Source organism: Gorilla gorilla, chromosome 21, assembly GCF_029281585.2.
Source record: "Gorilla gorilla gorilla isolate KB3781 chromosome 21, NHGRI_mGorGor1-v2.1_pri, whole genome shotgun sequence".
Classification (NCBI taxonomy): domain Eukaryota; kingdom Metazoa; phylum Chordata; class Mammalia; order Primates; family Hominidae; genus Gorilla; species Gorilla gorilla.
In genome coordinates, this window is record NC_073245.2 from 64,878,349 (window position 1) to 64,939,050 (window position 60,702).

General features: G+C 40.4%; 1 long non-coding RNA gene across 1 annotated transcript; it reads left to right on the plus strand.

Annotated features, from left to right (window-relative positions):
- The first annotated feature begins 13,576 nt into the window (after nucleotides 1–13,576).
- LOC134757805 (uncharacterized) lies at nucleotides 13,577–43,150 on the plus strand. Its single transcript, XR_010132298.1, has 3 exons — nucleotides 13,577–13,895; nucleotides 14,609–14,747; nucleotides 39,197–43,150. It is a non-coding gene; the product is annotated as an uncharacterized lncRNA (long non-coding RNA).
- Nucleotides 43,151–60,702: the final 17,552 nt, after the last annotated feature.

Sequence of the window (60,702 nt, forward strand, 5' to 3'; positions counted from 1 at the left end):
AAACTGCACATTAAAGGGATTCTCAGAGATAACTGACAACATTGAAAGATTTACACTCAAGGTTTGGAAACTGATTTAAAGTTAGAATTAAGTATAACAATTCACGAAGGTGTGGAGAAGATGCTTGCTTTGTCTCATAAGTTCTACAATGTTCAAACAACTCTCGATAAGTTTTTAATAAAGAAAAAAACTTCAATTTTCAATGTTTCTAATTTTTAAAATTGTAAAGTATTAGTTTTACTATTTTTATATTTCCCTACTTATAAGTGAGAATAAGTGACTTTTTAATGTTTTGACAACCATTTTTAAAGGTCACAGAACAACTGCAATTTTTACCACTGATTATTAATAATCAGATGGTTTTGCACAGTTGTAGCCTGCACAGTCGTTTTTATGGTCCCACACTACTCTGCAAAGTGAGGACAGTGATATAATTTTCTCATTGAAGAACACTTGGAAAATAGAACAAGAGAAAAAAATTTACATATAACCCCATCCCAAAAGCACTTGTGAGTATAAAAATGTATATCTTTCCAATAGTCATTTTGATTGGTATAATTTTACATCTGTTGGTTTTACGTACTTGTGATCATGCTGCTTAAAGAATTTGGTTCCCTTTTTAAAAACAGACTTTACTTTTTAGAGGAGTTTTAAGTTCACAGCAAAATTGAGTGGTAAGTACAGAGAGCTCCCATTATACCTCATATCCCCACATAAGCACAGACTCCCCTACCAGCAACATCATGCACCAGAGTGATACATTTGTTACAGTCAATGAACCTACGTTGGCACATCATCACCCAAAGTCCATAGTTTACTTTAGGGTTTACTCTTAGTGATGTACATTCTATGGGCTTCTAACAAATGTATCATAATGTGTATCCACCATTATCATGTCACATAGAATCATACTGCCCTAATAATCCTCTGTATCTTTGAATTTATTAATCTCTGTCTCACTGAGTAACCACTGGTAACCACTGATCTTTTTACTATCTTCATAGTTTTGCCATTTTCTTTTATATATTTTTTGATGTTAATATATAGGTTTTATTAATTAATCTGCGTAATAATCCATTGAGTGGATACATAATAGCTTATTTAACTTTTTAAGTGAATTAAACTGCGTTGTTACAGGTTTTCACTTGTTTACAGTTTTTCCTTTGCTATTTTGCATTCTTTTCATAGGGTCAATTTCAGAAGTACAGCCATTAGGTCCAAAGTCTCAGCCAATGTATCGAATAAATCTAGCCTGCAGACAAATTTGGCCTGGCCAGCATATTTGTTTATATATACATATATATATTAATGGAGCCCATAGTTAGCACAGTTTACATACAAATCTGAATTTCCTATTTTCCTTGAAAAAAAACCAGGAGATCTGTTGACACCAGGTGTTTCCATATGTCAGCAAGAAGCTGGACCTGTGTAGCTACCACCCCTTTAGAGAGACAGCAATCACATCCTCCGTGAGCAGTAGAGTTTGATTTTCACTAAATGTGATTAGCAAATGGTTTTTAAAGACAAAAGAACCATAGTTTATTTGCTGTGTTATATTTTGATTTATAGTCCACATTTTTTTTCAAAGGAATTTAAGATGTCTCAACAAACTGGTATATGGATGTGTGGGAAATACTTCTGTAATAATGAACTACGCTGAGTTTGTGGAGCATTAAAAAGTGCTTCGGTTCAAGCTATTCTATTCCACCTTTTCAAAAGGTGGGTTCTTCCCTGAACCATTACATAGTGAGAAGTTTAGTATCTACAAAAGGTATGGTGTTTCGTGGTTTTGCATCTTGTTTGATCTTCACACTGGACAGTAGCAACTATAAATTTTAAAAAGTTTTCTTTCTAAAATTACTCTGGAAGCTTACATGCAGATGACCATTGCTCTGCTCCACCACCTCTGATGGCCCCCTACAGCCTCTGCAATGCTCTCTCCATTCATTAGCCGTTCATTAGCTCCTCCCACCCTGACTTCACCCATTTAATTGTTCCCCTCTGTAAAGGTCCATTTAAAATGTGATCTTCTCTCTCATACTGCAGAAATACTACTTTTTCCCTTATGAATGCCCATTGCCTTAATTTCTGCCTCTGGTATGGCCGTTGCTACTTTTTCATTTTATATTTTAGGTGGTTGGGTGGATGACTTACCTCTTCTACAAGACCTTTGAGGTTTTCTTTTTTTTTTTTCATGAAAGTTTATGTCTACAAGACGCTGTTGAGAGCAACTTGATTCCTCATTCATTTTTGTTTCCCACAAAGTTTATGCCTGAAATGTGTGTATAAACAACATTTGAAAGAAGAAATGGAAATCTCCCATCACTACATCTCAGTATGAAGAGATGGAGGGAAGTTAAGTCCTAAATGACCAGATTTGGATGTTACATGACAAGTGGCTTCTGCACAGTAAACTGAGGCAGAACTGTAAGTGATGAGTAGGTATTCAAGAATGAAAGAGATCATGACCAAGGACAGCCACATCCGACCATTCGTTGTGTTTTGTTGATATGCCCTGACAATAGATGACATAACCAAGGAAAGAAACTGCTGGGGGATACAGGCCTATACCTCTGGATATATTTTTCTATTGTGATTTTAGCTTCAGAGAAACTTCCCTCTGACATAACGAAGACTCTTGAGTATTGAAGATGAATATTTATTGGGGAAAAATGCAATGGGAAATAAAGAAATCAGAAGATTGGAGATGCTTGACAAACTAGTGGAAATTTTATTCCCAAGTAATTTATTTCTTATTTGTATCAATTTGATAAATATTATGTAAGTTACGATTATGTTGAATTGCAAATAACAAGAGCAGGTGTTTATTTTTTTTTACATAATAGCAAGTCCAGAGGTGCGTTTAGATGACTGTGCAATGGCTAGGCCACTGGTTCTGATGTTCTTGGCTTTTTCCTTATGGTCACAAGATGGCTGCTTCAGTACCAGTTCTTGCATCTGCATTTAAGAGATTAAAAAAGAAAAAGAAAAAGAGGCACAGGTACTTCTGCAACTGCATCTGTCCTCTTTTATCAGGAAAGCAAATGTGTTCCTAGGAAGCCACTGGCGGACTTGGTTTGTTTCATGGCTATGTTGTCTCGCATGGCTACGTATCGCCAAAAGGGAGCCTTTGAAAGGGAATATTTCACTGAATGTTTTTATACTCTGAAAATAAAGTCATGTTTAGTATACATGAGATAAAAGAGAATGGTTATTAAACAGGTAATAGACAGAATCAGTCACTGCCATTTAATTCCAATGTCAGGGGTCCCTAACTTCAGCATTCTGGGATTACCTTTTCTTTTAAAGCTCAACTGTAATAGTATTCTCTGGGCCCTCATTCAATCTAAGGGTTCTTTTTCTCCCTCCATGTTGAGAATCTGAAAACTTCCTTCTTTTCCTTCCTTCCTTCCTCATCTTCCTTCCTTCCTCCCTCCCTTCCTTCCATCTTTCTTTCTTCCATCTTTCCTTCCTCTCCTTCCTTCCTTCTTCCTTCCACCCTTCCTTCCTCTCTTTCCTTCCTCTCCTTCCTTCCATCTTTCTTCCTTCCACCCTTCCTTCCTCTCTTTCCTTCCTTCCTCTCCTTCCTTCCTCTCCTTCCTTCCTTCCTCCCTTGTCTTCCTTCCTTCCTTCCATCTTTCTTCCTTCCACCCTTCCTTCCTCTCTTTCCTTCCTTCCTCTCCTTCCTTCCTTCCTCTCCTTCCTTCCTTCCTCCCTTGTCTTCCTTCCTTCCATCTTTCTTCCTTTCATCCTTCCTTCTTTCCTTCCTTCCTTCTTTCCTTCCTCCCTTCCTTCCTCATCCTCCTCCCTCGTTCCCTCCTTCCCTCCCTCCCTCCCTTCCTTCTTTCCTTCCTTCCTTTCCCTCCTTCCTTCCTTCCTCCCTTCCTCCCTTCCTTGTCCTCCTTCTTTCCTTTCCTACCTCCCTCCTTCCTTCTTTCCTTCCTTCCTTCCTTCATTCCTTCCTCCCTCCCTTCCTTCCTCCCTCCCTTTATTCCTCTATTTCTCTTCCCTTCTCTCTCTTTCCTTCTTTCTCTCTTCTTTTTCTTTCCGTCTTTCTTTTTTCTTTGCTTCTCTTTTCTTTTCTTTCTTTTTTGAGACAGTGTCTCACTCTGTCTCCCAGGCTGCAGTGCAGTGGTGGGATTGCTGCTCATTGCAGCCTCAACCTCCCAGGCTCAAGGGCTCCACCTGACTCAGCTTCCTGGGTAGCTGGGACTACAGGTGCACAACACTACACCTGGCTAATTTTTCTTTTTTTTTTTTTGTAGAGGTGGGGGTCTCCCTATGTTGCCCAGGCTGCTCTTGAATTCCTGGGCTCAAGCAGCCCTCCTGTCTCAGCCTCCCAAAATGCTGAGATTACAGAAATGAGCCATGGTGCCCATCTCCTTCTTTCTTATACAGACCCATTAAACTATCTTTGCAACATCAGTCTCTGAACTCACCTTTCTCATCCAAATAAGCCATCAAGGTTTCCTAAGTAAAGAGCTATCCACATGGATATGGATTAGGCAACTACCCCTAGAATAGAAGTATTCTAGCAGTCAGTTGCTTGAAATACTCTTTTTCCTTTCTCCTCACCACAAATGAAAATAAACACTTATTATTTTCAAGTTCTGAAAAATAGTGTTTTAGGTCTCAAATGTTCAGAAATCTCAATATCAGACACTCTGAAGAAAATATGGAGTCAGTGGGACATGAGTCTGTTCTGTTTAAATCTACATTCAAGTATGTTAAGGTCAGTTTTATCATGCAACCATCATTTCTGTAGTTTTAACTTACTGTCTCTGAATATGTTGTCTTTGTGATGCATGAAACAGTGTCAAAATCAGGAACACGACTTAATGTATTATTCTCAACACTTATGATGATAAAGTATCATTGGACTGTTGTGAGTAATGCTCATAAATGTCATCCGCTTAACCATATTCAAACCACATGCAAACTTTCTAACCATATGCAAATTCCCATTTGTGATGGTCACCTTCACTCATAGTTTAGAAAATGTTGTGGTTGATTATCCCCCAGCTCTAGTGGTGGGCTGAGATTCGGTTAAACCAACCAGCATATGTCATTATCCATGGTAGTAAGCAGCTTTGGAAATAGCTCCCATGGGGTCCCCACCTCCTGGTATTCATGCTGTTGTGTAATCCCTGCTTTTTGAGTGTGGATGGACTTATCACTTGCTAATTGATATGGTTTTGCTGTGTCCCCACCCAATTCTCATCTTGAATTCCCACATATTGTGGGAGGGACCTGGTGGGAGGTAATTGAATCATGGGGCAAGTCTTTCCCATGTTATTCTCATGATAGTGAATAAGTCTCATGAGATCTGATGATTTTTAAAAGAGAAATTCCCCTGCCCAAGCTCTCTCTCTTTGCCTGCTGCCATCCGTGGAAGACGTGGATTGCTCTTCCTTGCCTTCTGCCTTGATTTTGAGGCTTCCCCAGCCACATGGAACTGTAAGTCCAATTAAACCTCTTTCTTTTGTAAATTGCTTGGTCTCAGGTATGTCTTTATCAGCAGCATGAAAATGGAATAATACACTAATAATGACTAAAATATGGCAGAAATGATGGGATATCCCTTCCAGGATTAGGTTATTAGAGACTGTGACTTCCATCTCTCTTGTTTGCTTGCTCTCATGAAGCCAGCTGCCTTGTTGTGAACTGCCCTACAGAGAGGCCACATGGCAAAAAGCTGAGCATGGTCTCTGCCGAACAGCCATTGAGGACCTGAGGCTCTCAGTCCAACAGCCCACAGTGAATTGAATCCTGCCAGTAACCACTGAGTGGGTTTGGGAGAGGATCCTGGTGAACCTTGAAATGACTGGAGTCCTGGTTGACACCACAATTGGAGCTTACAAAAGACTCTGAGCTGGAGGACCTAGTGAAGCCATATTTGGATCTCTGGCCCATAGAAACTGTGAGGTAATAAGTGCATGTTTAAGCTGCTAAGTTTGGCAGAAGAAGGAGGGGAGTGTAATTTGTTATATAGCAATAGATAACTGATACACTCACTCCTGGTTACAAAAGTTTGTCCAGGTATGTGCATGTGAGCAATTGAGCCAATGGTAAGTAGGCTGATCTTCGACTTTTCAACTGGTAGAAGGAGAGGGGAGGGAAGGAAAAAAGAAAGCAAGAGAGGAGGTGGAGGGGGTGGAGAGAGAGAGAGAGACTATTTTCTGCCATCTATGAAGCAAAGAAGTTGTTCTATAGCTGTTGTCATCTTGCGACTTTGTGGAGGTAACCTGTCTTAAAAGAAAGCTAACACAAATCAGAAAGCATAGCTGAGAGAGAGGGAGATACCAGGTTTTAGGGCATCATTTAAATACCTTCATCACACTGTGTCTGAAGCCAGTGGATGTGAATCACTGGATTCCCTTTTTTTCTTAAGCCAGTTTCCATTTTTTTTGTAACCCAGACTTTGACCTGATACAAACTGTAATTAGCTAATGATCAAAACTTCAGCTGTCCAAAGAAGGACTTGTCACCCTAAAACAGATGTTCCAAATTTTGTCTCAACTGACACAATTTGGAGCATCTGTTTACAGCTTTACAGGAAGGGGGAGAAGGTATTTTTAAGTGTTTGAGCACAAGTTAAAAAAGTAATTGAAAACTAAGTAAGTACAAAAACATCTTCAATCAAAGAAACATTTTGTAAGCTGAAATATTATTCATTTTTATGATGGTATGTGTATATCTTCATATATAAAACTTCACTGTCATTAGAAAATGTCACACAAAATAACAAATACACCTTTTTCAATCTGGTTATAAATATGCAGAATAGAGTTTATTTACCAAAGTGTTACACATTTCCAACTGATAATATATCAGTAAAAGCTCTCACTCCAAGATGTCATTAAAGCCACATTTGTTCATTTCTATTTATTATGAGAAAAAAAACAAAATGAAAAAAGTGGATTTGAGTCATATTTCCTGTGAGTTCATCATTTGCTGGCATATAACACTTGTGAATTTTATTCAATTCATTTAAAATGATTTCTTACATGCAGCCAGAAAGTTGAGGGTGGCAAGGAATTCAAAATGATCAGCAGGCATCCAAGATTTCTCAGGAGACAGATTTAGAATCACAACTGAGGTATGTTTTCCTTAAGGAATGTATCGTAGAAAAACTAGTTCTAATGAACCAGAATTTGTTCCTAATAAATTCGGCTCATTTGTGTTTTGAAATTAGTAGACTTAAATGACCTTCTTAAAATGAGGTTTCTTCCTTTCTTCCCTTCCCTTCCCTTCCTTTCCCTCCCCTCCCCTTCCCTCCACTCCCCTCCCCTCCCCTCCCCTCCCCTTCTCTTCCCTTTCCGATATAGACCAAGATCTATGGTACCCATTTCAAATGCCCTCAGAACTCATTCTTTTTTCGTGTTTATTTCATGAAAGTGGGCATTCTATCTATCCCAACCTTTGCCTATGGACCTAACATGTAACCTGTTTTGGCCAGTGGGATGTTAGCCAACATCACACAAGGAGAGGTCCTTTTGCTCCTCTGTCTCTGTCAAAACAAAACAAAACAAAACAAAACAAAACAAAACAAAACAAAACCAGGCTATCCTGATGGAGAATTACACATCTGGCTCAGGTGTACCAGCCAACAGCCAGTGAGGCATAGAGTGAACCTAGCATCACAAGAAGAACTACCTAGCCCAGCCCAGCCCAAATCTCTGACCTGCAGATCTGTGATTTAAATACATGCTCGTTGTTTTTAGCCACTGTGTGTGTGTGCGTGTGTTCAGGCATGTGTTTTTCAACATTATCATGGTAATAGGTAACTGGTACACACCTAATACCTGAATAACCGATTATATGGTTGAAATATCTGGAATGATTCTGATTTCCTATACTGCGTCCTGACTGATACAGAAGTTTATAGACATTTTCTCATTTAATTGTCACAACTACCTAACATGGCAGGTGTTGTTGCTGTCCCATTTTACAGATCAGGATGCTAACTAAATCATTCAAGTCCATACAACTCCGAAATGGCAGAGTGGAAAGCAAACCAGGATGCTGAATTTGAAAGCCCACATTCTTAACCATCAGACCACACTGACTGACTCAGTTTTCACACTGAGAGTGAAAAATATTAGCAAGTTTCCTCTGGAAAGATCTAGAAGATAGGTTTACAAGGTCTAAATTGAATGGGAGCTATAAAGGAAGTACAGGTTTCATGCAGAGAATCTGAAGCCCTATGTACACTTGCATATTTTAGAGTTGAATTCTTGGAGGGTTGTGCAGCCTCTTCATCTAATACGATTGGATTTGGCCCTATCTTCAGATTTAGTCATTTCTTCCATGACAGCATATTAAATGACAATCTCAAATAAAGACCACTCATCTGAACAAAGGGAACACGCCCCACTCAGGCCCTTCTTTGATTTATAACCAATTCTCTTTTAACATGTAGACCCAACAAACGAGAGATGGCTGACTAGCTCGAACAATGAACTTGTTAGTTAACAGAATTAACAGTGTGTTGTTTCACTGTGATGACAGTAATAAAACAGGAGACGTGAAGCCGATATAGTCACAACTAAATCGTAATGGATGAGATATTTACAGCAAAGCTGTTAAAACATTGAATAAAATATGGGAAGAGCAAAAGCAGATGTGTTTTTATTCTTCTGAGTTGAAGCTCGCAAGGTAAAAAGATAGTTTGAGTAATAATCGCAGGTTCTGATTCACAATGAATTAATAAATATTCATATGGTACCAGCCGCTGAAACTTTCCAGATACAGAAATAAAGTGAGAAAGCCTGTTCTTGCCTTACACTTTACTAAGTTTAGATTTCCAGACACACATGTCAATATCTCCATTAGGTTCCTGTAAAAGTTCTCTTTTATTTTCCACTGCGTTCCAAGTCTTGATGGTGAAACATTCATCTTTCCTGTTTTGTTCCAAATGTCACAGTATTTCCCCCACTCAAACCACAAGAAAGTAGAAAGAAGTGATGGTCTATTAATAAAGAAGAGACCTATAATTTAAGTAGAAGATAGAGGTGGAAGGAAATGAGCATTTCTCTTTGAATTAGGCACAGGCAAATGAGCTATATATCCCATTGGATGTCCACATCCCCAAATGAATTAGAACGGTGGGATGCCTGATTTTGCAACAGCAAGCAAAACACATTTATGCGTTTTTCTTTTGTGATTATCATTGTCTTTGTTTTAAAGGAGCCGGGAGTTTTTTGAGAGCACAAGGGAATGCTACCACATTACTCAGGGTTGAAACAACTTGGGAAGCATAATTTGGGGGGTGTGAAAGCATCAGGATGCTTGGTCCAGGTTTGTTTTCCTGCATTTCAGAAAAACAGCTGCTGGAAAAAGAAGGGAGAGGCTTGGCGCAGAACTGGTTTGGATTTTTTTGGGAGGGAGAAAGGAAGAAAGCGAGACAAGAGTGTCTTGCAGGGGCTCAGATCCCCCTGGCTGGGGGCCACAGCCCTCCCCTCTTGAGTACCTGGTTTGGGTATTGGAGGCTTCCTGATGGATGTCCATGAGCGCTGCAGTCCGTAGCACAACAGGGCTCCTTGAGGTTGCTATGACATCCTTTGTTCCCCATTTCCCTGCTTTTATTGGCATATGTACCTTGGCTTGTATGTAGAACCCGAGGGCTTTGTGTTGCATTTTCATTTTCCCCTCTGTTTTATTAATCACTGCGTCCTTTTCTCTCCCTGCACATCCCCAAGTCTTCTCCCTAGACTTGCACAGGAATCTTTCATTTGGGTTCCATTCTTTGTTTTCCCTCAGATGATCTCTGTTGGCTGTAAATGAGTTTTTGTTGTTTCTCACCCTCTCTCCCCTCCTTGGCCTTCGTATTATTTTTTCCTTTTAATTAATTCCATCCCCACAGACTTACATTTGCGTTTTTTCATTTTCCTATTCTTCTCTGTCTTCTTTGAAAATCTCAGGGTAATGTTCTGGGCACTTGTCTGTGGCTTGGAGTTCTAGGAAGGGAGAGGCCGGGGAGGGTGGCTTCCAAGCAAGTAGGGCACAAGACCAGCAGGAAGGAGCAGCCCCAAGCCAGGACTCACCAAGGAAGCCTCTTACCAAGTGCATCCTGGTCAAGAGAGGGTTATTTCCAGGGCCAGGCGTGGGGGCTCACGCCTGTAATCCCCACGTTGGAAGGCCGAGGCAGGTGGATCACGAGATCAGGAGATTGAGACCATTGTGGCTAACACGGTGAAACCCCATCTCTACTAAAAATACAAAAAAATTAGCCGGGCGTGGTGGCAGGAGCCTGTAGTCCCAGCTACTTGGGAGGCTGAGGCAGGAGAATGGCGTGAACCCAGGAGGCGGAGCTTGCAGTGAGCTGAGATCGCGCCACTGCACTCCAGCCTGGGCGACAGAGTGAGACGCCGTCTCAAAAAAAAAAAAAAAAAAAAAAGAGGTTTATTTCCATAAGAACCTTCCTTGCACAGAAATCTGAGAGCAAGCAGGCCTCTCAAGGGTCAAGAGTCTTACCTCTTCCATTTTGGGGGATTTCCAATGTGTTAGACAATGAAGACGGACTAAAAAGAAAGATTTTTAAAAATTGTGGTGTATTTAACAAATTAACACTCCTTACACAAATCTAAGGCTATTTCATTGTGGCATGTGCAAGCAAATTAGCAGATTTAGAAACAACGCTTAATCTGAATGCACTACTGATAGTCTTGCAAACAAGTTTCACTAACAAAGTCCAACCGCACCAGGTATTTTAGAAAGCATGTGATGTTCAAAAGCTAGTATTATTTGGTTTATCGGCTCAACCACGAAGGAGTTAGTTTCCTATTATGCTCTGATTCTCTTGTCGCCCTGTGCACAATTGACCAGGCATTTTTTTTCCTGAGTGGGGGGATTGGGGGCGGTCTGAGTTTTAGATGGTTCACGTTTTTTCCTAGTAACTTTAGCAGAGGAATTAATTATTACTGTGCAATCACCTTTTTTGGAAGGATATTTGGAATGTGCTTCTTGTCTCTTTTCCGTTCAGACTTTTTTTCTTCTTCTTCTTTGAATTGGACAGCCTAAATGTTAGCTTTACTGGAGCCGGACATACTGTAACACTTAACCAAGGTGAAAAATGATTGCTTGCCAATGACTTTTACATCTATATTAAGACTATGCTGGTTATATAGCACAGTTAGATATAACATGTTCAAATACAGAGAGTGTGATAGATCCAGGCATCGATGATATGCTTTCTTTAAAAACAAAAGGATTGCAAGAAGTGAGCCAGGTATGGCTACTTAGGAATTTGTGCAAATAAGAAAAACACAGTTATTAACTTTTTTAGGCATTGGTCTGTATCTAACTTTACTCTTTTTTGGATTTATTTATTCATTGGCTAATAAAGATTTTCAGCCATAGATGGGAGTTTGTTTTTTTCCTAGGTAATTGGTAAATGAATAGAACCAGACTTTAATCAGTAAACAAGGTATCTGATAAATTGATTAAATAAATGATTCAATATTGTTGGAAGAACGAGACTACAACTTTATCGCAGTTTAAATCTTCAGTGCTCTTAGAACCTCATTCTTAAGATGAGGCTATTTCTTTATGAATGGAATTTATTTACAGAAAACAAAGCATTTGGCTGAGTTTGTGACTTACTTGAGATTGCACAGCAAGTCTGAATTAAATCTGTGTTAACAGGTTCTAATCCCATGGTCCAGCAATTAGACCATTCTCCCTAAGCTTCTTGGAGAATTAATTTCTCATTATAAATAAATATATTCTGCACCATGGTCTGAACATACCAATGCTAAGCACATTTTTTGACAGACATTTCAAAGATATAGATGAGCTCTTGCATCTTTTCAAAAGCAATGCAAGGGACATTCACACAGCAGGTGCTGGAAGGGTCCCTCTGGCAGACAGAGGAGATGCAGAAGTTCTGCTCAATCAGGTTTTCCTGACCAAGCTTGTCTGTGTAGCTGCGGTAAACATGCACAGGTCTAGCGTTCAAAAATGGGCCCCTGGCTCTCACAATGAACCTGACAACCTGGCCAATCAAATTCAAGTCTACCACGTTGCCAGGGTAACTAATACACAGTCACAAAAACAGAACGATCACAGTGAGGGAAAAATACAAAATGCAGCATTTTAATGCTTAGAGAAAGAAAGAGAAAACACAGGCTGACCGTACATAGCAGGAACTGATACTTGCTTCTTCCTTAAGTATGAGCCATTCATTTACAGCCATGTGCAAATGCCTATGTGCAGATGTATGCACCTATCCTCTTTCACAGAAAATATGTGCCTCACTTCTGGAACATTATTAGTGAATTTAGAATGGGAGAAAGATGGCAGATTATGGTTTGAGGTGGAAAGATCTGGAGGCACACACACAAAAAATGAGCATCCACCCTTCTTCCTTGAGCAACTCCCGGGTTGAAAGGTGCTTCCAGGCTCAACTCAGTCGATGGTCCTTTCTTCCAGTATTTAAAGGATGCTACTGCCAGGGTAATAAAAGCCACCCCATGCCCTTAGCAATGACTATCTCCAGGCTAAACTGTCCCTCTGTTTTGCTATGTGCCCCCATAGTATAGGTGCCGAAGTGATTCTGAAAAACGTAGATCATGTCCTGCCCCCGCTGACAGCTCCTCCCCTGACTTCCCTTGCAGGCTGAGCAGCAGGTGGTGTTAACACCATGGCCCACCAGGTCCTGCTGAGTCTGCCTCTTCCTAACTCTCTGCCCTTATTTCTTGACTCTCTCCCCCACAGTCCACTGTCAACAATCTTCCTTTCTGTCCCTTGAACATGCCAAGCTTATTTCCACTTGCATTAGTTTCCTGGAGATGCCATAACAAAGCCCCACAAACCAGGTGGTGAAAAACAACAGAAATGTATTCTCTCATAGTTCTGGAGGCTCGGAGTCTGAAGTCAAGGTGTCTGCATGGCCGTATCCCCTCTGAAGGCTCTAGGGGAGTGTATTCCATTTCCTTCTGAGTTCCTGACGTTGGCAATTCCTGGCATTCCTTGGCTTGTGGGTGCTTTGTCCCCATCTCTGCCTCCCTGTGTGTTTCTACATCTCTTCTCCTCTTCTTATGAAGACATCAGTCATTGGATTAGGGCCCACCTAAATTGAGTAGAACTCAACTTGACTATATTTGCCAAGGCTCTATTTCCAAATAGGGCCATATTTGCAGGTACTAGCAGTTATCACTTCAACGTATCTTTTCGGGGACACAATTCAATCCATAATGCCACCTCAGGACTTCCACCTTGAATTCCCTTCTACTAGCCCTTTTCATGGCTCCTTTTATCTTTTGGGAGTGAGCTCAAAAGCCATCTTGTCCGGAAGCTTCCCAGATCACACATTTTGGACTTCCCACCCCTGAACTTCTTGTCATCAATGCCCTTTGTTTCTTTCTTAGACCTTATCACCACTGGATATACAACTCCCCTCCCTCTCTCAAGGAGAATATGAACTCCCAGGAGTAACTTCTTTGCATGTCTTATTTACAGCTCCGCTCCCAGAGTGTAGATGAGTGCCTGCAACAAAATAGGTTCTTGATAACTATGCATTGAACATAAAATCTGAATCAGAAAATTTGGGAAGTAGGAGAAGTTGTAGAAGAGAAGGCTGAGTTGAGGTGATACTGAATTTATGACAAGCATTCAGCATTTTCTGTGACAAATATCTGTTGGACATCAATTATGTGCCAGACACTGTTCTATGTTACAGCTCAGCTAAGACAGACACAAAGCCTTGAGCTCAGGAGACCTGCATCTGAGTGAGAGCCTGAGCACCTGCCATATGTTGAGTGCTTGCTATCTGCCGGCACAGTGCAGAACGCCTGTGATGTTAATCCTACAGAAAATTGTAGAAGGCAGGTGCTATCATTAACTTTACTTCTTCCCAGGTGAAGAAACAATTTCAGAGCAAGTTCACCTCACTGGTAAGAAGGAGAGCAAACTCCTCCTAAACATGGGGTTCCATTCCCCACCCTCTTAGCTGCTCCCCTATGCAACTCTTGAAGAAAACACTAATGCTGGCCCGAAGTCCATGTAGTTGGCAATCAGCTGCATTTTCCTGATGAGAAAATGAAACGCAGGAAAGTTAAATCACTTCCACACATCACAAGCTAATGGGTGGCAGGTAGGATAGGAGGGAGACGGCCCTGGTTTGTTGTCAGAGCCCATGTTCATAAGCCCTACCTTTATGTCCTTCTCAAGTCTATAGGTTTGTGGGCAGGTATAGCAGGGGTATCCTTTTTTTTGTTTGTTTTTTTAACAGAGCTCAGAACCCAAGCTTCTCAAACTCTAAAGAGTGTAGGATTCATCAGGGGATTCCAAACCTAGACTTTGAATCAGCAGGCCAGCTGTTTCCATTACCCTCGTGTGACCTTCTGGGGCTCCCTGATTTCTCACTCATAGCCATATTCACCACATGGCAGGCTTTGTGCTACAGAGGGGTTCCTGGAAGTCTGCAGGACACCATGGCCAAAACCACTTCTTCTTGTTATTCCCTGAAACAGACGTATGTTTCTTTGCTTACTCCAAGTCCAGACCTTCTGATAGTAACATCTCGAATTTCCTTTTGAGGAACCATGCCTCCCTCATCCCAGTCCAAAGAGTTTGAATAGATTTGACTCTTCCTCCTTGGTTCCAGATGTGACAATGTACTTCAATGGACTTTATGGGGAACAAGAAGACATCTTTTCACTAGGGCTACAAAGTGCATAGAATGCATGTTGGATGCTCTGTTACTGTGAAGGGAGAGTCACCCAGATAATAAAGCCAGCATTGAGGTAAGCAGAGATGAAAATTAGAGAAAGAATTCTGATGAGATCTTGGAATGGCTGGATCTGGTCCTGGGAGGTAGGCTTATTGCAAAAAATTCCATGATAAGTAAGACAATAAAGTCCCTTTTTTGCTAAAATCAGATTAAATTAGATGTTGACATCTGCTGCCAAAAGAATCCCAAATAAAACATTTCCTTTAGGATAAATTCCCCTGTACTCCAGAACAATCTCCCTCAGAAACTGGAGTGGCTCATGATGGTATTTCAAACTAAAGTGCCAATGACTAGGAGTGCTTGCTGACTCAACCACTGGAATGTTCTGGAGATGAAATTGATATTTGAAAGCAACTGGAGGGTGACTGACAGTTGGTAGGTACTTAAAAAATATCCTGAGTCTATCTAAATGGTGTATTTTCTTTTTTTAACGTGCTAGAATATATGTACTTGGCAAATCTCAAATATGTTTGTAATTTGGGGAATATAATAGGAGATATTTTATGTGAGAGAAGTTCTCATCATTGCTTTTTGCCTGTTTGGTTTATTTTACATGACTGTGAAATGCAAAATTCCAAGATTTTGACTTTTTGAATGATTTTCCTCTCTCTCCCATCTCCTTTTCTCCCACACTTACACCACCCATCCCCAGTGGTCAAAGGTACGAGGATCCACCATTTGGAACTTCATCTTTTAAAGACCAGAAACTCCTCTTCAGGAGAAGGAAGGGTGTGATTTATTGTGGCTTTATCTAAGATAACACAGTGAAAGTTCAAGTTCTCTAGTTTCTTTATTAAAAAAATAAAATATAAATACCAGTGATTTATAGCAAGGGTAGCAATTTAGTGCATAAGGAATTTTTTTTTGCTCTATTCCTCTCCATCTTCACCTTTCTTAAAGTAACTAATTTTAACAGCTTAGTGCATATCCTTCTAGTCATTTTTCTATGGTGTTATAACCAGACACAAATGCATGCAAGTATACGCATGTATATATGTATGCATATATACATAAACACACATACACACATCATTTTTTTAACATATTCTTGTACACTATTGCTTTTGTATATATTTCCAAAAGTAGGATTGCTGGGTCAAAGGGTATGTATAATTCTATTTAAATGAACACAGATGATTACTTTCCAAAGTTTACAGAACTTCATATTCTCACCAATGTATTTCTCCAAATCACTGCTATCCCAGAATTTTTTTGCACTTGGTACTGTGGTAGTTTCATGATTTTTATTCTTTTTTCTCTTTATAAGAGTTAGCATCTTCCCCATTCGAGTCCTTAGGACCATCACATCTGTTCTATGGCCCCATTGTGCATGCCTTTCCTGTCTTTCATGTGTTCTTTCGGAGGTTGCACCTCGTAATAATGAGGATGAAGATGCAGCTGATGTTTATTGAGTGTTGACTACCTGTGCTGAGTCTGCTACGCACATACAGTGCTGAATAGGTTTTTTTACTGAAAGTTTTTCCTTTGATATTCACGATAACCCTACGAGCTATCTAGTTTTATAAGTCGGCTTTTACAGATTAGGAAACTGAGGCTCAGAAAAAAGTTAGAGGATAGGTGTGGTGGCTCACACCTCTAATCCCAGCACTTTGGGGGGCTGAGGTGGGAAGATCACTGAAGCCCAGGAATTCGGGGCCACCCTGGGAAACCTAGTGAGACCCCTGTCTCTAATAATAATAATAATAATAACAATAAGATAAAATAAATTAGCTGAGTGCAATGGCGCACACCTGTAGTCTCAGCTACTTGTGAGGCTGAGGTGGGAGAATCACTGGAGCTTGGGAAGTTGAGCCTGCAATGAGCTGTGATCACACCACTGTACTCCATCTTGTCTCAAGAAAAAGGGTGGAGGGGAAGGTTAGAGTAATTTGCCTAAATGTGCAGAGGGAGTGAGAAGCAGAACAGGGATGAATCCGAGAGGTCTGGCAACTACAGCATAGACGGCACACAAGCACTGTGCACATTGCCTGCTGGATACCCAAGATGGGATTCATTAAAGTGAGGCCAGGTCTCTACGACAAAAGTCCAAGAACCTCCTGAAATGTTGTGCAGGATGCTGGGAGAGGTTTGATTTATTTTCTTCATTTACTAAGCTAGCAATTTAATCTTACATTTCAGTTTGAAATATTTTAAACATGCGTTCCCAATATTTGTATACTTATTTATAAATTATATAGTTGCACTGAAGTATTGATATCTTATGTCCACTAGAAAGCATACATAAGCAGTTATAATTTTAAATGGTGACTCAGTTTGAGCCATTGTAACAAAAATACCATAGACTGGATGGTTTAAACGACAAACATTTATTTTTCATGGTTCTGGAGGCTGGCAGTCGGAAATCAGGGTGCCAGCATTGTTAGGTTCTGATGAGGGTCCTTTTCCAGGCTGCAGGTTACTGACTTTCTATTGTATCCTCACATGACAAAAGGGGCCTTTAGTGGGTAACTGGGTCATGAGAGTGGAATCCTTATGAATAGGATCTATCCATCAAAGCAGTTACAAGCCTGCCTTGCCCTAAGGGCTGGGGAATTAGACTAAACTTTTTTTTTTTTTGAGACAGAATTTTGCTCTTGTTGCCCAGGCTGGAGTGCAGTGGCATGATCTCGGCTCACTGCAACCTCCGCCTCCCAGGTTCAAGTGTTTCTCCTACCTCAGCCTCCCAAATAGCTGGGATTACAGGTGCCTGCCACCACACCTGGCTACTTTTTGTATTTTTAGTAGAGACAGAGTTTCATCATGTTGGTCAGGCTGGTCTTGAATTCCTGACCTCAGGTGATCTGCCCACCTCAGCCTCCCAAAGTGCTGGGATTGCAGGCGTGAGCCACCATGCCTGGCCAGACTGCAATTCTTGATGAGGGAATAGGATTCATGAGGATTCCACTCTCATGACCCAATTACCCACTAAAGGCCCCACCTCCTAATATTAGGTTGGTGCAAAAGTAATTGTGGTTTTGCCATTAAAACGAATTGGCTGTAGCTGAGGCTGCAGTCATCTGAAGGATGTCCTAGTTGTGCCATTGGCATTACCATTAAAAGTAATGGCAAAAGCCGCAATTACTTTTGCACCAACCTATTATTACTTTGCAGATTAGAATTTCAATATGTGGGTTTTGGGTGGACACAAACATTAGGACTATTACAAATTGATAAGATAAGACTGAAATTACTTGTAATCTAATTATTCTATTTGTGAATAGTACCAAAATATCATTGCTCTCACTAAATAAAATTAGTATTAGAAATGAACCTCATGCTTATTAGTTTTACATGTTTCATGACTTGCGATGGCTTCATAGTATTATTAAAAAATATCTTAAGCCATGGCTGGGTGCTGTGGTTCACACCTGTAATCCCAGCACTTTGGGAGGCTGAGGCGGGCGGATCACCTGAGGTCGGGAGTTTGAGAACAGCCTGGTCAACATGGTGAAACCCTGTCTTTACTGAAAATACAAAAAATTAGGCAGGGTTGGTAGCGGGTGCCTGTAATCCCAGCTGCTTGGAAGCTGAGGCATGAGAATTGCTTGAACCTGGGAGGAGGAGGTTGCAGTGAGCCAAGATTGAGCCACTGCACTCCAGCCTGGGAGACAGAGCAAAACTCCATCTCAAAAAAATAAAAAATAGGCCAGGCGTGATGGCTCACACCTGTAATCCCAGCACTTTGGGAGGCTGAGGTGGGTGGATCACGAGGTCAGGAGATCAAGACCATCCTAGCAACGTGGTGAAACCCTGTCTGTACTAAAAATACAAAAATTAGCTGGGCATGGTGGCATGCGCCTGTAATCCCAGCTACTCGGGATGCTGAGGCAGGAGAATCACTTGAACCTGGAAGGTGGAGGTTACAGTGACCCGAGATCGCGCCACTGCACTCCAGCCTGACAACAGAGTGAGACTCTGTCTCAAAAAAATAATAATAATAAAATAAAATAAATAAAAAATAAAAAATATTGAGCCATAACATGTATTTGGGAGGAGGTTTATTGTTTTAGTTATCTAGTAACATGTAACAAATGATCCCCAAATTTAGTGATTTAAACTCACAAGTTTGTTTTGCTCATGATTTCTGGGTCAGGAATTAGGAAAGGGCTCAGCTGACTGGTTCTCACTTGGAGGTCCTCATGTAGTACAGTCTGATATTGGATGAAGCTGAGGCGATAGTCATTTGAAGGATGTCCAAGTTGTGCCATTGCCATGGCTGGCAGCTTTGGGACCTTAACTGGGGCTGTTGGTCAGAGCATTCATGTGACCCTTTCAGCACGATGGTCTCAGTGTAGCTGGACTTCTTGAATAGCAGCTCTTGCTTCCTCCAGAATAAGCATCTCAGGAGAAACCAGAGAGGGAAGCTGTGTGGCTTTTCCTGACAGCCTTGGAAGTCACGTAGCATTCCCTCTGTCATAATCTATCCATCAAAGCTGTCATAAGCCTGCCTTGGCTCAAGGGCTGGGAATTGGACTATACTTTTTTTTTTTTTAAGACAGAGTCTCACTCTGTCGCCAGGCTGGAGTGCAGTGGTGCAATCTCGGCTCACTGCAACCTCTGACTCCCAGGTTCAAGAAATTCTCCTGCCTCAGCCTCTCAAGTAGCTGGGACTACAGGCGCCTGCCACCACGCCCAGCTAATTTTTGTATTTTTAGTACAGACGGAGTTTCACCATGTTGGCCAGGATGGTCTCGATCTCCAGCCAGGATGGTCTCGATCTCCAGACCTCGTGATCTGCCCACCTCAGCCTCCCAAAGTGCTGGGATTACAGGCATGAGCCACCGCGCCAGGCCTAGACAATACTTCTTGATGAGGGAATAGCAAGATCACATTGTAAGCCAGCCTATGGAATGGGAGAGATGATTGAGGCTATCTCTGAAAAATGTAAACCTCATCATTACCGATTAAGTTATTTATTAATAGATATTTATGGAACACCTGCTATGTGCCAAGCTAAGAATATGAGTAAAAAGCATGAAAAAACACAAGATCCCTGCTGTTCTGGAGCCTATATTCTAGTACAGAAAATATCAGATCATGGTTTTAAATGTAAATCTATATGTTACATAATCTGCTGGATAACTTCCTTTTTTGTTTGTTTGTTTTGACAACTCCGAGTTGCTCATCATCATTTTTTTTTTACATCACAATATAACTGATAAAAAGCTCCTGTTAATGGTGGAAGAAGTTACAGCCATTTTCTCCTTGCATGCAGATGCTTGCATTGTTAAAATTTCCTTCAATTCAGATTACTCTGTAGGAATCTTTAAGCCACTAGTCCTTTTTGTGAGAGCTGCTACAGTTAAGAGGTGATAATGCTGTCTATGAATCCACATTACTAGGCATATGTAAATTGCAAGAAACCTCAATAGGCTGTAGGCTAGAGGCAGTAAGAACACCATTGTCATCTGCAGAGACAATTTGACTTCCTGTCTTTGTATTTGAATACCCTTTATTTCTTTCTCTTGCCTGATTGCCCTGGCCAGAACTTCCAATACTATGTTGAATTGGAGTGGTGAGAGAGGGCATCCTTGTCTTGTACTGGTTTTCACAGGGAATGCTTCCAGCTTTTGCCCATTCAGTATGATATTGGCTACGGGTTTGTCATAAATAAGTCTCATTATTTTGAGATATGTTCTATCAATACCTAGTTTATTGAGCGTTTTTAGCGTGAAGGGGTGTTGAATTTTATTGAAGGCCTTTTCTGCATCTATTGAGATGATCATGTGGTTTCTGTCATTGGTTCTGTTTGGATTACATTTATTGATTTGCATTCTACTATAAAGACACATGCATATATATGTTTATTGCAGCACTATTCACAATAGCAAAGACTTGGAACCAAACCAAATGTCCATCAATGATAGACTGGATAAAGAAAATGTGGCACATATACACCATGGAATACTATGCAGCCATAAAAAAGGGTGAGTTCATGTCCTTTGCAAGGACATGGATGAAGCTAGAAACCATCATTATCAGCAAACTAACACATGAACAGAAAACCAAACACTGCACATTCTCACTCATAAGTGGGAGCTGAACAATGAGAACACATGGGCACAGGAGGGGAACATCACACACCAGGGCCTGTTGCAGGGGCGGTGGGGGGCTTGGGGAGTATAGCATTAGGAGAAATACGCAATGTGGATGATGGGTTGATGGGTGCAGCAAACCACCATGGCACACGTATACTTATGTAACAACCTGCGTGTTCTGCACATGTATCCCAGAACTTAAAGTATAATTTAAAAAAAAAGAATGCCATTGCCTCCCCCATCCCCAATTCCTCTGAGTTGTAGAATTCCCACCTTCTCTCAGAATTTCTGCAATACCATATGTAACCGACGCAGAGGGAGTGAGGCAAGTGTCAAGCTGCTTATTAAAATATAACACAGTTTAATTTCTTTCTTATTTTTAGTTTGAAGTAAGTATAAATAGAAGGTCTAATATCTTTTTTAGCTTATTTTCCACTTTGGAGGACACTGCTCTAGAAAAAAATCAGAAAACACTCCTCACCAGTTAAAGAGGATGATGCTTCTGGAAAGGACACAGTCCCCAATAATGAAACAACCCCCACAAGTTGTCTCCGTGAGTGCCTTCTCTTGAGTGATGATGCAAAAGGAGCTGAAATGAGTTGCAACTTGCAGGAAGTAGCCTGACATACAACATTGTTTAAATTAAAGTGAATGCAAAAGAGAAGCTTGTTACAGCTTAAATAGATAGAGGAGGAGAACTTTTTCTGTTTCCAGTTGCTTGTCTGCTTTGGTTGGAGACCATATGCTTTGAAGAATCTTACAAATGTTCCTGTCCATATACGTATTAGAGTATCTCAGGCTTTTCTCTCTGGAAGCCTTTGTGCCATTGTCTGAAGGATCTATAAAAGCAATAAGCCATCTTGTAAATGGAGCTGGAATATGGGATGCTCTTGTTCCTTTCTTGCCAGCGGCTACTGGCATTTATTCCGGAGTTGATGCATCAGTGACCAGGGTTATTGCTCCCAGAATCCATGTTAAACCACACAAGCAATGGAAATTTTCTCAGCTGTGCTGTGAACTCAGTCTAGGCTTATTTCACTCAAATATGAATAGCAATAAAGATATTAACAGCAATGCTAATATTAATTCTAATAGCTAAGAGTACCCAGTGCCTACTTGCCAGGTGCTGTGCTAGGAAGCCACATGGATTTAATTGTTACTCCTCACAGCAACCTTATGAGAAATACACTGTCACTTATTGGACATCAGAGCAGGAAGCTTCTCCAAGGTTTGGAGGAATTAAACAACTTGAACAGTAGAGGCTGAGCCCAAGGAGGATCCCCATAGTCTGACTCCAGGTTTGCAAGGTTAATTAATGACTTTCTGTCTCTCTAATACATATATATCTCTATATGTTATATAGATATATATAATAGATATTTACATTATATATAATATATATAAAACTTATATATAAGTTATGACAAATAAATTTTAACCACTGTGGAAAACTTGCAACTCAAGTTTCTATATATATGATATGGTTTGGCTGTGTCCCCACCCAAATCTCATCTTGAATTGTAGCTCCCATAATCCCCGTGTGTAGTGGGAGGGACCCAGTGGGGAGTAATTGAATCATGGGGGTGGGTTTTTCCCATGCTGTTCTAGTGATATTGAATAAGCCTCATGAGATCTCATGGTTTTATAAAGGGCAGTTCCTCTGCACAGGCTGTCTTGCCTGCCACCATGTAAGATGTGACTTTGTGCCTCCTTCGCCTTTTGCCATGATTGTGAAGCCTCCCCAACCACGTGAGACTGAGTCCATTAAACCTCTTTTTCTTTATAAATTACCCAGTCTTGGGTATGTCCTTATAGCAGCATGAGAATGGACTAATACAATATATAAGTATATATTATATATAATATATACATATAAAATATAAATTTTTATATATTATATAAACGATATGAATATTATTTATATACTATAATATAAATGTCATATTATATGTAATATGTAATTATAATTACATATCACTATAATATGTAATTATAATTACATATCACTATAATATGTTATTATAATTACATATCACTATAATATGTTATATATATAATTTATTACAAGGTCATTTTGGCCAGCTCCACACTGCTTTTTGACCATCTTACATCAATGCCTCATGTCACCATTGCCAGGTGTTGGTGACAGAATTCTAAGATGACTTTCACTGACCCTCACCCTTGTGTAATCCCCTTCCCTTAAGTGTGGGAGGAACCTGTGACTATGACAAGATATCACGCCCATGGAAAAAGGGATTTTATCATTGTAATCATGATGCATAATTAGTTGACATTAGGATAAGGGGATTATTCTGGGTGGGCCTGACCTAATCAGGTGAGTCCTTGCAGGAGCTCACGCTCTTCCTGTAGAGAGAGTCAAAGAATGCGTGGGGTTTGGCATGAGGGAGATTCTCCAATGCTGGCTGTGAAGATGGAGGGGGTCACATGGCAAGGAGTGTGGGTGGCCTCTATGAGTTGTGAGCCAGCAAGAAAATGGGGACTTCAGTCCTACAACTGTAAGGAACTGAATTCTGTTGATAACTTGTATGAGCTTGGAAATGGATCCTTCCCCAGACCCTCCAGATATGAATGCTGCTTAACCAACACCTTGATTTCAGTCTTGTTAGATCCCGAGAAGAGAATCCAGTCATGCCACGCTTGGGCTTCTGATCAACTGAACTGAGAGCTCATGAATGGGAAGAGCTCATTATGTTAAGCTGCTAAATTGGTGGTAATTTGTTACATGACAATAGAAAAATAATATGCCATTTTCTTATTATTAATATACTTTTTCTGCACTATAGACTCATTGAGGTGCCACGGATGTCTGTCTTTCTTTCTTTCTTTCTTTCTTTCTTTCTTTCTTTCTTTCTTTCTTTCTTTCTTTCTTTCCTTCTCTCTCTCTCTCTCTTTCTTTTTTTCTCATCTCCTTTGCATTGTGCTTACACATAGCAGGTGCTGTTAATGTGAGCTAGAGAGGCTGTGTGTCTAGTTAGGAGGACAGACTCTGGAGCCAGACTGCCTGGGTTTAAACCTGGCACTGTGTCTTACCAGCTGTGGGACCCTGGGCAACTTACTTAACTGCCATATGTAAAATAGGAATGAAATAATCATGCTTGCTCATAAGGCTGGGGTGAGGATGAGATGATCTTTGTGTGTAAAGTGCCTAGTACATAGTAAGAGCTCAATAACATGTTAGTAATTATTACTGTGTGTTTCATAAATTAGCAAATAAATCTTAACTACTATGGGACAAAAGCCCTATAAAAAATTCATAAATGTCTCTACCTGCTTAAGATAAGTTTATGGATTTTTAAAAGCTTTTCTGGACTACTTGCTATTAAATTACTAAGGTATCAGTACTACAGGGATGTCCTCTGGCACCATGGAGAATTGGGGCCCAATCCTAAATGGTCCCATTCTGTATGATTTCTATTTGAATTCATTTGGGGAGATAATCTGTAGCTTTGAATGAAATTTTCAAAAATTCCTGTTCACATATTAGAATATCAGTATCTGCAGGAAAAATTGATTTCTTCTTTGTCGTTGTTAGATGTTCCCTCTGGGCATGACCATGTACTGCATTTAGCACCAGTTGCTTCTAGTTTCCCCACATGTACTGTGGGCTGAAAAACCCACAGTGATCAACCAAGCGTATACGTCATGCTCTATTTGCCCCGGCAGGGCCATTTGCCACCCTGTCCTACCCTGCTCTCTGGCTGCAAAGCTGAACTTTAGGGGCTTCATCAACTGGCTCCCTAACTCACTGCCTTTCAGCTAGGCAAGCTGGCAAGAAATAAGAGGGAAGAGAGGAGGCCGGGATATTTGTTTCCTAGACTCACTTTTTCTGGGGTTGCCTTGGCTGGTCGTTTCCTCTGTGGTCATCATTCCTCCTCAGGTAGCCTTTTTTCACAGAGCTCTTCCTCGTTCCTGCTTCTGGGAACAATGCCCTCCTCTTTTCCTTCAGACCCCAGGATGGTAACAGCTCCTTCAAATTTCTGACACCAAACCCTTTGTAAATAGTGCCTTTACTGAACTGCCCTTGAATTATCCCAGTCTAAATGAGCCATCTGATTTCTGATAGGCCCTTCACTGTTACACCGAGATCGTTAGATTTTTAAGAAGAGTTCGGAGTCCGTAGGTTCTGACTGTAGCTCTCTAATTAGCAAAGTGCTTGAGTTTGACTACATCTATATGGGCTGTTCAAAGGACCATTTCTCTTGCTTTTCACTGGGTTTTCAGTTATATTCTAGATGATGGAAGTTGGCAGAGAAGTGACCTGTGTATAAATGAGATATTTCAGGAAGTTTTGCCATCAGGACATCCCACTCCACTGCATCTTATTTTGAAGCAAGCTCAGATCTGAATCCATTGAAACAGGAGCTGACAAACTGAAGGAGCGAATCTTCAGACAAGACAATTTTTAAAGGTTGTTTGTACATGTCTTTAGATAAACCGAATTGTCCCTTGAATTCCATTTCCTGCAGATTATTTCGGGAAATTCTCGAAATGGATCGTGCATTCAGTTCTCATATGGAACACTTCTATTTTGCATATTGACATGCATTTTAACAAGAAAAAGGTCAGTGATGGGAACAGCACTGCTTGTTGGTGTGACAGTCGACATTTACCTGAGCCTTTGTGATACACTGCAGTTCAAGATAATTTAGTAAAATAATTGTCATGATTGATTTTTATTTTCTTTCTGAACCCACAGTTCACTGTGTTACTCTTGGGCTAGGTAACTTTCAGAAGCTTAAACTTCCTTTTGGTGGAAATTCATTTATTAAGTTCTGGATGGATGACAAAGTTTGATTAAAATCATGAACTCTTTTATGATCCGTTGGCGAAAGCTGGTGAACCCAATTGCTGTTGACTTATTCTTTGACCAACATCTGTTCACTGGGTGACATGAGAATGGCAGAAAATGAATGGTTGGGATTTTTCTGTGCATAATATTCTTTCTTATAAATCACACATCTTCTGAGGACTTCGGTGGGAACCTGGGGAGAAAGGTGGCATTCAAACACATTGTCATCACAATCATAACAGTCATGTAGCTTTACATAGTAAGTCTTTGTCCACCAATGGTAAGATTATACTTTTGTGAAAGAAGAATAAAAGACAAGTTATATTTAGAATAGTTTACAACTTTCAGTTATGAGAAAAGAGGGATGCACTTGAGGAGAAATGCATGACACTTAGATCAAAAGAAAGGAAGAGATGCCCAGAGAGGGCCAGAAAGACACCAGATAAAGGAAAATCTCAGTTCAATTTGAGAAACATTTATTGAACGATTACTATGTGCCAAATACTCTGTCTGGTGTTGTTTCTCACAGAATCAGTCGAGATGGATGTCACTTTTGACATTAGCTTGCTTGGCATCTCCTGGGAAAAAAGGGGACAAAAAACTATCTGTGCTAAGTATTTGCTGATTTTCCAGCCATATATCCACTCCTCTTTCTGATTTTCCAGCCATATATCCACTCCTCTTTCTGATTTTCCTTGGTATCATTCTTCCTTGTTCTCGGGCTTTGAGTTGTAGAAAGGGCTGCCCCTATGTCTACTCCCAACCCCAGGTGTGGACATGGGACCAGGCTGAGCCAGTTAGCACAGCAATAGGTTCAGCTAGCTACCTGACCCCAAGTATTGCTATAATATTCAATTATATATTTGGCAAAAACCGGAAGAAAAGTTCTTGTCTGCTGTACTTGCACTTGATAGGGATTCTAAGTGTAAGAGTAATGTAAACCCACAATTTCTGGGAGTTACCACTTAGAGAAATCTTGCTGAACATGAAGCTGAGCACAGTGCAAAGTGGAATTTAGAGACTGACAGATATCAAGCCCTTTGATTGGTATTTGAGCTCCTGGATCCCACTATGCCTGAAGCTACATTTACCTCCTTGGCATGTCCAAAACATTCTCCTCTTTAACTTAAACCTACTTGGTTGAATTTTTCTCATATTCTTTTCAAAGACCAGTACATTTATTTATCATTATATTAGTTGTTACGGGTTGAATTTTGTCCCTCAAAAAGATATGTTGAAGTCCTAACATCCAATAACTTAGAATGTAAATTTATTTGGAAGTAGGATTGTTGTAGATATAATTAGTGAAGATGAGGTAACTAATTAAGGTAGGCCCTTAATGCCACATGACTGGTGTCCTTATAAGACGAGAGACCCAGGGATAAGATGACCATGTGAAGTAGAGGCAGAGACTGGAGTTATGTTGCCACAAGCCAAGGAACCCCTGGAGCTACTAGAAGAGGTAAGGAAGGATCCTCCCCTAGAGCCTTCGGAGGAGGCATTACCTGCATGACAACTCGATTTGGGGCTTTTAGCCTCTAGAGCTGTGAGGCAATGTTTCCTGTGGTTTTTTTTTTTTTTGAGACAGAGTTTCATTCTTGTTGCCCAGGCTGGAGTACAATGGCGTGATCTCGGCTCACTGCAACCTCTGCCTCCTGGGTTCAAGTGATTCTCCTGCCTCAGCCTCCCAAGTAGCTGGGATTACAGGCGCCCGCTACCACGCCTGGCTAATTTTTGTATTTTTAGTAGAGATGGGTTTTCACCATGTTGGCCAGGCTGGTCTCGAACTCCCAACCTCAGGTGATCCACCTGCCTCGGTCTCCCAAAGTGCTGGGATTACAGGCGTGAGCTACCATGCCCCACCGTTTCTGTGGTTTTAAGCCACCCAGTCCGTGGTACTTTGCCATAGTAGCCCTGGGAAATTAACACATCAATAAGAAGTGATCTGCCATGATGAAGGTATTATGGGAGTTTAGGCAAGAAGATGACTCACCCTGATGGGAAGATGAAAAAGACTTCAGAAAAAGTTTTCCAAAGGAAAATGGCTCTTGCACTAGTACTTGGACGGTATACAAAAATTAAACAGGTGAAAAAGGAGAAAGGAGTGTCTTGAGCGAAGGTGCTTGTGGATATGGAAACGTGTTTGGTGACCTGCAGGGAGGGGGCTGTTTCTCCAGCAAGAATGGCTGTGGAGGTTCCCCAAGGCATGATACAGGATGGGCAACTGTAGGGGGAGTCATAAGGCACTTTACCCTTCACCCATGGAATTTACATTTTAACAGGAGGGCAATGGGGCTCTGTCATGAGGGCAATGGGGCTATTTCCACCCGGAGTCCTAGCAGGCAGTTCATGGTGGGCATTTTTAAACAAATTTAGAATTTTGGGGTCTAAGAATTTTGACACCCTATCATAAAGCCGAGATTCTCAGTCTTGGCAGTATTGACATTTGAGGCTAGGTAATCGTCTGTTGTTGAGGGCAGTTCTGGGCATTATGGGGTGTTTAGCAGCACCACTGGCTTCTACCCACTAGATGCCAGTCACCCTCTCATCTCAGTGTGACAACAAAAAATGTCTCCAGACATTGGCACATGTCCCCTGGGAGTCACAATTACCTCCAGTTGAGAACCTCTATACTAGACATGAAAGAGATTAGACTCATTCCACAATCAACAGCTACTGCAAGCCCGTTGGGCACCAGGCACTGTTTTAGGCACTGAGAATAATAAGTGAGCATGAAAGACAAGGCCCTGCCCTCAAAGGACTCAGATTTTCCAGCAGGAATGGCTTCATGTCACATTTCCACAGTCTATGGCTGGACCAGCTGGGTCACAGATGGCTGTCCAAGCTCTGTGAGAGAGAACAGCCAGAAGAGAGAGAAGGTTTCTGCAATCATGACAGCTATATTGCTGTTGGAGATTGTAGTATTGAGTGCTAGGGGCTTCCATATATTTATTTCCACATCTTCCTTAGTAGCAAACCTTCATTTTGAGCTGGGCACATAACCCCTTGGCATGAAAGTCTGCATTTCCTTGCTTCTCTTGCATTTCTTTGGAACATATGCATTACGACTAAATCTAGCTAAAGAGACAAAAGAGACAGTGCTATGAGGACTTCAGAGAAGGCTCCTTAAAGCAGGTGGAGATACTGACACTTTCCACTCCTTTCTCTTTCTGCTGCCTGGAATGTGTATTTGATGCCTGGAGCTCTAGCTGCCACCCTGGAGAATTCGATGCATGGTGACAGAATAATGGCCCCCCAAAGATATGCATGTCCTGATTCTCAAAACCTGTGAGTACCTTACCTTAGATGGCAAAAGGAACATTACAGATGTGATTAAGTTAAGGATCTTGAGAGGGGTGATTATCCAGGTGGGCCCACTGTCATCAGAAAGGTTCTTAGATGAAGGAAGCAAGTGGGTCAAAGACTTTGGAAGCAGACGTTGGAGTGATGCGCTTTGAAGATGGAGGGACAGGCCATGAGTCAAGGAATGTGGGCAGCCCATAGGAGCTGGAAAAGGCGAGGAACTGATTTTCTCCTAGAGCCCTGAGAAGGACCACAGTCTTCCTAGACATCTTTTTCTTAGCACTGTAAGACTCATTTTGGATTGTGACCTTCAGAATGGTACAATACTAAATGTATGTCGCTTTAAGCCACCAAATTAGTGATCATTTGTTACAACAGCAATGGGAAATGAGCGCAAAGTGATCTTGAGAAGGTTGTGCTGGGTTGGGGAAGTGGAAAGACAAGGACATATGTTCCCTGATGACACCATTGGGCGACCATGTTGGCCTTAGATTTGTTACTTTTGGACTTCTTTTATGCATGAAAGAAATAAAATTCCATCTTATTTAAAACAGTCTTATATTTGGTTTAGTGTTGTGTGCCACCGGTCTGTGTTTCCATAGCTTCTGAATTTGTCTATTTGACATCCGTTAATTACAAGGCCAAACTAATGACCAAAGTTGTTTCCATTTATTCTGTGATCCATATTTCATACTTTGAGCCCTCTCCTGTAGCTTACTCTCACACACCAGCCCAATATGTCCCCTACCCTAAATCAACCTGGGGCCAGGTACCAGACAACTAGGAACAGCTTTAAGTCCCAGAGCCCACTAGAATTATTTAAACTAGACAGCTCTAAGCTGTTCACCTGTCCTGCCTCAGCTTTCCTGCAGAAAACCTGATGAAGGCTGTGCCGGGTGCCTTCCTCAGATAAAGTTGTGGTCAGGGATCTTTTTGTGTGGGTGACCTTTAAGCTGAAACCTCAGTGATGGAGAGAAGCCATTAGGAATAAGGATGGGGCCAGTTCAAGTCTTTTTAGGCAGGAGGAATAGCTGGGCAAAGGTGTTGAGGTGGGTGGGAGCTTTGTAAATTAGAAGGCCAGGTGGTTGGAACATCAGGAGAGATGGAGAAAGATGAGGTCATATGGTGCCAGACCAAGTTAAGGAATTTGGCCTTTCTTCCAGGTGCTGTGGGAAGCCACTGGAGGGTTTTAAGCAGAAGACATTGGCTCCAATGTGCATTTTAAAGAGATCACTCTAATATTGCTATCTTGAGCATGGGAAAAGCTGACCCACCATATGGCATGGTCCAATTCTGTCATGCCAACTTTCATTAGTCCCTCCTGGGGCCTTAAAAATTATATTAGAGCTGACTCCTAATGTTCATGTGAATTATGATCCAGGACACCAGAGCGAGGCTGCTTTTCTTTGTGCATGTGGTTTCTACATCAGATACGGTCTTTCTATGAGGCAGATAAATATAAGTACTTGAAAGTATTTTATGGATCAATGAAATATTAATGGACCTGGAGGTGCTTTAAGTTTATTTATAAAGCTGGGTCATCTATAGGTCAAATACCATTATAGCAAATACAATTGTAATGAATATCTTTGATAAATTTGTTTTTTAAGGCTCAACCCATGTCCTGCTTATTTCAAAATTATGAGCTGTAGGCTTGTAATTTCTTACATGCAATTCTGAAATCCAAAAAAAAAAAAACCACCTGAAGACCAAAGTTGGCTATTTTAAATTTGTTTTATGATTCACTTGATGGCCAAAATTGAACTAAGGGATATCCCCACACAGCAAGATGAATAAGGACTATATATATATGTGTGTGTGTGTGTGTGTGTGTGTATAGTGACATTTGAGGCTAGGTTGCACTGCAGAAATATTGGGCTTGATTACAGGGATCAGCCTCAGTTTCCTTTGAGATTATGATTTAATATATCTGAACCTATTAACCTAAAATCCAAGTAAAACTTGAAGTTTGAAATATATTTGGCCTGAAAATTCCAGATGGGGGATTATAGACCTCCACAACTGTATGTGATCGTTTCTTCAGAATGTGCAAAACAGGCATTTGAATCATAATTGATCATATTAGAAGGTAGGTGGAGCCATTTAAAAGACTAAATAAATTACAAAAATTCTAATAAGTGTACATTTGTCTGTCCCATTAATTTTACAAAACATTTTGTTTGTGGGTGGGGATGGGGAATCCCGTAAACTCTGTGAGGTCAGGGGCGAGGACGATTTTATCACCATATCCCTAATATGTAACAGAGCCTGAAGCACTAGCTACTCAATAAACATGGGCAGAATGTAATTATTAGCTCGGTTGAGGAACCTGGGGATCAGATGATGCGTGACCCATCCAAGTGCTGGGGTTGGTGGACTGGAACTCAGGTCTTCTGACACCTTTTATTTTTCCTTATACTGTCACTGCTGTGCTAAAATGGAAAAAAAAAAATTGAAGGCCTGTCTGAGGTAATCAAAAACATTGGAACGTAAAGGAGGAAGAGGAAGGCAAGTGACCTTTGTTTCCATTGGGCAAAGCTAACCAGTCTGTATGAATAGCCAAGGGCCTTGTTTCTAGATAAAAGAAAACTCTCCCATCAGTTCTAATCTAGGAGCATCGCTGCCAGTGAGAGATTGTAAAAGCAAAATATTCACTTTGAAAAATGAAACCTATTAAATTCAGGGCATTGTAATTTCCCATTGTGAGACTGTGGTACCAGCGATTAAATTCTATTGTGTGTCTACAGTCCTTGTTACCAATGATGTTTAGTATTATTAACTGAGATTCTAAGAATATCAGCTCTCCATAGCTGGAGAGCTGTTCTGTTCCTCATGTGAAACAATTTGCATATATCTCGGATTCGCCCTTGATATGCCTCTTTCCCTCCTTATTCCCTGTATGCCAGTTAGAAGCCAGTCCTGTAGACTCCATCTCCAAATATATTCTGTGTATGTTCATTTCTCTGCCTACATGGTTCACATCTGGGCAACTCTGGCAGCTTCTATTTTTTTAAAAAATGTAACCTTTAACTTTTATTTTAGATTCATTTGCAGGGGTACATGTGCAGGTTTGTTGCATGGGTTTATTACATGGTTGTGGATATACACATCAGCTTTGCCAGATAGTGCTAAGCTGACCTCCAAAGTAGTTCTACCAATTTACACTCCTGCCGGCAGTATATCAGAATTTCCTGTGTTACATAAGAATTTTCCTCTGTTACATCCTTGCCTACTGATAGTATTTAGACTTTTAAAAATTACTGCTTGGCCAGGCGCGGTGGCTCACGCCTGTAATCCCAGCATTTTGGGAGGCTGAGGTGGGTGGATCACGAGGTCAGGAGATTGAGACCATCCTGGCTAACACAGTGAAACCCTGTGTCTACTAAAAACACAAAAAATTAGCCGGGTGTGGTGGCATGCGCCCGTAGTCCCAGCTACTCGGGAGGCTGAGGCAGGAAAAAGGATAGTAACGTTGGCTGGCTTGGGCAGCATCACAGGACTGCACATACCCCAACGTGGTGGGGAAACAAGCAGCCATTTGTACTCATGGGGATATGGAAATGTTGTATGAACTCTTTGCCTGGAAGAAGACTGGGTTCAGGTAGAGGAAGTTTAGGGGACTGGGACTTCATGCCCAGAAGCAATGGTGAGATCCAGGGTCATTAACACTAGAGGCCAACACAGAGCCCAAAGGACTGGTGGGTCTCAAGTGCATCTTGGTGGACACCAGCCTGGAATGCCCATTGAGCAGGGAGGCCACCCTCTGCAACAGTAATTGCAGTAAGTGTGAAGGGCAATGCCGGAAGACCATGAACAGAAGGAGCCGTCATGAAAGGGGAGCTCACAGGCCAGAAATGCCTTCCTGGCACCATGAGGAACTGACCTTTCCCTGATGCCCAGGTGCATTATGGGAAGGGGACAAGAACCCTGAAATTAGGGAGAAACTCTGAAAGGTTGAAAAATTACTCCAAAGAAAATTTAGCAAGATGAGTACTAATGCCCTTAGTGGATAAATGAATAGAGTTTGGTTGTCTGTGTGAATCAAGCTTGAGAACAAAGGGGTATATGTTAGAGAATATGATTCAGCTCTCCCCCTCCCTTTTCTTTTATACATTGGAGTCAGTTATAAATATTAACCTTTTTTTTAAATGAAGTATTGATATGTGTTATAACGTGGGTGATACCTGAAAACATTGTGCTAAGTGAAAAAAGTTAGTCACAAAAGACCCCATATTTTATGATTCAATTTATTTGTTATTAATTTTTTTATTTCCATAGGTTATTGGGGAACAGGTGGTGTTTGGTTATATGAGTAAGTCCTTTAGTGGTGATTTGTGAGATTTTGGTGCACCCATCTCCTGAGCAGTATATGCTGCACCCAATTTGTGGTCTTTTATCCCTCACCTCCTTCCCACCCTTTCCCCCTGAGTTCCAAAGTCCGTTGTGTTATTCTTATGCCTTTGCATCCTTATAGCTTAGCTCCCACTTATGAGTGAGAACATATGATGTTTGGTTTTCCATTCCTGAGTTACTTCACTTAGATTAACAGTCTCCAATCTCATCCAGGTCTCTGTGAATGCCATTAATTAATTCCTTTTTATGGCTGAGTAGTATTCCATCATATATATATACCACAGTTTCTTTATCCACTCATTGATTGATGGGCATTTGAGTTGGTTCCACGTTTTTGCAATTGTGAATTGTGCTGCTATAAACATGCATGTGCAAGTATCTTTTTTGTGTAATGACTTCTTTTCCCCTGGGTAGATACCCACTAGTGGGATTGCTGGATCAAATAGTAGTTCTACAATGAGAACACATGGACACAGGAAGGGTAACATCACACACCGGGGCCTGTTGTGGGGTGGCGGAAGGGGGAGGGATAGCATTAGGAGATATACCTAATGTTAAATGATGAGTTAATGGGTGCAGCACACCAACGTGGCACATGTATACATATGTAACTAACCTGCACGTTGTGCACATGTACCCTAAAACTTAAAATATAATAAAAAAAGGTAGTTCTACTTTTAGTTCTTTAAGGAATCTCATATTAATTAGAAATGATGAAGATGATAAAAGTAACTAAGAGGTATGAGGGTGAGGTTAAGGGCACCCTTTGATGACATGTCAGAGGTTCTTCCAGGAGAACTGAGACCTAGCCAAAGAGAAGAAACCAGTGATGAATAAGGTTGGGAGAAAAATGTGCCAGGAAGAAGAAACAGCCCAGGCAAAGGCCTTGAAATATTATTGAGTTTCTCATGTTCTGAGCCACGAAAGAACAGTGGGGCTGGAGCTCAGGAAGTTAGGAATGGAGTGACCAAGGATGAGGAAGGAGAGGTGGACAAGGACCAGGTTATATAGGGCCTGGTAGGTAATGATATGGAGGTCTGGGTTTTATACTACGGGCGATGGCACCATGAAAGAGTTGTAAGGACTTGATTTGTGTTTGTAAGTGATCGTTATGCCCTGTTCAATATAAAATAGGAAGAAGGAGACCAGGAAAGAGGCTACTGCAGTACATAACCAGAGACGGAGTTCAGTAAATGGATTCAGAATATAATTTGGAGTTAAAATTGCCACAACTTGCTGATGGATTGGCTATGAGAAAGAGGGAAAGAGAGAAATGATAATTCCTAAGGTTTTGGTTTGAATAAATCGGTGGTTGGAGTTGGGGGTGATAGAGCCTTTGACTAAAATGGGAAGACTAGGGCAGAAAAGTCTTGGGTGGGATTGGGGTTGCTAACTCCATTGCTAATGCATGGCTACTCTCTGATTTCTCAATACTAAAGAACGTGGATCTGCCAAACTGTAAACTCTCCTTCAGACATCAAGGGTGATGACAATGCTTGCAATATAGTTGATATAAAACTATGTTCAAGTCCGTGTGTTTCCAGTATTAGGTTTTTACTTAGTTGATAATTTATTAATGACACTGTTTACATTTGCATTTGGATGCCTTGCTATAATTAAAATAACTCTTGAATTTATCAACTGAGCCCTAAATTAAAGACCCATGAAAGGCTCCACATGATGGAATAAATTTTCATATTCAGTTGTCTTAGATATGGACAACCATATACGTTTTTCTGACACATGTAATGTTTGACATCAGTCAAAAAGAGTACAACAGAAATATTCCGTGTTTAAAGCAGAGCTGGGGGAAAAGAAGGCTAAAACATTCCATATTGCATAAAAGAAAGAGTTAGATTGTCACCAAAGTGAAAGGAAATCAATGGGATGACTTTGGAGACCCATTTCAATCTGTTGTTGACATTGTTTTCTGGTAGTAATTTTCTCAAAATGTTAACAGTATTGAGTTTGCCTATTGATTCTATTATTTTTGACCTTGCATTAGTGTGGGCTAATCTTACATGCCATAAAATTTTTTTTTCACAGCTGAAATTATTGTATGACTCTGGAGGAAACCTCCAATCAGGTCAGATGCCCTGCTCAGGATTTCGATGAGTGTATAAGCAACAATAATGAGCTATGTTGACTTCCAATACACTTTCATGTTGTTTACATTTTATTAAATGGTTTAAGCAGAGTCATCATATAAATGATCAACATATTGACTAAAACACTCAAGCCTTGAAGAATTGAAGGCCACAGACAGCCAACCAGATTGGTCAGCTTGAATTTGAGTCAATAGCATAAATATATATTTGGCTACAGAGTCAAAGCCAACTTTATATTCATTATTCTGAAAACCCTGCTAAATAAACAGCTCCAAAGTGTCCCACTGGAAGATGCCCATTCTACTGACTCAGTAACCCTGCCTAGCTATGTCCTCTCCAGAACCAAATAATCCAAGCTGAGTGAATTCTGCAAAACTGGGGGCAGTTGATGAAGACTAAGTGAATGGGAAACCAAAAACTCTTGAATGGTTTTCCTGGGAAACAAATAGATTTATTGTTGGCTCTATGTAGAAGAAATTTGGCAGCTATATTTTCAAGGGTTTATGAAATATAGTCACAACACATCATTAGCATCCTGTCTATTCCCCACCCTAACACTCCCGTATATCTCCATGGTAGGTCAAATCACCGTGCACCGCACTACCCACCCCACCCCTTTCCTTTGAGGCTGTAGTTACTCAGTCTGCATGCAAAGAAATTTCAGAGTTTACTGGCACAATGCTAATGGGTTTGCCCACAAATACTTAGAAGAGTATTGCTAGAGGAGTTAATTTGCCTCTTAATGATTTAATTATATGCTACAGCTCTGCTGTACAAGAATAACAATGTTCCTCGCTTTCTTGCTGCTGGGCCTGCTGATTTTGGAGAGTTTTGGAAAAGAATGGAATTTACTCTCCTTTAGTGAGAGGGGAATTGAGTTTGGGAAAGAGAGAAGCATTTCTCCCATGCCACAAATAACTATGCCCATTCATCTATAATGGAATGAGGGGGATATGTCAGGATGACAGTGATAAGCATTATAAAATGCGCTGTGATTTTTATTTGCATTTTCTCGATTGATCCCATGAAGTAATATTAGTTCTAATTTTCCTATAAGGTTGAGTGAGGTCACCTGGATTGCTTAACACAGAGATAGACAGTGGATGAGCTAAGAGTCCAACAGAGGTCTTTTGACTCCAAAACTCAACTTCTGTTTTTCCCTACCTGAGCCTATCTTTCTGCGGCTTAAAAGACCTGAGTTCCCTGGGCCCTCTGAATGGGAATGATTGTGATTTTAGGATCAGAGTGGCTCTGTAGACCACACTCTGTACTTCATTTTGTACTGCAGGTTGGGTTCTTTGGAGGCAGAATTGGGAGTTTCAGGTATTTATTGGGATTAACACCTATAAAAAGAAGGGGAGAAAGCAAGATCGGGCACGGGCAGATGTTGAACTGACATGCAACCCTGATAAAGCCCCTGCCAACCCTTTGGGGAGCTCTGGGGCTGGTATTGCCTATCAGAGCATCCTGCCTTGGGCAGAAATGACTGGGCCTTTATGCCCCCACCTTGCTGTATCACTATGGGAGCTGCTCCAAAAGCATGACCTGGGTGCAGCTGGCACTTTGCAGCTGTGGCAGCCCCTGCATTCAAGAACAGATGGCAAGGAGTGGGGAGGGTGTACAGTCTGCTGACCCACACCCCTCAGCTGGATGGTAAGGCCTTTCCTGAAGGAGGTCTGAGCTGAGCAGCTCATCTCTCTGTCTACAACCCACTGTTTCTAGGTATCTATAGAAACACTAATCACTCCAGAGGGACACAGAAGGGAGAGAGAAAAGATTACAGGGTGCAGAATCAGGATGTCTGAGTCTGTATTCCAAATCAGCCCAACTAGGGCTTTATGGTAAGATACTTGAACTTTGAGATCAATCCAACCTGTAAACTGGAGATAAAGGAACAATTTTATTCATTTATGACGAGGACTAGGAATAATTTCTTTAAAGTAATTTCAGTCAATAAGGGATATTTTTATGAACCTCTGAAGAAAGAGTTCATGTTCTGGGCCACTCATCAGTCTTCCTAACACCCACCTGTTTATGTATCTCCCCCTGGTTATAAGCATTTTCTTTCTGCTCAGTGCGTCCTAAAGCACCATGAGAATCCATGCACTTACAGCTGGATTTTCTTCTAGGCTCATCCCCGTAAGATCTCATCCCAGGGGGCTGGGAATGAAAGAGGGCCCTCCCCTGAACTTGGAGTCCTATAAATGGTTGAATCACCAATGTAAGAGTCCCCCGCCAGGAACTCAATGCAGAGACTAGTTCACCTAACCGTTTCCCTTCTTTACTCTGGTCTGCAAAGGAAGCCAAGCTCAAAGGCCACTGGATAGAGCTTGGGGCCAGTGGTGTCTGTGTGCACTGCCTGGCACTCTCAGGATTCAGCTGAGGGCAGAAGGAGACCCAGGAATATTTACTGAGTGCTTATTACTTGCTGGTCACGGAGTCATGCCTTTGCATGCATTGCTCATTTCATCTTCACAACAATCCTTTGATGAAGTTATTAGCCCTGGCTGCATTTTAGTGAGAAGCAGAGGCTCACAAAGGATGAGGGAACTTCTCAAGCCCCTATAGCTAGTGAGTGTTGGAGCTCAGAATTGGGCTAGGGCAGTCTGACACACAGCTCTGAGTGTGAGGCAGGTGGGGAATGTGAAGAGAATTTAGCACATTCACTTTGCAGGAAACTGAGAGGTTTTTCAGTCACAGTGTTGGTCTCGGTGCAGTAGAACATGGGTCTCTTTTCCTCATTTTCTTTAGTGAGGGTAGATTCATCTTCAAGTCTCATTTTTCTATTAATTCTATTACTCCTATATTTAATTTCATTTTCCTGCAAATTAGATTCTTCAGCAACTGCGTTGTAGTTATACGCATGTTTCATATACATATGAGAAATAAAGTTTACGATGATTATGGAATCTTAGATGAAAGACTTCACTGGCCATCAGCAGCAATTATTCCCCATTCGTTGGGCTTTTCCCTCTGACGACTGTCAGTTTTTATACGCTCCCTGTTTTCTTGCCTGATATCTAGTGGAATAATTAATCAGCTTTCCTCAGATGATGTTTATTAGTTAAATTGACTTAAGTTTCATGTAAGGTAATCACTGAGTGTAGAATTCTAAAGTCAGGCTCTCCTGGGTTAAAAAAAATCCCAGCTTTGTTATTTATGAGCTAATCGCATAACCTTCATCAATTTTTTAAAGCTTTGCCTCTCAGACTCTCCATCTGTAAAATGGACATACTGTTATTTATCTTGTGGAGTTTTTAAGTGAGATAAATTTAAATGCCTTATATATAATGCTATAGTTTGAATGTTTGTCACCTCTGAAACTGTTCTTGGAACTTAATCTCCAATGTGGCAGTACTGAGAGTTCGGTCCTTTAAGAGGTGATTGCGTCATGAGGGCTCTGACTTTATGAATGAATTAATCCATTCATAGATTAATGGATAATTAATTAACATAGGAGTGGGATTGGTGGTTTTATAAGAAGAGCAAGACAGACCTGAGCTAACACATTTAGCCCCCTTCCCATGCTATGCCGTGGGCCATTTCAGAACTCTGTAGTCCCCATCAGCAAGAAGACTGTCACTAGCTGCACTCCCCTGACCTTGGACTTCTCAGCCTCCATAACTGTGAAAAATAAATTTCTTTATAAATTACTCAGTTTCATGTATACTGTTATAGGCAATAGAAAACAGACTAAGACACATAGTAAGTGCTCAACAAATTCTTAGTAATAGTATCACCCGGTTTTCCATGAAAGATAAAGGAACAGATGTGAGATTATATTTTTATTTCACAGCAGGAATGAGTACTTTTTGTTATTTGTATGCTTGATTTTCTTTTTTTTCTTCAGGTCAAGAGGAACAGCATCGATTGTTAATATGCTGTCTGCTTTCAACCCCCAAAGGATTATTTTCAGAATGAAATGATCTGTGGTCTTTAAGGGGTGGGGATGGGAGGAGCTGAAGAACTCTTGATCCTTCGAAGAGGTCCCAGTGGACTTGATTTCTCAGTGGAAACAGAGGGATTTCCTTCTGCAGTGGGAAAGAGACACGAAGTGATAAACAGAGCACCCTCTTTGAAGATTTCCCAGTATATTTGTCCCTAGAGGAGTGCGCCTCCGGGAGATTTATTGTTGGAAGCTTTTATCCTCAAGCGTAATTTTTAAAAGTATGTATTTCCCTAGAAACAGAGTAGCTCCATTTAAAAGTCACAGGTGCCCCCAAGCTCTGCTGGGAAGATTACTTCAAGTTTCATTTAATACCTGTCTCAGACCTGGAGGCAAATTATTTAGTTCATCACTCTGAAAATGGATTTTTTTCCCTTCTGCTTCCCATTTCAGCACCTGCCATCTTGTGGAAAGGGACTTGCTTCCCAAGAGATGAGAAATGGACAGGAGTGGAGCCTGAGTCCAAGTACTGTGATTTCTTATCTCCCACAAATGTGCAGGAATATTTAGTCAGGGAGATCATCTTCCTGGAGAAATTGGTCCATCCTACTCCTAGAGTGCTGTGTTAGTTGTAGTTCCTCCAGGTGCCAGCTCAAAGACCAGGGTCAGAGTACAGTCGCTTACATGGGAGGTAAATCCACAAAACAGTGGCGGAAGAGGGGGAAAATGAGACAAGGATGGGAAGGCAATCGGGAAAGGGCATGTTATCAAGCAAGGCACTGTTCTGGGCAATTGGAGCTTACACCTGCTAGGGAAGCCTGAGACAGTGGGGAACATGTACCTCACAGTGATGCTCGTGAGGGCCAGGGGAACTGGGATATTAATACACCAATTCCATCTGTTATTGATTGAGGGCTGCTTACTGGCGGTATTGATTCCCTGGCACTTCAGGTCAGAGAAAGCCTTCGGTCATAGAGAACATGAAGCCATGGGGCCCAGAGTGCCCAGGGCTGAGTGGATGTGGGCGATGGCCAATGACAATGGCTACCAACAGTGGATTGGATCTTTGGCATCTCATTTCTTCTAAGTCTCCTTAACCTCTGTGCTTGGTGCTGAGGTGAAGCAAACAATTAAGATCCAGTGTTGTCCTTAGGATGCTCACACTTCAGTGAGGGAGTTGAGGAAGCTAAACAGGTAAGCAATTTTGAGCCTGTGAGGTTAGTAGTCTACGAAGATATATTTAAGAATATGTGCATCATTTGTGATATGCATATTATTTGTCAGGCTGTACTCTAAGCATTTACCTTGACTAACTTATTTGATGCCCACAAGAACCCTCTAAAGTGGGTGCATTTGCTATCTCTTTTAGAGATAAGGAAGTGGAGGTATGGAAACATTAAAGTGTTCAGCTAGTCTGTAGTGAAGCCAGGATTTGAATACAGGCTGTCTACTTCCAGAGCCCTGTTCTTATCCACTAGGCTATGGGTCAGGCTTTCTCAACCTTTATTATTATTGCCATTCTGTGCTGAATAATTCTTTGTCATAGGGGCTACCCTGTGCATCGTAGGATGCTTGGCAGCATACCCTCTACCACTAGAAGCCAATAGTACCTGCCTCCCCACCTCCTGTTCTGACAACCAAAAATGTCTCCAGACATTGCCAAATGCCCACTGGGGCACAAATATAGCACCAATTGAGAACCACTGCTGCCTATTATAAGGCAATCAGTTTTTCCTAGGGAAGTGTTATAGAAGGCAGATGGAAATTTCTTTTCTTGTTGTTTAATCTTCCTTCTCATAAAAATAAGGAGAAAAGTAGTATTTCAGAACTGATCGCATCTCTAAATCAACAGCCAAATATCTCCCAGGGCAGAGAAAATGGAAGTAGAAATAAAGTTATTGAAAAATCAACTTAAGTTCGTGTGTGTGTGTGTGTGTGTGTGCGCGCACCTGCGTTGTAAACAGGGCATCCTTGCCCACTGTGCTCTGCTGCCAGCCCTTCGAACAGGCTGTTTCCATGGTCATTTTTAAAATGTTGTCTTGCAACGTGGTGAACTGAGGAATTAGCAAAAAGACCGTTAAAGGAGAATAGACAGTGTGTTCACACGGGATTGTTTGTTTTATTATTTTTCATTTTCCTTGGGCGATTTTATTTGTGATTTTTTTAGGAGTTTTGTTTTGAACTCTCTTTATCCAAGTGAATACATCCTTCTTCCTTCTGTCACAAGCTGGTGGATTCCAAGCTTTATTTTCCAAATCCTCCCAACCCTATTTTATCCATGTGGCTTCTTGGAGCTGGTCAAGTCTGCAAACTGATCCTTGAGATTTTGGGGTGTTCTGTGTGAGGACAGTAGCCCTAATTTTGGCATTAAAGCATCCTTGTTTGTCTCCTTTCTTTCTTCTTCTAAGATACTCAGTCTTCTCCAAATTTGGCTTTGTAGCTAATCTATGTGATCAGAGAAGCATCATTTTAGTGTTGGAAGCCTGAATAATTCGCTTTTTCAGTTGGTCATGGAAGTAAAATTCTAGATGTTTAAGCATTCTTTGTAACAAAGCTTTTTCATGTGCCTGTGGATAATTTACTAAGCAGTGCTTTGTGAACCTGCTTGCTTCTCTATGACAAATGCTTTTGATGATCGCTGCTCATGCTCATGCTCAAATACATAGTCACTCTAATGACTTAAATTACTTTTGCATGGTATTTATGGGAGGTGAAAAGCCACCATGGTCAAGATCATTGACTCTGGGGTTAGATGGGACTGGGTTTGAATCCTGACTTCACTACTATCAGCTGTGTGAGACTAAGCAAGTGTGACAGGCAGAGTAATGGCTCCCTGAGGATGCTAGTGTCTTAATCCTTGAAACCTGTGAATATGTTGCCTTACCTGGCAAAAGGGACTTTGCAGATACGATTATGTTAAGAACCTTGAGGTGGGAGATTATCCTGAATCATCTGAGTGGAACAAATGTCATCCTAAAAAGGCGGTCAGAATCAGAGAGGTTAGAAACTGCTAGCATGTTGACTTTGAAAATAGAAGAAGAGATGACAAGCCAAAGAATATAAGAAGCCTTTAAATGCTGGAAAAAGTAAGAAAATGGACTCTCCTCTAGACCTAGAGCCTCCAGAAGGAACACAGCCCTGCTGACACCTTGATTTTAGCCCAGTGTGACCCAGTTTTGACTGTTGACCTCCAGAACTGTAAGATTATGAATTTGTGTTGTTTTAAAGCCACAACAAGTGTGCTAATTTGTTATAGTAACAATAGGAAATTAATACAGCAACGTGATGCAATCTCTCCTAACCATTGTTTGGTCATGTACAAAGTGGAATAATAACAATATTTACCCCTTCAAGCTATTGTAAGGTGTAGAAGAGAGAGGCACTTGGCACTGGGCCCAGCATAAAGTACATATTTAAAGGTATTGAATTAGTCATGGGTTTTTTATTTTGCCATACCTTAGCAGTTCCATCATCCTTCCTATTATTAAGTTTCAGAAATACTTATCTGTGATGGCTAATTTTATGTGTCAATTTGGCAAGACTATGATGCCCAGTTATTTGGTCAAACAGTGGTCTAGATGTTACTGTGAAGATATTTGTGAATGTGATTAGCATTCAAAGCAATTGCCTTTAAGTAAAGCAGATTGCTTTCTTCATGATATGGGTGGTACCTATTCTATTCGTTGAAGGCTTAAGAGCAAAGACTGAGGTTTCCAAACGAAGACACCATTATGTCTCAAGACTGGAACATGGAAACCCTGCCTGAGTTTTCTACCTGCTAGCCTACCTGAAGATTCAGACACTAGACTGCAACATCAACTCGTACTTGAATTTCCAGTCTGCCTGTCTGCCCTACAGATTTTGGACTTGCCAGCCCCCACAATTGCATGAGCAAATTAAAAAAAAAATCTTATTTCTCACTCCCCCCATCTCATTGGTCTTTTTTTTCCTCTGGTGTACCCTGATTAATATACCATCCAAACTAAATGCAACATACCAAAACATTTAGGAGCATGAAAAAAGAAGAGATTAGAATGAAAAGCACATAACATTAAAACTTTCTGTTTTGTTAAGAACCTTGCATTTCCTCGTTGACATTTAACCTGAGGACTACACCTCAGGTTTTTTCTTTCAGCTTTAACTCAAGAATGTATAATTTGGATTATGCTAATAACACAATTGCTTAAGACAAAATAGTATCCCAGCAAAAAAAAAAAACAAACAAAACAGCAACAACAACAACAACAAAACTGGGATGGTATTGTGATGTCTTTTATAATGGAGTTTGACTTTGGACTTAAGAGTTGATATTCAGCAAGGATGATTGGTATTGCTGTACTAGTTTATATGTTGCTCCTTCTCTAGTTTCCTCTGAAGATCCCCTACTTCATCCTGGTCACCTAAGGTCCTACACTAAGACTCCTTATTGATCAAGCAGCTATAGAATGAAGAATAAAGAGTAAAGAGTAAAGATTAAAGAAAAAAGCCTGCACAAGGGAATGTCTGTTCTGATTGGTTAGTGCCATGCCAGTGCTATGTAGGTTGCTGATTATTTTAGTATCACTCCTGCCTAAAAGTAATAGTTAAGGAACAAAATGCAATAAAGAATTGCTCAACTATCCAAATTGTTAATATCTATAAATGTGTAATTTCAACAGATGTAACTAGTTTAAAGGAGAAATGGGTTAAAATGTGCTTATTTCATTTTTCTTGGATAAAATTTTAAATCCTCATTTTCTAGCCACTTTTCTTAGGACTTAAATACTGTGTCTCTTGTTTACTTTTTTCTTTAACAGACAGAAGTGTGACTATTTTCAATCGGACAAATATTTAGATTTTCTCCTCTGAAGATAAGTCCCAGTGTCTCAATTGCTAATTCACTTATAATTCTTCTCTATAAATTATTTCACTATTGGCCTTGGAAGAAAAGACCAACTCATTCATATGACTGGAATTTCTTCCCCCAATTTCATAGAGGAATTCATTTTCTAAACACGAGGATTTGATCAATAAACAACTTGCAATCCCTAGGAGGACTTTAAAGGGATTTAGATTGTCAAACATTGACTCAGGATTTGTTCTGGTAGTTGTTAAAAATTACATAAACATAAGTTTTTTTTTTTAACCTCCATCAACCAAAGAGTGAGTAGTAGGAGAAGAGAAGACTTGGACTTGTTATTGATTAGTTGCTATACATGCTCTTCCAGAGAAAGTTAATCAACAAGGTGTTGACAATATTAGCACAGTCTTACATCTCTCTTGGAAATTATTGCTCACAATTGCGGAGTTGCTGCTGCATCTCTCCTTCCTGCCAGGAACCAATAGAGATGAGCTTGTTTGCTGCACACAAACAAATTTTCTAAGAGCCTGTGGACCATTCCCATCCACCAACTAAGTGCTGTAGTAAAGAGAGGCAGAACTTCTAGGCCAGAAGAGGGAAGTCATTCCCTAACACATTCTCCATACTAAACTTCCTGATGTAAAAGGCCACATCCATCTTGTTAACCTAAATTCCAAGTACCCAGATTCCATACATATCAAGGTTATGTGTATAGAAAAAAATATATGGAATGATTTGGTTTTTCCTATATGTTGAAATCACATTATAGGAAAGTGCAACTTAAAGTAAAAACACCATCTGTCAGTGGGAATTATTTAGTCTTTGATAAATGTTGAGAGTACATAAAAAGAAAACACAACTTATCAGGAATTTATACATAAAAATTATTTTTAGGGGAATTTAATTTAAAACAAAAGATGAGCCACATTAAATCGATTAATATTGCCCTATACATGTTAAATCTTACTTCAGAGAAGTTACATATATAATTAAAAAATGCAATATTTTATGTAATTATTTCTCCTTTAAAAGGTGAACTTTGTACTTCTGGATAATGAGATCAAAAGAGCCACTAAGCTCTGCTATCAAAGGCAGAAATGATGCAAGGGAATTCCCAAGGAAGGGGAAGTTATACAGTTGAACTGTTTTTACTTGACAATGCTTCTGACACCAAATCAGAGGTTTTTTTTTTCACATCAACGAATTATCCAATTCTCTGAACACCAGCTAGGTGTCCAATAATTCAATTGATCTCTGACACCATCTACCTGGAATTAGCAACAGATTCAACAAGTTAAAGGGCTCAGACGCCAATTGCAAATCCCAGGTCACCTATGCTTCTAACCAACCAGCTGTATAGACTGGGGGTTCCCACAACTCTCTCCTCAGTTTTGACAGTTTGCTAGGATGGCTCACAGAAGTCAGGAAGCCACTTAACTTACTTCTGCTGGTTTATTATAAAGGATAAAGATGAGAAGCCAGATAAAGTGGTACATAGGGCAAAGTTTAGATGAATCCCGAGTGCAGCATCTCTCTTCATGGAGTTGAGGTGCCCCACCCTCCTGGCACACGGATGTGGTTGTGAACCGGAACGCTCTCTGAACCTGGTCATTTTGAGTTTGTAATGCAGGTCTCGTTATGTAGACATGATTGATTAAATCGTTGGCCATTGATGATTGACTCAATCTCTAGCCCCTTTCCCCTCCCTGGAGGTGGAGGTTGGGAGTTAAAAGTTCCATGCTTTTAATCAAGGCTTGGTCTTTCTGGCAACTATTCCCCATCCTGAAGCTATCTAGGGACCCACCAAGAGTCACCTCATTTGAGCAAAAGATGCTCCTGTCACCCTTATTATGCAGGAAATTACAAGGAACTTAAGAAATATGTGTCAGGAGCCAGGACAAAGACCAACTGCCTTTCTATGGTACCCCAGTAGTACAGAGAGTGGAAGGCAAGCTCACAGCCAGCTCCCTCAAGTCCATGTTGACATTTGAGATGCTAGGTGCAGAAGGAAAGAGAGCAGTTGCAGTCTGTCGGAGACCTGAGCATGATAATTCTTCAAGTGGATAAGGAAGGAATAGAATATAGACTGTATTCCGTTAAGAATCTTGACTTTTACTTTTTCAAGACACCATTCTTTCGCTTCTTCTAGCCAAAGATATCACATAGCAAAACTGTGAAATAGGGCTTAAACAGGTAAGTTCTATAAGTACAAAATAACATAAAAATGAGCAATAATTAATATGGTTCTCCAGTATCTATTGCATTCATTAACAAGGAAATAATAATTTTCAATTCATCCTCACAACGTCACCTCAATGAAATTTCCTCTCTGTTTTATTTCTGATACCAATTTTTAAAGTTGTTTCATTCTCTTCTTACTCTCCTACTTATTTTTCTAACATTGCTTCCCCTGTTACCCTCTGTCACTCTTTGGATTTTTAGTGTTGTATTTATGTTTTCAAACATACTAATTAGTTAATTACTATTTAATCCTTCCATTTGATGCCCTTGGCACCTTATTCCCCTCACCCTAGTCCAGGCACTGGTTTATGCTGTGCCAGCCATAGGAAGGAAGAACAAGAGCCATGTAGTATAGTAAGTAAAGATGACATGACTTTTTAAAATAAAACGGAATGATGACTGTTTTAACCTTATGCTCCTCTCTTTCCAAGGATAAAATATTACCATTACTTATCAAAAATTAAAAACAAGTTTAAATTGTGGGTAAGGACTGCCTAAGAGCAAAATTTTTAAAAAATGGTTAAAAATCACAAAGGAAACATCAACAATTTAAATAAATTTTCTATACTTTGAAAGCAACATAGACCGCATTAAAAAGCATACTATAAACATGGATAGATAGGTGCAACATATGTGGCACATGCATTGTAAATATATTGACTATTGAAGAACTCATGTGAACCAATTTTTCAAAACTAAAACCTGTGGGAGAAACAAGGGCAAATACTCCATTCACATAAGAGGAAATACAAGCGGCTAGTAAATATTTGAAAGTGCTTGACACTAACAAGAAATAAATTCATACTAAAAAGATATCTTTCTACCTATTCTATAAACAAATACAAATTTTAAAAAATACCAGTGCTGGGGAACATTTGGTGAATCTGCTCCAGGAGTGCCAAATATGGACTATTTTTATTTCTCATCATCTCCCCGAGATGAAATTACCCTTTGCTTTATCTCTCTCCTGATTTAGCTCCCGTGGGGACTAGTTCACCAATCATAATTTCTAGGACCTTCATGTTAAATTTATATTTAGAGTCTCTTGACCTTTCCTTGTCCCTGTGCATTGGTTAAGGCTGCCATATCCTACCTAACAGTTTTCCCTAACTTTACCCTCGAAAGAGGAACTTTGTGAAAGCTGCTTTACTTCCTCCCTGGAACTCTGCCTACTAAGGGAGGAGGCTGCCACACCAGGTGACCAACTTGTCGCAGTGTACTTGGAACTTTCCCAGTTTTATCACTGAAAATCCCTGAGAAAACCCAGGCAAACTGAGATATTGGTCACTTTTCCCATGTGACATTAAATAGAAGATCCCGGTATGCCCCTTTTTCAATATGTTAGTTTTCTAGGGCTGCTTTAACAAAATATTATAAACCAGATGGCTTAAAACAACAACAATGAATTCTATCATAGTTCTGGAAGCTAGAAGTACGAAGTCAAAACTGTCAGCAGCATCATGTTCTCTCTGACAGCTCTAGGAGAGAATCCCTCCTTGAGTCTTCTAGCTTCTGATGCCAAGGCAAGCAACCCTTGGTATTCCTTGGCTTGGTAGATGCATCACTCCCCTCTTTGCCTCCACTGTCACATAGCCATCTTCTCTCTGTGTGTCTTCATATAATCTTATCTCTGTGCTATGTCCAAAGTTCCCCCTTTGTATGAGGACACCAGTAGTATTGGATTAGAACCCATTCTAATAACCTCATCTTAACTTAGTTGAATTTGTGAGGACCCTATTTCCAAATAGGGTCACATTCTAAGGTTTTGGGGGTTAGAAATTCAGCATATCTCTTTTTGGAGGACACAAATGCCCAGTCCTGCATTCTTTGGTTCTTGTACAATGAACTCTTTAGTGTAAATTATGGAAAGTTGTAAGTGCAGGATTGAGACATTCGTACTTCATCCACTAGGCATCAATGAGTCACTGATGGCTTCTGAACAAAGGAGTGACATGCTGTTAATGTCATTTTAACAACATTAACATAGAAATAGTGTACATGATGGATTGGCTCATGATGGAAGCTGGTTATTAGGACCATGAGAAATCTCCTGGGCCTAGCGCCCAACTACAGTCACTGCCTGCTGCTGAGCTCAGCCTTTTGTTCGGGACAGAGCACGCATCTTCTCAAACCAGAAAGGCCTATAATTGCAGCATGTAGACATTCTTTCCAGCAATCAGAGCTCAATCCTAGTTGATCTGCTTCTAAGGGGTACTGCTCTGTCTACCCTCTTGTGAAAGACTTTCTTATCAAATAATAGGTAGGAATTCAATTTCTTACCTATTTCCTCATGCTCAATCCATGTCTTAGTCTGTTTTGTGCTACTATAACAGAATACCACAAGCCAGATAATTTATAATGAACAGAAATTGATGTGGCTCATGGTTGTTGAGGTTTTGAAGTGCAACAGCATGGTGCTGGCATCTGATGAGAGCCTTCTTGCAGCGTCATAACATGGTGGAAAGTATCCACAAGGGCGAGAGAGAGCATTTGAGGGAGCAAAAGGGAGTCAAACTTCCTTTTATAATGAGCTCACTCTTGTGATTCTAAACCCATTCCTATGAAAGTAACATTAATCCCTTCATGAAGGAAGAGCCCTCATGACCTAATCAGCTCTTAAAACCTCCCCACCTCTCAAAACTTTCACATTAGGAATTAAATTTCCAAGACATGAACTTTAAGGGACATATTCTTTTTATTTTTATTTTTTAGATGGAGTTTTCCTCTGTCACCCAGGCTGGAGTGCAGTGACATGATCTCAGCTCACTGCAACCTCTGCCTCCGGGGTTCAAGCAATTCTTGTGCCTCAGCCTCCTGAGTAGCTGGGACGACAGGCACACGCCACCATGCTAGCTAGTTTTTGTACTTTTTTAGTAGAGACAGGGTTTCACCATGTTGGCCAGGCTGGTCCCGGACTCCTGATCTCAAGTGATCCGCCCACCTTGGCCTCCCAAAGTGTTGGGATTACAGGCATGAGCCACTGTGCCTGGCGGAGGGACATATTCCAACCATAGAAGCCCACATGCTTATTTCTTCCTGCCTGTCTTAAATCTTTGAGTGTCAGTGTTCCCTCCTCTCCCCCAGTGGCCATTCCCATGTGTATAGCCAACCACACTGCAACCTGGACTGCATCTGATTTCTAATTGGGGCATACTTTCTTCTTGCCTTCATGGTCTTTGAGATTACTTTACATTCTTCTCAGTCGCATTCCTTTGACTTTGATCTTGGCATTTTACTTTGATCTCAAGATTAAAACTCTTAGTTATGAGCAAATTATAGGCTTGGGTTAGCATCTACTTGCCATAATTTCTGGCCTATGTGTTACCTTAGCCATTTTTTCTTGACAATGTAACTCTTGAGTTTTCACTCTGTGAAGGGATTTTATTTCCTGGCTCCCTGAAAATTAGCAGTCAGGAAAGTCTTAGAATATTGACAGTGGAGGGGAGGATGAGGTTAAAATACCCAATACCTAAGATTCGAGCACCTTAGCCCATTCTATTCCTTTTTCTTAGCGAATCTGCCCTATTTATGGCTTAAGAGCTTTAGCCTTGAAGCCTGATCTCTGATGTCAGCTGCTTGAACAAGGAATGGACACCCAGCCAAGACTGACTATAAAAGACAGTTTCTTCCTCCAAATTTAGAATGATACCACGACTGGATTAATTAACTGGAGTGAAGCTCAAACTTCACTTCATAGACTCAAGGTTTAAGGCTGCTGTTTTGGACTATCTATGATGGGTTACCTGTAAGTGTGTTGAACATATGAGCCCCTCTTCAAAGGATAAAGAATGAGATATGTATTCATTCACTTGACAGATATTGACTGAAAACCTACTAAAATGCCATTGTCTGTTTTAGGCTTTGAAATTATGAGAGTGGAATGGCCTAACCTCCCAGAATGTGCTTAATTGAGGTGAGAGGAAGAAAATAAATAAATAACGCCATCTGAAATTATGTTACAGAGTCAAAGGCAATGAAGAAAGGGTAAGAGAATAAGGAGATAGAGAATAGGTAGAAATTGGGGGCAGGGGACCTTGCTACTTTGATAGAATAGCTGCAGAAGATATCTATTAGAAGGTACTACTTGAGTAGGAATTTGAATAAAATGAGAGAGTAAGCCACAGGACTATCTGGGGAAAAGACGTTGCAGGCAGAGGATGCAGGTGCAAGATTCATGAGATGTGAGCATATATAGTGGGGCAAGAAAGCTTATGTGGCTATAGAAGTGAGAGGGAGGGAGAGAGTTATAAGGTCTGAGACATAAGCAGTAGCCAGATCAGAAGGTCACTGTCATCATGGTGATTTTATTTAAAGCATGATGGAAAACTATGGAATAACATGACCAGATTTATATAGATGTGATTTTTGTTTGTTTGTTTGTTTATTTTTCTTGTGACAGAGTCTCAAGGGGACTGGAGTGCAGTGCTGGAGTGCACCCAGCTGGAGTGCAGTGGGGCAATCTTGGCTCGCTGCATCCTCCGCCTCCCAGGTTCGAGCGATTCTTCTGCCTCAGCCTCCCGAGTAGCTGAGATTACAGGTGCATGCCACCACGCCCAGCTAATTTTTGTATTTTTTAGTAGAGATGGGATTTCACCATGATGGCCAGGCTGGTCTCGAACTCCTGGCCTCAAGTGATCTGCTCTCCTCGGCCTCCCAATGTGCTGGGATTGCCGGCATGAGCCACAGTGCCTAGCCCAGATTTATATTTTAAAGGGATCACTCTTGCTATTTTGTGAAGGACAAATGATGAGAGAGGAGTGAAAGAAAGGAGGAGGGAGAGAGAAGAAAGAGTTGACTACTTGTCTACTTTATAAGTCCTATAAGTCTTCGCTCTGTCTTCTCTGGTCTGAGAAGTTCTTGTGCACACTTAGGATATATAATTCCTTACTTGGTTAAATTAAGTGTATTTCTACTTTTTTTTTTAAACAACCAAATTGCTCCCTGATTAGGACACTCTCAAGACCCTGAAGTATGGTGAGATAATACATGAGGAGAGGAGGGGATGACTATGAAACATACCATGGTGATACATTTATAGGGCCTAATTATGTACTATTTTCAACTGGGTGCTGAAAACATAATTCAATTTATAGAAAGACTCATTCTACAACAGTAGTCTCAACTGAGGACAATTTTGCCCTCCAGAAAACATTTGGCAATGTCTGGAGACATGTTTTGATTGGGAGGAGGGTACTGCTGGCATCCAGTGGGTAGAGGCCAAAGATGCTGCTAACCATCCTGCAATGTCCAGGACAGCCTCTCACAACAAAGAAATTTTCATCTCCAATAGTCAACAGTGCTGAGGTTGAGAAACACTTCTCTAGAATATTGTGGAAGCAAACAGAATGCACTCAGACACAAGCATGATTATTTGTCATCGGGGCCTCTTGGACCTTTAAGATATCTCCTTTAAGTTGAAGGAAGGAGAAAAGATAATGAAAAATATACTTACTGGCTGGGTGTGGTGACTCACTCCTGTAATCCTAGCACTTTGAAAGGCCGAGGCGGGTGGATCACTTGAGATCAGGAGTTTGAGACCAGCCTGGCCAACATGGTGAAACCCAGTCTCTACTAAAAATACAAAACTTAGCTAGGTGTGGTGGCGGGTGCCTGTAATTTCAGCTACTCAGGAGGCTGAGGAAGGAGAATCGCTTGAACCCAGGAGGCAGAGGTTGCAGTGAGTGGAGATCACGCCACTGCACTCCAGTCTGGGCAATAGAGCAAGACTCCATGTAAAATATATACCAACTTAGGTGTATGGATATTACTGAATGTGGCCTCTCCTCTGTGGTCCATTGGTCTATCATCTTGAAGAAGTGAAGTACCTTATAAGAGGATCAGTTTTCTAGATAGAGGAGGAGGACCCACTCAGATGCTGATAATAAGTTTTGAGAATGGCCATCTTGCAAATGCATCATTTCCTAATTCATACCCTTTGCTGTAGTTTTGCAGATAGGCATCAAATATTGCCGAATTACCATCAATGGTTCCTATAGAAGACAAGTGCAAATAAAAAGCAATCAGATTGATGCCAAATATTTATCATTAATCTTCATAAATAAGTGGAAGTAAAACTCATTGTAAGACTAACTTAACAATTTTCCCTTTATGTCACATTGAAGCCTTAATGAACTTGCAAATTCAATTCAGTAAATAAATGTTTGTTGAATTGCAAATCAGTCCATTTTGATTCTTGATAAAGAAGTGGGAGAGGAAGAGACTGACTGGTGATTTCAGGCTGGGATTCACCATATAACTACCCCAGAGGAGAAAAAAGGGCCAGAATACCACCAATGCAGGCAGAGTGTTCACCTCTAGTGGTCCCAGAACCTTCGTTTTATCTGTTCACTTGGGAGAAGATTGGTGTTGTCTCACCACCTTTACAAATCCTCGGGAGGGGATGGGGGCTGTTACCTGGACGTATTTCTGGAAAATTTAACAAATCTCTTTTACATGTTGTTAACATCATTCTTTTCCTGTACATCTCTGAATTATAGTCATGTATTTGACAAATATTTATTAAGCATCTACTGCATTCCAGGTACATATCTGTGTACTGGAGATGCAACAGAGAACAAAATAAGCAAAACTTTCAGATCTCCTGGAGCTTGTAGTCTTACAGGTGAGGCAGACTATAAACCAGATGTTTGGCTAAAATATGTGTATTTGAGATAATAATATGTTAAAGAACAAAATGAAGGAGGGTGGTGAGTAGGGAATTTCTCTGGCTAGGATAAGAGGTAACTTTAGATAGGTTGGCTAGGGAGGGCTGGGCTGAGACAAGTCTTTTAAGGGAAGATTGTAAATAAGTGAGGGAACAAGTTCTGAGGTTGCCTAAGAGAGGCAACTTCCAAGTTCTTGGAAGAGCACCTGTTAGTGCTCCAAGAAGGATCCATGGCTGGTGTCTTGGGAACATTGTGTTTCTGGTTGGTGCGCCTGGAGTAAGTGAAGGGGCAATGGGAGGAAGTGGGATCCCGGTGATGCAGGTCTCATCGGTCATTGCAGCGATGTTGACTTTAATGGCAAGTGACATAGAGGCCAGTGGACTATTCTGAGTAGAAGCGTGCCTTGACGGGAGTTGCATTCCAACAGGATTATTTTGGCTGCTGTGAGGATAACATGATGTGGGTCAGGCAAGTGAGGAGTCCAGTGTCATAATATATAGGAGCAACATTGGTGGCTTAGACAAGGGAGGTAGAAATGCACGGGGTTATTTCCAAACACAATATGGTTCTTTTGTCCACTTACTCTTGTTTCTTTATTTCTAGCAATAGTTACTAATTCATAATTCCTGCTGACATTTCCTGCACTTTCATGAGTTTCTTGAGCCCTGTCTGTTTCCCCGGTTCATTATTATCAAACAGCTCAGCTGTGATAGACTGCTGATCTTCATCTTCATATTGATTAATTTCATTTTCACATGCATCACCCTCATTTCCAGCATCTTCAGCATAGTTTTCAGATGATGAGTCATTTGCGAACGACAGATTTTCATTATAGGAGTCATCTTTGGAGCAGGATGTGTTGGACTAGACTCAGGTAAAATGTTTGCTCAATTCTGCTTAGCCCTCTCTCTCATGAAATGGGATTTGATGGGTTTCTTTGAGCCCGACCACTGTCGAAATAATCACAAAGCTGTTTTCTCTTATTTATTTGCTGATCAACTGGGAATTGTGTTATTGTTTTACATGGGAAATGTAATTCCAGCAGTCACTACTTTTAAATGAAATGATAACTGTTCTGCATTGTGATTATATAACATGCTCATTATGAACTGAGGACGTTGGTCCCTTGAGTCTGGGTTCCAGACTGGGTCGGTGGTGGGAGGAACCTCACTCCAGCTCACCCCAAATTGGTTAACAGAGGTCTTTCATTTATGGTAGGGGTTGCAAATTGAAATACTTCTCAAGATTCATCAGCCAATGTAACTGGGTGAATCGGGCATATGTAAGAAAACAGGGACTGGAGGGTACTGTCTCACTGAACTCTACAGGGATAAGCCAAGGTCAGTGCCATTTGCTTGTTATCCTGCATAAATGTGGTTTCAGTATTAACAAATTGCCTTAAAAGAAGCCAGAAATCTGGATTATTATGGACACTCTGATATTTAATTTTTTTTCATGTTTAGAGCAACAAAATAGGCCTTTGAACCGGACCCAGTTCAAGTTGTCTAGTTTGTAACTCCTTATTCACAAAGATACCTTTGCACTTTCTGTATTTATGGTGCTTCTTTTACCTACTTTCAGTGAGAACAACGATATGGGACTCTGTATAGTTGAAGCTTGCTATAACAGACAGTAAAGAATCTTACTTAGGAAAAGTAACAAAATACTTTTTGCTTCTGCTATAACAAAATACTATAGACCAGGTAGCTTATAAACAATAGAAATTTGTTTCTCACAGTTCTAGAGGCTGGAAAGTCCACGATCAAGCCATCAACAGACTCTGGATCTGGTTCACAGATGGTACCTTCTTTCTTTGTCCTCACATGGCAGAAGGGGCAAATGAGCTCTCTTGGGCCTGTTAATAAGGACATGAATCCCATTTTTGAGGGTTCTGCCCTCATGACCAAATCACCTCCTGAAAGACCCCACCTTCTAATACCATCACCCTGGAGGTTAGCATTTCAACAGATGAATGTTGAGGGTCACAAACATTCAGACCACAGCAGGGTGGTTATCTAACATACCCATGTTCTGACACTGGCCCCTGGAGGACTGAGTATTGAATCCTGGCCTGAACTGACCCTTAGGCTCTCGGTTCTGTGCTACACTTCCCACCAGTGAGTCGATGGTGTTAGTAGAATTGAACTCAAGACCCTGACTTCAAATTCTGTGTTCTTTCCTTCTTTCCTGGTCCTTCTTTTCTTCAAAATCCAGTGCAAGTATCCACTTGAGTCAAGCTTGGAGCACCACTGGTTTATAAGGAAACTTCTTCTTTGGATCATCTTTTCATGGCCGCAGTAGGACTTAGAAGAAACCCAGGATCTGAACTGAAACCAATGTTGTCCAATCTCAGTGCTACAGCTAGTCTGCTTGGCAACCAGAGCCCAGGCACCGTAGCCTCTGAGACTTGTACTGCAGTCATTTAGGAAAATCTGTCTTGATCTATTTGTCTCTGTCTCTGTCCCTCTCTTTCTCCTCACCAACACTGTCTCCATTTTAATTTTTGAACTTTCAAAAATGCTTTAATTATTACTGGTAACTATAAAAGTTGTGCTAATGAGACATACATCTAGAAAAAGGTCACCTAGACTTTCCAAAGTAAAAATTGACTTCATGAAGAGCCAGCACCACCAGCTTTCAGCCCTGGATAGTGCTGCTAAATGTACACCTTAAAGTGGGTAGGCATTAGCTGGGATCATTTGAAATGCAGATTCTGATTCAGTAGGACTAGGGTGAACCTGGACTTCTGCTTTTCTTAGGAGCTCCTGGTGATGTTAATGAGGCTGATCTGTGGACCATACTGAGTAGCAAGGCTCTATAAAATTGCTACCTCATCTCTCTCTTCCTCTCTCTCTTCATCCTCAATTATATGTTTTCCTTCAAACATCAACATTCAGAATAAATGAGAAGTCATGTTTTATTCAATATATTTATTTTTCTGTTTTGTTTAAAAGTGACTACATTTTAGCTATACTATGAGTTAAAAAGACTTTCTCTGTGTGTGTAAGGAGGGATAGCTTTTCCAGGAATGAAAGTACCATTGAGACCATACTTTGCATGATCCCAGATCAAAATGGTCAAAATAAATAATAATTATAATGATATTCTTATTATGATAATGTTTACTGGACATATTCTTTGTTAAGCACTGTATTAATGTTTTTAATATTTAACTTAGTACATCTCGTTGTTCATGATAACCATATGGGTTGGGAACTGTTGCACCGATCTCAAGTTTATAAACGACACACACAAAAGCAGGGTAAGAAACTCTAAGGAACTGGTCCAGGGTCACAGAGCAGGAACATGGTAGAGGCAGGATTCAACCAAGGCCTGGGATTATTCAAAACTTCAAATCCTGTAGAATTTGGGGGCATGCCACCGTGCAGACTGAGTATACCATGTCCTCAATGAAAATGACAGAGGGAAGTGTTTTGTTGGTATCAGCCCTAAGGCTTCTGGTCTTTTCTTGTTGCTGGGTTTTCCAGAGAGTGTCCAGCTTCAACCTGTTTTCTGGAGTACTGGGACAGGTATCTGGGTACCAGAAGTGACCACAACAGGATATAGCAGGTGAAGGTTAGCCCAACCAGGAAGTAGACTAACAGTTGAAAGAGGTTCTCAAAAGGCATAAGGAATCAAAAGAAAAATGCATGAGATGCATTTCCTAAATAGTCCAATTGTTGGGGTTCTCCCATGCTGAAGGATTGAGGAGAGAATATGATCAAACCCTTGCTGAGGATTTGGCCATTGACATGGGCTTCTGGTTAATCAGGCCGTTTCCTAAGAAGAGTCAGGTCAATACCATAGGCAGTAAGGGTCCAGGTGATCCTGAGGACAGGGCATTTATGGAGGCAGCTGAAAGGCCCTCTACCAACCAGGCATGAGACAAATGTGATTCTCTGCCATCCGCAACCAGCCCAGAGAGCCCATTACCACCAACAGTATAACAAAATGATGAAGAGGGTGAGCTCTGGAGCCAGACTCAGCTATTAACTGGCTTGGGTCCTTGGGCCCTTGTGATACTCAAATTCTTCATTTGTAAAATGGTATCTTCCTGATGGGACCGTTGTGAGAATGAAATGAGGAATTATTTGACTATTGTAAGTGGACTAGGGATAATCCCTAATTTTCTTCACTGTAATATTTCTGGACATAATGTTTCTTTATACAAAGAAGGGACTGAATAAATATTAATAGTTCTTACATGAATGATCAAATAAAGACCCTGCTCATAAAAGCACTTAGTACAGGACTTAGCATAGAGTAGAAACTCAGAACTTTGCTAGTATAAACATGAAATTTCACACATGAGAAAGACTCATTAAGACTGGGTACTCTCAGGGAAACCCAGCAGTTAGGAAATAATTTTATGATGCAAGCTAATGTTTAAATAATGCTTACTGTCTGTGTTAGACACACTTGTAACCAAGCATTTAATATTCATCAATACACTAAATTCTCTAGACACCCCCATGATGTACAGGGTATTTTTACACACCCACCTCATCTTGCAGATGAGAATACTGAGGCATAGAGAAGATAATTATGTCATTTAAGACCACAGGTCTCATAAATGGCAGAGCTTGGATTTAAAACCAGAAGGTTTGGCTCCAGGGTCCATATTCTCAATCACTATCTACCATTGCTGTTCATTTATGAGACTTCCAGGGTGTGAGGACTTGCCTCTAGCCTTGTACCTCTTTGAGCCCACCCTCATCTCCATTCCAGAGGTAGTCGGGCTCCTTGGAAAGAGAACCATGTTAGCAGGGAATTGTCTGTAGAAATTGGGGAAGACCATGTGGGCTAAACTGGAAATGTACTTTTTCATACAAATGCTTTTTAATAATCAAGCAGAATTAAGATTAATTAAAATTAAATTATGGCTCCTTTTCCATCACAAAAGCTGTATTTCTAGTTGTTCAATGGAAAGATCATACATAAAGAATGCAAAAAAAAAACCACAGGTAGTATTTGGCAACACTGGTCATAAAAAAGAACAATGAAAACTTGTTTATTTCTTAACTAAAATAAAAGTGGAAAGAAGTTGGAAGATGGTGTTTTAGGAAGTTTTAAAAATCTTCTTTATAATCTTTGTTTTTTAACTCCATAATAATAAATATTCACAATATTTTAATGAGAGAATGTGTTTTTATAAAGAATCCTCCCATCATGGTGATAATAGAGAAACCTTGGTTATTGACTCTCAATGACAGCTTGTAAATGATGTATAGAAAAATCTGAAAAACCTGGAAGCCTCTTTTTTTTTTCTTTGAGGTGAATCCCTCCATCTGGCTCTAGATCCAGTCTATCCTACCTTTCAGAGATATCAATGTATAAATCGTCTCCTCCTCATCTCATTCCCCTTTATCAGTTTCCTCTCCTCAGCATTTTAACTTGACCAAAATCTCTGCCATCTTAAAAATGCTTCTTTTGGTCCTATGTTTGCCCATATTGCCCTGTTTCTTACTCATACTGAATATTATTTTGTGCTATTAAAATGTTTATCATTTAATAATTATCTACCATTTTATAACTAAATTTAACTCATTTATATTTATTAATTGAACATTTATATACCATTGCATTGATATCTTTCCTTTACTAGGTATATATTTTTTTAACTTGACTGTTATTAGTGGATTGGATTTACTTATTTTTGTGTTTATATAGTAGTTTCACATAGTAGTTTCACAGTTTTATATTTTATGTCTATGTTTTGACGCTTATATGTACACTTTAAATCACATACACAGAAAATTATCTATCCAGTGTATCTTGAGTCAGTCAGTATCCTCTGAGCAGGAAAGAAACCTTAGTATGTTTCACTCTTCTCCAGTCTCGCTTCCTTATCTATGATACAGTGACCTTTCAAAATTTCAATTCCAGAATCACATTAAAACTATTCACACTTTAGAAGCATTTGGCTTGGCTATGCTTCTATCCAGCCTATCAAAGTGTGAATGAAGAGGTTGTATTAATTCTGCCATCTTTTAAAGTTCCATTTCTTTTTTTTCCTTTTGTAAAGTTTTTATACATTTTCACTTATTTATTTTTGTTGTATATATTTGAGGAGTACAACATGATGTTTTGATATACATTACACAGTGAAATGATTACTATGGGTAAGTAGATTAACGTATCCATCCCCTTCCATATTTGCCTCGTTTTTGTGGTAAGAGCACCTAAAATCTACTCTCTTAGAAAATTTTTAATATACAATATTATTAACTATAGTCCTCATGCTGTACATTAGATATCTAGACTTATTGCTCCCACCTACTTGCAAGTTTGTACACTTTGACTTATCAGGTCTCATTTCCTTCTCCTCCCTGCTCCCGTAAACACTGTTCTACTCTCTGTTTCTATGTATTCAACCTATTTTTTTTTTGATTCCACAATTTGACCTTATGTTTTACTGGTTTCTTGTTTTCTACCCTTTCTTGTATGTCATTTTCTTCTACCATAGATTCTTTGGTAATTTTCCTGTGGCATATCTTCAAGGAACTCAAAGAGACTCTGTGGATGGTAAGGTTTCTGATTTCTTACGTGTTAGCAAATAGTCAAGCGCCTGTTTGATCAGATCCATTATCTTCTATCTTACAATGTTGTCTAGCCCACAATGATAGCTAATGACAATCAGAACTTTAGCCTTTAAAGGGAAATGACTTTAGCTTTTATATTTTCAGGTTTTTATCTTTAGTTTTTGTTCCAACATTTTATCATAATGTTTATAGGGATGGGTCTTTTATTGCCATCAGTTTTTCTGTTGCTGAATGTTCAAAGGCCCCATTCAATTTAAAGATACTTTTTATTCTTCAGCTCTAGAAAATGTTCTTTTATTATGATTATTTGTTATATAATTTTCTTCTTTCCTTCTAGAACTCGTTCTTGAGAAATAGTGGAAATTTTGGGTCTATATTCTATGCCTTTAAAATTATTTTTTTGCATCACCGTGAGCCAAGATCATCTCCTCATCCCAAGATCCTTAACTAAATCATATCTGCAAAGACCTTTTTTTCCATCTAAGGTAATATTTACAGGTTCCAGACCTAGTATCTTTGAGGGACTTTATTCCGTTTCATAAGGGCCCTTTTTGCTCCTTCTGATTGTAGACCCTGAGGCTGGAGTTTTATTATGCGCCAAAAGTCATGACGTTGTCCTCATCCATCTGATCCAGCTTTGCTCGGCTTTCTCACTTTCTCCACCCTTTCTCCTTTTTCCCAGCCATTTTGCTTCCTTTTTCCACCCATTCAATCTTTCCAAGCACTTACCTCTTTTCCTTTTTCTTTTCCACTCCCCCTTTCTCTCCTCCTTCCTTCACCACCTTCTTCTTTCCCCTCACTTTTACCTTCTTTCCCTTCCTTCTTTCCTTTCTGCATTCTTTTCCCCTCTACCCCTCCTCATCTCCTTGGTGCCTCCGCTCCACCTTCTCTTTCCCCCTTTCCCATCCTTCTTCCACTTCCCTTACATCATATTCTCCTTCTCACAGGTTTTCTCTGCCTAATATCTCTACAGCTCCAATCAAATATTCTCACCTTGAACCACATCAGGAATTCTTCATCATTTCTGGTTTGCTGAATTTATTTTTTGTTCTTGCTTTCTAGGATCTTGATTCATTTAATTGTAAAAAAGAAAAATCGATTTCTGAAGTTACATTAAGTTTTTGCAGGTTGGCTGGACATGGTGGCTCACACCCATAATCCCAGCATTTTGGGAGGCCGAGG